This window comes from Scomber scombrus, chromosome 18, assembly GCF_963691925.1.
Source record: "Scomber scombrus chromosome 18, fScoSco1.1, whole genome shotgun sequence".
NCBI lineage: Eukaryota > Metazoa > Chordata > Actinopteri > Scombriformes > Scombridae > Scomber > Scomber scombrus.
Genome location: NC_084987.1, coordinates 21405813 through 21466760, shown reverse-complemented (window position 1 = coordinate 21466760; position 60948 = coordinate 21405813). Strand labels below are relative to the sequence as shown.

At 43.2% G+C, this 60948-nt stretch overlaps 3 protein-coding genes across 5 annotated transcripts; 2 read left to right on the top strand and 1 right to left on the bottom strand.

Moving 5' to 3' along the window:
* The first annotated feature begins 3317 nt into the window (after positions 1-3317).
* LOC133999898 (retinal cone rhodopsin-sensitive cGMP 3',5'-cyclic phosphodiesterase subunit gamma-like) lies at positions 3318-3679 on the top strand. Its single transcript, XM_062439242.1, has 2 exons — positions 3318-3460; positions 3562-3679. The coding sequence occupies exons 1-2, from the start codon at positions 3318-3320 to the stop codon at positions 3677-3679; spliced, it is 261 nt and encodes an 86-aa protein (XP_062295226.1).
* Positions 3680-8824: 5145 nt separating this feature from the next.
* LOC134000041 (retinoic acid-induced protein 3) lies at positions 8825-11219 on the top strand. Its single transcript, XM_062439348.1, has 3 exons — positions 8825-9953; positions 10885-10940; positions 11130-11219. The coding sequence occupies exons 1-3, from the start codon at positions 8825-8827 to the stop codon at positions 11217-11219; spliced, it is 1275 nt and encodes a 424-aa protein (XP_062295332.1).
* A 3577-nt stretch (positions 11220-14796) lies between these two features.
* On the bottom strand, positions 14797-57037 carry LOC133998917 (RNA binding protein fox-1 homolog 2-like). Of its 3 annotated transcripts, XM_062437957.1 has the most exons (13): positions 55974-57037; positions 46431-46481; positions 32705-32908; positions 32379-32552; positions 31832-31885; positions 31496-31588; positions 23194-23281; positions 21899-21955; positions 21405-21555; positions 20233-20275; positions 18110-18210; positions 17676-17751; positions 14797-17399 (listed from the first exon to the last, which is right to left on the bottom strand). In XM_062437957.1, the coding sequence occupies exons 1-13, from the start codon at positions 56226-56228 to the stop codon at positions 17355-17357; spliced, it is 1392 nt and encodes a 463-aa protein (XP_062293941.1). In that variant the 5' UTR covers positions 56229-57037; the 3' UTR covers positions 14797-17354. The 3 variants fall into 3 exon arrangements, with proteins under 3 accessions (XP_062293941.1, XP_062293940.1, XP_062293942.1); XM_062437956.1 differs by lacking the exon at positions 14797-17399 and having other exon boundaries at positions 17600-17751; XM_062437958.1 differs by lacking the exons at positions 14797-17399; positions 17676-17751 and adding an exon at positions 19720-19762 and having other exon boundaries at positions 18189-18210.
* Positions 57038-60948: the final 3911 nt, after the last annotated feature.

The window sequence follows — 60948 nt, the reverse complement described above, 5'->3', positions numbered from 1 at the left end:
TGCATCAGATCTTGATATTTCCAGCACTCGCAGATTTGTGATATGATGATGAAACATGCCGGTTCTCCTCAGTGGTTCCCAACCTATCTAGACCTAGAGAATCCAGCGATTACGTTACACACAGTACAGTATTGCAGTCTGTGTTGTTAAAGAGGCCAGCGCCTTCCTATGTCCAGCTTACATACCGTTAAAGTGGCTTAGTCATTTCCCTGGCCTCCTTTCAGGGCAATGAGTCTGACCTCTTAAAAACTGCCCTACAAACCTCAATGCACAGGAAATGATTAATCCCAATTCCAACGTGTGAAATAATAATTATGTCAGTCGCTTTTATAAAAGATTTTATTTTTATTCTAACTTTGAAAACTGTCTCATTATTGTACACACTTAATGACCCTTGCTTCCATTTTTACTTGAATTGATCAGTTGTAGAGAACATATAAAGACAATATATAAGATAGACTGTATATATCTTTAATATCTGTAATTAATAATTACAGCTGTTGAGATTATTGCTAAATAAATTGTTTATTTGGTTACTTATTCTTGTTAATTTATTCATCATCATTTTCATCTTTGATCATATTTGTCTGTAGTTTGAAGTAGGTGTAATTTTGGTTTTGACTCTCTGGACAAGATGTAAAACATCTGAAAAAGAATATACACTGTATGTTTAAGATAGAATACTCTATGTAGACTGTATAGATTGACACACTTCTAAACAGGATAAGCTAGGATCTTTTATTTAGATCAAAACTTTCCACAAATAGAGGACCAATCATAAAGACACCAGTATAGATGAAGAATTCTGAAGTTATTTCATTGTTGTCCTCACGTTGGAGATCATGTAGCTAATGAAAATGAGTTTTAACAATGTAATATTGTCCAAGAGCTTAAAACCATGTAATTTTACCTCTTTTGTTCCTGGCTATAAAAATAAATATGCTGGAAAATGATGATTTTTAGTCACCATGTTAAACTCTCTACATACTGTATGTGAGTGGTGGTTTATCAGTTCTCTTACCACTGGCCCTCCCACACTGTCTGTATCTCTCTCTCACTGTGAGGGCGCGAAACCCACGCTGTGAGGTTCAATTTAATTAATTTGGAGGACATTCATAGAAAATGAGATGAACTTCAGAGTAAAACAAAGCAAAAAATGTGATGTTTGAAATTGCTTTGGTTTGAAGGCTACAAATGCAACGCAACCCAGTTCCAATTTAAAAATCAAAAGGCACCGCTCTTCATTGAACCCACATTCTTAATGCTGTTTGTCATGTCGTGTTGCTTCTTCTGTGTCTTTCTTTTAAGCACTTTAATTGTCAGAAAGAAGAAGTTAATTTTATTGAGTTTTTTCTTTTTTCTTTTATTAAAACTCACATGAAACCATTTTTTTTAAATTTCCATATTACAAATGTAGTGTTGTTTCTCAATGGAGGTTTACAGTATTAATAAAATATGCTAATTTCAGGGAACAAAAGAAGCAAACAACATCCCACATGCAATCCCAGCGCCTCACATGTACCTGAAACGAGACCATCACGCTGTCCCCTCAGGACAAAGCTAAATGCAGGCGTGCTAAGGTTTAGAGGGATAAGCCTGATCAAATCCTTTCAGATTGATCTTTGGCACTGTCTACCCAGCTACCTGGTGAGGGGTGGGGTAATGGGAACAAGGAGACAGAGGAGATTGAGAGGGGGGGGGGGGGGGGGGGGGGGGGGGGGGGTGTTGGCTCGGTGGAGATGTTTAGCTGACCTTTTTCCAGTGACCACATGATTGGAAAGAAGATGATGTGGGGATTAGAGATGAGCATATAAAAACCACAAGACGGACACCTAACATCACAAGCTTCAACGAGGAGAAAGAAGCAGCAAAAGAAGCCTCTTGGAATACCTGTGAACACAGGTGAGAACAAACTCTACTGCTACTACTACTATTTAGCTTAATAACTCTACTCTAACTACTTGTGGATTGGTTATAGATAAAAAAAAAGATGGTAGCACTGAACTAGTTGATAACTGATATCTGAGAAGATGCAAGAATTCAGATGGTGATGACTTTGAGTGTGATGATGAGGATAGCTTTCATTCAGCTCTGCAATTGTACCTTTCTAACTAACTGTAACTAACTGTAAACTGATAAGAAACAGCATGGATGACATGAGGAAGTTCAAGTTAAGAAGAAAAGTGGAGAAGTAACCGAAAACCATGATATATCTCTAGCAAAGTGGTTTGATGATGTGATTCAAATGGATTTGACAAAATTAACAAATGGAGTGTTAAAGTACAGATGTAGTTAAAGCTACACTATGCAAGATTTTTCTAAAAACAACAATGTATAGACTTGTAGTAAATAGTTAAAGGAACAACCAAAGAAAGAGTCTTACTAAAAGACGCAAATAGAAATTTAAGGAGGAGAACAGGTGTGAGTAGAGCGGTGTAAAGAGGATTGACTTTAAGGGGAACAATCACAGCAACAGATGGTCCAGCTAATAACGTGCTGAGCAGCGACTCCACAGAGCAGCTTCCCTTATCTTTCCTTCACCTCCTAGATCCTTACTCATGACAGCAGGAGTGGAGCCTGTGCGACCTCGTCACCCATGCAGGTGGCGCTTACCTTTGAGTTACAAAGCGTGCCCTACCGTAGAGTTTTCCACCTCTGTCAAGCTGCCTTAACAGGATTACCAGTGTCAGCAGTCAGAGGAAGGGGGGTGGGGGGCGAGACATTAGAGCTCAGGCTGAATACTGCTTAAACTCCAAGGTGTTGGAGACGAGGACAAATTAGGGACAGGCGTACTTTCTTTTAAGACACTGAAGAGAGTCTGTGATCTGAAAACAACTCCATGACACGATGTTGTGTTGTAACACTGAGCAGGATTAAATGAGCATATGTGTTCGCTGACAATGTTACTGGGCTAGTTAGTCATTTTAAAGTTTGATATCTAAACTATTGAATGTTAGCAGTTGTTTAGGAGTCGAAACTGAAGAGCTCATGAAAAAGTTGGAGATTAAGAACGGAGGATTGTCTCCTGGCACATGGTATCCCTGTTCCTCAAGAAGGGCAATTAGTCTACTGCGGATCAGAGCGGGATTAGAGCTAATCTGTCTATTTAACCTAATCTGCATAATCTCCACTGATTAGCATTGGGATAGATGGAGAAAACAGGATTAGCGGAGGGATGCAGAGAGAAAGAGAGAGGGGCAGAGGACGAAAGATGAGAAGGCAGGGGGAGAGCCAGCTACGACCTTCTGAGGACATGCACGTGTATAGGACACAGTTTGATGAAATGTCTTCTTCCTTTTTAGAAACCCTCAGCAGAAATGAACGCCAACCCCCCTGCAGGAAGCGCCCTGGCCCCTGGTGGCACAGTGGGCCCCACCACACCCAAGAAGGGACCACCCAAGTTCAAGCAGAGGCAGGCCCGTACATTCAAGAGCAAGGCCCCTAAACCAGGCCAGAAGGGGTAAAAAAAAAAAAACTAATTTATATCACATTCAATCAAATCAGCTCATAAAATAGAAACATGACCACTGACCTCTTGGTTCTTTTCTTTCTCTACTCCAGCTTTGGTGACGATATCCCCGGCATGGAGGGTCTTGGCACAGACATCACAGTGGTGTGCCCATGGGAAGCCTTTGGCGACATGGAGCTCAGCGACTTGGCGAAATACGGCATCATTTAAAGCTGCTGCCTCCTGCCTTCCTTACACCTCTCCTCTCTTTAATCCTGCCTTCTATCCATCTTCAGCTTGGCACACCATGATAAGGCTGCCAGCAAACCCCCTAATGCCCTCTCGTCTATCTACCTCATGCTTTTTTCCACTGAGTGGACGGAAAGCATAACGATGCTCTTATTTTTATATTAATATATTATAAAATACTGTTTTCAGTATATATACTTGAAATGATATGACGAGAAACATACCTCCACATACCTTATTCCCTATATTTCCATCCACTAACACTAGCCTTTTCCTTCCTTATTTTGACTGCCCCCTCTTCCCCCTGCATCTCCTGACCTATACGGCAATGGACGCAAGCAAAACACTAGTTAATACTAGCTTGTATTTGCTTCTAGCTGTCTGTTAAAATGTAAATATTTTGTTTCCAGCGTTGAACCTTTTTACCTTGTCTTCCATCTTACCTTTTTTACTTCCTCTCTTTTTTGCGTTGTATTTCCTACTCTTTGTGCACAAGTTTATTGTAAACACCAAGGAAAGTGCACAAATATGGTGTGTTGGTGAAAACTGCAATGCACTTTTATGCGATCATGGAGGAGGAACTCCCTTTTATTGTGACCCACAGAAAATGTACTATTGCATGGTATGTCCTGATAGTTGCAATAAATGTGTTTATTTTTAGTACTCATGTTTTCACTGCCCCTATTTTTCTTGAAAACCTTACAAGAGCTGCCAAAACATGCCGAACTTCATATAAATCACACATGAAAACATTATCCTGATATTACTAATAACTTCAGATGAGATGTGAACACTTTTTCACAATAATTAGATCTACACTGTCCAGAAGAAATTTCCTCCTGATGCTTTCCGAATACATCCAATAATATTTACCACTCATTCTAAGGCTTCCTGAAATCATCACACTCCCACAAGGTGTAACACTTTAGTGCAAACCTGGAAGCTGGAATACATCGAGGCAGCAAACATCATTCAGGGATTGAACACAAAAACCAAAGTCCAAATATCCAGGAAGAGTCAAAAACAAGTAAAAGAACACTGGAAAGCATGAAGGGGACAATGATAATCAGCCAAGGAAGTAGAGGTAACTCAAGGGTATAAATAGGTCAGGACTGATGACAAAACAAGGTACAGGTGTTTGAAAAAGCAGGTAACAGGAAGTTACATAGGAATAAACACAAGGATATCCAGGTTACAAAATAAAACAGGAAGTAGTTATAATACATGAAACAAACACAAGATGACAGAAACCATTACACACGGCTCACTATTAGAAAAAAGGAAAACAAATCAGGGTAACTGCTGATGCAAATGTCATCTACAAGAAACTTTGTTCCTCTTCATCAACCCTTCCAACCCTAACCCCCTTTATATTATATTTCAAGGTTAAGTCAGCTTCTTTAGCACATAACACAGTGGGAAAGATTCCTCATTGTTTATTTCTATAGTGCCAAATCACAACAAAAGTTATCTCAAGGTTTCCTGAATGCAAAGGTGGTGACATCCACCTTGAAGGCTGTAGCCCTTTCCAAAGATGTCACCTCACGGCAGGAGAGGTGGTGATGTGTCATTAAATTGTTGAACCAATTTTGACCTCAAAAAGTAGACTATAATTCAGTCTGTCAAGGTGCTGTCTTAAACTACATATTAGAGATATTGAGCCTTGTAATTTCCTGCACACCCTACCTGCTAAACCTTTCTCTTTCCAGTACGGGAGGGTTGTTTCTTTCTTGCCAATTCCCATGATAGTTCACAGCATTTCTTTGGAGTAAAGCCATGGAACTCAGCCAGGTTCATGATTTGGTCTGAAAGCTCCTTCTCCACCTACTGTTTTTACTTCCTTTACCTCCTTCGTCTTGATGTACATGACATCAATGACTGCTCTCGCCATCTCTTCAAGGGGTGTTGAGGCCCAGTGGGGTTTTTCTCTTGTACATTCTGGGCATAATAGATTATCTACAATGTTTAAGTTTAAAGGGAAGGTTCACAATTTTTCAAATCTGTCTCAAAATAGCCAGGTGCCCATATGAACACTGAAGTAGTTTTTTCTTGCCATAATTATTCCTCCAGCTCATACTAGCTCAGTGTAAAGTGAGTTAAAGGCTTGCTCACTTTGCTCCATAGCCACCACTTTAGGAAAAACATTGCCTAGCTTAGCAATTGAGGCTCATGTTTAGCAAGAGATTCACATGGTTTTTATAAGTTAGCAAATCACCATCATGTATAATGAATGTTTTTGGACCTGGTTACATTTACTTTAACATAAAATTCATTACACCTGACATGCAGAAAATGTAATTGGACATACAAAAAACAACAACTTACCATTTCCTTCCTGAATTTACAGCCACATGACGAAACATGTACAGTTGCCTAGATGCAGGGGTTGGGACACCTTACCTAATGGCTCATCTTTTCCCCACACTCCCTACATTTATATCTGATGCTGTCATTAGGTGAAACAGTACTACAATTCCTCCTGAGCGGGGACATGAACGTCTCTGCCAAAAATCATAACAACCCGTGCGAAAGTTGAGAAATTTCATTCAAAATCATATCAGCCTCATGGTGGTGCTACAGGGAAAGTGAGGGGGTTATTCATAGTTTACATGCAAAATTTTGGCAATCCAACTTGTAAGTTTGTTATATATATCACCTGATAAATGAAAACTTTACTAGCTTGGCAAAAAAGGCACCAGAAAAAAGGAAATAGGTTGGGAAAAATGAAGATCTTAAAGTGCAACATTCAAGAGAAAAGCACTGCCACATGGCTTCTGTCAACATCCTTCAACACCTTTGTCCGTCGACAGCTTTTCCCAGACGCTCGGGTTGCTATGGTTTCTCTTTCAGATTTGCTATCAGCACGCAGTAGCTGAGAAAAGTTTCCATTCTTTCTATTTCAGCCTAACTAAATGACAGCAACGGGAAAACCAACACAGGATTGCTTTAGGACACCTCAAATAAATGATGACAGACTTGAATTCCTTTGGTATTAAATGACACAACAGGAGGGTTTTAGTATTTCTCAAATTTTCAGTAAGCTCCTACAGTGCAATAGCTACACCCACATCTGCACACATTATGATCCTGCAACAAACAGACTGGATAGATGAAAAGATAAAGCTCAGTCTATTTAAGTTTTACACCATTACAGTGAATTTAGAGCTGAAGAGTGACTTCAGATTAAACCGAACACACCCTATAAACTCTACGTGCACAGGCATGAGTGGAGGTGTTACGTATGGGCTTGTACAAGACAACAGTTGAAAGCACTCTGTATTCTTGACGAAACTCCCCCCACGGCTAACTCCATCACTTCCAAATGTTGTGGCTGTGATTTACCGGTTACTAAGGTGACGGCCAGTCCTAGCTCTGTATCCTGGTGACACTGGGATGAGTCAGTTGGATTCACCTCAACTAACTCCCCTCTCAAAACTGTCAGCATCTCAAAACTTGACATAAACACTCTGGTTACTCCAGTTAGCATGCGCACATGCACGTGCATCTGTAAATGAGATTCAAATTCTGATGGGAATTAGATTCAAAACTGGGGAGGAGTGAACCCTCCCTTACATGGGCGTGTGTGTGTGTGTGTGTGTGTGTGTTTTTTTTTTTTTAATGTGTATCGTCACCTCCAGGTGTGTGAGCCCCACCTGTAGTCTGAGGGAGGGACGCAGGGATAGAGAGAGAGAAAGAGAGAGAGAGAGAGGGAGAGACATAGGAGGGGACTGGAAGGAAAGTATGAGTAGGGGTGCAGGTTTCTTTGCTGTTGCACAACCTGTTGATGTGGTGTTAAAAAAATCCACTCCCAGTAGCTTCAGACCTCAGAGGCTCCATCGCTTCCCTCTTTTCCTCACCTTGCGCTCTTCCTGTTACCTTGGGCCAGCAGAGATATGAACACATCCTCTAGTTAGGAGGTGAATGGCTGAACACTGACGAAGGACTAATAGAGTTTTGTTACAACACTTCCAACCAAACTTGAAATCGACATTTTTGGAGAGTCTAAATTAGGACATCCCAAAGGATAAAAGGTAAGTGTCTGTTTTTAATAAGGTGTGGTTCGGCTTTAATAATTCAACTCAGAAGATAAAGACGTCACGAATATGAATCTGTTTTCTTTATAATACTGAATAAGATTTATGGAAATTACAGTATATGTAATCAGGTGTCGACTAATAACCGCTATTACAATTGGCTAGTAATGGTTCCACTTTTAGACAAATAAGATTGTAATCGTTTTCAACGCCTTTTATTCAAACCAGCTGATCAAAACTTTCCAACCACTGTTTTCCCAAGTCTTCCCCCCCCGACTGTATGATTTTATGACTAACTATAGGCCACAAATAAATGCCAATGTCAGGGAAAAGTTGAGTCCTGGGTCATATTTATCCGGTGATAAACCCAGAGAAAGGTCAGCTTTGAATCTCTGACACTCAAACAAAGGCTTTGTTATCAGCTTGGAGGAAGTGACAATCTGCTATCAGGAGTGAATATCTGTCACGGCGTGTCTCCTGTACTGTACAATACCCCCCCCCCCCCCTCCATTCTCTCCATTCTCTCCACCCTCTGCCCCCCCCCCCCTCACACCCCTCCCCTCCCAACCCATGTGTCTGTGACTCTCTCCTGTCTGTCTCCATGTTTCACCACAGCTTTACGAGCTGATCCAGCAGGGTAGTTACCTTTCATGTCTGCCCCTGTCCCAACTTCACCTTCATGTTGCAAGGTTTTTTTTCCTCCTCCTGTTATAGCCCTTACACACACACACACACACACACACACACACACACACACACACACACACACACACACACACACACACACACACACACACACACACACACACACACACACACACACACCTCCGCCTTGTTCTGGCTTGTTTCCGCCGCTCTGTTCTCTTCACCCCCGCTGTCAAACCTCTCTCCCGTCTTTTTTTTCTTCTCCACACCGTGACCTCGATGTTGCCTTGTCTTCCATTTCATCTTGCTTATTTCACACCGTCAGTCCACACAATGTTAACGTGCTTTGGAAAACTTTGTGCTGTTTGTTTCAGGAGAGAAAAATCCGCCGTATCAAAGGAGACTTTGATAAAAAAGGAAGGACTGAATCCTCTTGTGGATTACTAAAATGAATATGGCCTTTTCTTCCGAGAAGTACAAATCCCTTTTCCCCCTCCTCCTCCTCGTCTACGTCCCACTCACCTGTCTATGCCAGTCAAACAACACCACCACAGTCAGTCCCACAAACACTACAACTCCTTCCTCAAATGTTACATCACAGAAGCCTGTGTCAGGCTGCGGGGCAGGACTGGACCCTGTCTACAGGTATCTGTGTGATCGGCGAGCAGCATGGGGCATTGTCCTGGAGACCCTGGCCTCCTCAGGCTTCCTGTTCAGCATGATTCTCCTAGTAGGCCTGCTGCTCTGGTCCCTATGGATCTCATGTGTCTCAACACGACACCATCGCAGCAGCATCGGAGGCACGGTGGCCTGTATGTTCATGTTCCTGTTGGCCACAGGTGGGATCTTCGCCATCACCTTCTCCTTCATCATCCGTTCAACTCCTCAAACCTGCCCCACCAGGATCTTCCTCTTCAGCGTGTTCTTCTCCCTGGCCTTCTCCTGCCTGCTGGCTCGCAGTCTGGCTCTGCTGGGCTTCGCAGCAGCCCGGGGTTGGGGGGAACCGGCCGTGGCCCTGGGCCTCTTCACCGTGCAGGTTATCATCTCTACAGAGTGGCTGATCCTGGTTCTGGTCAGGGATAAGGAAACTTGCGAGTACAGCCAGGACGAGTTTGTCATGCTGCAGATCTACGTGATGTGCCTCTTGGCTATTAGCTTGATCCTCTCCCTGCACTTGCTGTGTCGCTCCTGCTTCACGTACAGCTACAACTACACAGGGCGTGCCCGGCAGCATGGCCGCACTCAGGCCACGCTGCTCTGCCTCACGCTGCTGCTCTCCAGCTGCATCTGGGTAGTGTGGATCGCAATGCTCACCAAGGGAAACCCTGACTTAGAACATCGGCCAAAATGGGACGACCCGGTGATCAGCATCGCCTTGGTGGTCAATGGCTGGGTCTTGCTGATGGGGCACGGGTTAAGTCAGGTGGCGTATCTCTGCAGGGGGGAGGCCAGGTCCAAGGATGTCCCCCTGAGCTTCGCAGGCTGGACCAGCCCCAGCGCTGATATCCCAGGACTGGGCAGCCAGAAGGAGGGAAAAGAAAACGGAAGCTTTGAGAATGATGGCGATAATAGGAGAGGTGAGAAGCCGTCCTACTTACCCAAAATCTACATGGGGCTTCATTGAAAGGGAATGAATTATGCTTAAGGGTGAAGGTAGAGGTGTGTGAACATAGAGTATTAATCTGCTGATTATTGCCTTGGTTAATCATTTGAATCTATAAAATGTCAGGAAATAGGGGGAAAACCTCCCTGCACAATTTCCCAGAATGCAAAGTGACATTTTATTCAGACCAATAGCCCAAAAACAAAGATAGTCAATTTACCATCATAGAAAACAAACCAGTCTGAACCAGTGAACATTTTGGGCACTTTTACTGAAAAAAAATGTCTTCACAATCAAAATTCTTGCAGATGAATTTTCTGTTGACCACCTAGTTGTTGCTGCTCCAAAAATAATAATAAAACCTCAAGAGAAAAACTTCTTAAAGTCATTTAATTACGGATGCTACAGTGATGGCTCTCAGCTGCATTTGTTAAATCTGAGGATTAGCGCTTTAAAAACTTGTGTTTAAACAACATCATCAAATCATCTCTACATAAACTAGAAGACTGCAAATTGTGACATGAACATAAGCTAAACAAGACAAACTGTAAGAGTCCAAATTGAGAGTAATCAGCAGGGATATATGATGGACATGTAATTTAATAGGAGTAAAGCTTTTTTACACTTCAAAGTCCTTTTTCTATGAGGCGTTTATGTTATTTTGTCCACCTCCTGTACAAATATTTGTATAAATCTTGCTAATCATGTTTAAGTCTGGCCAATAAGCCCAGATTCACAGAATGACATTTTTTATATTGAAATAACTGCAAATGAATACAGAGCGCATGATCAACATTACAAAACGATTCCACTATCAGTCAGCTCGGCTCTCACTGTGGGCCTTTATGATGAACAGTATATAATGAGCTGATAATTAGATAATTGTGTCATGTGTCTCCCTCCAGGCAGGGGGACTGAGACGACTCTGCGATCACCCTATGAGTCTGGATTCTCCATGACAGTGAGTAATAAAGCATTAGGATTAACAATCTGACTTCACATGGTCCGTAATTAAACGCTGTGACCTTTTGCTAGTGAAGGCAATTATGGCTAAGTCATATTGTAAGGTTAATGAAAGCACAGTTTATCACAAGCTTTACTTGCACTGACATGATGAATGTGTGATTATGTGCATCTGTGTGTGTTTCAGGAAATCGACCCTGACAAAGATTACAGCATTCCTCGTCCTCAGACCACCAACTACAGGGAACCCTATGATGAATATTATGGACAGAATTAATACTCACACTGATGTCACTGTCTGGTGTTTTACTCTCTCACACATTCTCTCTCATACACACACTCACACACTGACTATACCAAAGCCAAAGCTGAGGGTGACCCAACTCTATGCACTAATCTGTACTTAAGGTACTCGGCACAAACATTTTTTTTGTTTATGTTTTAATTTTTCTTGTGTGAATGTAAATATGTTTTTGTTTAGTTTTATAAGAAAAGTCTCAAATCTGCCAGAAGGATGTGAAATGCTCTCAAAAAGAAGAAAGAAAAGAAGGGGGAAAAAAAGACTCAGCAGTGTGATTCATCTGCTCGAGTATCATCACAGAGGACCGGATGGGTTCAGATAGTCCGGCTTTCTTCTGGTGAAAAATTCACATTATCAATGCTTAATGGAAGTGTGTCTGTAAGATGGTGTGTGATGTGCACATCGTGTGTCGCTCTGAGATGGTTTATAGTAGCCCTGAGGTGATAGAAGAGGCGTGAAACTGTCTCTCTGAAGGTGCCAAACAACTGAGCAGAGGACAGGCATCAGTGAACGGCGGAGAGGAGGGATGAAAGGAGAGCAAGAGAAGAGGAAGAGGAGATGAGATGAGACAAGACGGGGGGAGGATAGGACAGGAGACCTGTCAGCTCTGTGGGAGGCTTGTGCCATCACTGATTAACATCTTCATATTCAAAGTGACATTACAGTCGCTGGGCTCTGTTGTGGCGAAAACACAGGGATGTGTTCTGTGTGCAGAGAAAGATACGAGGTACACAAACAAAAGCGTGCCCCTTTCAAATGATACATATCCTAATGATCTTTTTTTTTATTACACAAGCTGTAAAGTGTTACCAATAAAAGGTTTATCTGTACATAAAAGTGCAGATGTGTGTGTCATATTCTTAAAGCTCAACCTCTGCTTCTCTTCTCTCAACATCTGCACAGATGGCACACCAAAGGCCAATTACTCTCTCAACCAGAATTAATGCCATGGCTGTGGGCACACACTGCATATTGGAGGATTAACCATACACAGAGCAGGATGGTAGTACCACAGTTACACCACCAGGGGGCACTGTCTAGGTGTACCAAGTAGATGTGCATACTCTGGGTGGATGAGAAAAAAACCACTGAAGTGAAACTTTTCCAAGAAATTCATGGACAAAAGAAAGAAAAATAGTGTTTTGACAGTTGTAGCTGCTAGTATGATTCACATAAAATCTATAAACTGTGGTTTTATTGTCTAAAATTAGTAACGTGATTAATATTCAGTCTGATGATTCTATTTGTGACGACCTGTTGTGAACTTATTGTTCTCCCACAGAGGCCTGCAGTCACTCTGCCATCCACAAAAGGTCAATTCCTCACTTCAACGGGCGCAATCTTCACACATCCCCTCTTATCAGTCGGCCTTCAATCTAGTCTTCCAATTAGCCAGACTTCAATTACTCAGAGAGAGCATCCCATCAAATTGGCAATTGGCCTCTTGTGCATTAGCGCAATTAGCAGGGATATGAGGTTTCCCGCCACATCCAACCCATTTACGGCCATTAACTCCAGATGCAATTAAAGATTGTTCCAGATTGTTCCCCCTTGGCAGCAATGAAAAATAAAGTTGGAAGGTTGGCGCAGCAAATGTGGGAAGAGTTTATTGCGCGCTATCTACAGGAACAAAAGTCATGAGTTGACGCCAGAGCGACAGAAAGAAGCAGTAATAATGCAGCATCTATCTGTTATCTGACTCACACAATGTAATGCATCATCGAGAAGGGAAAAGTTGCAGCATTCTTCTTAGCTTTTATACCACCTTTAATCAAAAACAGCTGTCATTTTAGTGTTGGGGTTTTGTGCTATTTAAAGCAGTCTTTCTCCTGATTGGATAAGCCAAACACAGCCAAGAAAATGATAAGATAGAGACAATCATGGAAAGGAAATAACATAATGGCTACCAGCTCCAAAATCAAGAAACTTATCAGGGAATGTGCTCTATCACCTTCTGGTCATCATTATGTATGTATGAAGGTATGGTGACCTCATACAATGTTAAACCTCACTCAGATAATAAGCATTCAAAGACCAGTATAAAAACCAAACAGTTTATTTATTATATACATTCAATAATAATGAATGAATAATGAATAAACATAAGGCAGACACAAGGATGGCAAAATAAAACATTGTGAGAAAAAAAAATCAATGTCACTTATTGAAAAAAAAACAATCACTTGGATAAAATGAGCTTTTTAAGAGCATGTGACATATATATATAAAAAAAATTCCACATGCAATTCAAACCCATTTATTCAATCCCTGTACAAAAACTCCCACTGGTTTGACTTGAGCACAGTGCAGGGAGTCGGGGTCAGAGTTCAGACAGGGTCGACAGCTGAGGATAAAACTTTGGCTTCTGTGTTATTCCAGCACACCTCTGTGGTTTAGTATTTTGTTTTTTTTCTGTTCCTTTTTTTGTAATGTTTTCAGCCTTCCAAATACTCCAATTAGAGACAAAACAAGCCAAAGCAGCCCACTGGACCAAACAGCTGCTGCTCGGTAACCAATAACGCCGTCTCCACGTGAGCTTTTTGCCAACTTGGATGAGTGAGGTGGAGATTGTTGCTAAAAGAGCATCTCTGTGGGCAGTTTGGTTTTTACTCTGTACCAGACTGGAAACAGATGACCGCTGCCAGATTTGGTGTCTGTGTTTGCTTAAACACCAGCCTCGTCTCTGTGGAGAAACTCTTCACCCCCCCCCCCCCCCCGAGACCAGCTTAAGGCCAAATTGTCCTTACGTTGGGTCGTCATTGTTATCACGTTGCTTTCATTATAAAAGAAAACCACAAGGAGAGGGGAGAGGTCAGACATGCCAAATCAAATTTTTACACATCTGATATGACTGGTGATTACCATGACGACCGCAGAGGCACAGAGCAGAGATAACCCAGATTACTGAAGCGGACCGAATCACCCCAGCCCCCCACCCCATCCTAAACCCACCCGGACACTTTCTTCAGGACCTTCAAACTGAGATCTCTCACCACTCGTGTCACTTCGCATCACATAACACCCTCCGCCAAAAGCTCTCTCTTTTTCCTCCTGCTACGTGAAAAAAAACCCTCCCATCATCTACCTCATCTGAAAAAAAACCCTCCCATCATCTACCTCATCTTCCCTCTCTCTCCAGCACTATGATTTGAATTCATGCACAAATGAAAATATTTCTGACACCCTTCCTCTCTCTCTCTCTTTCGCTCTCTCTCTCTCTCTCTCTCACACATAAGCATGCATAGCAACACTTCTGATAATACTTGTAAGGAATAATAAGACAAAAACCAAAAAAAAAAGAGGTAATGCTCGTCAAAAATACTCATTGGACCTACTGCACACAGTTTTCACAATCATACAAAAACATTATTACCCCCTCCTCAATCTGTTCACTCCACCCTGAGCGCACTGTACCCCCTGAAGAAGAAGGACAAAAAAAAAAAAAAAAAAGACAGCGGGGGACGTTGTTATCCTGTCAGCTAATGATGAATGGCTCAGCTTCTCACCTTCACCGCCACAATGTCCCTCGACTAACCACCCACCCACCCACCCACACACAGTTTAATTGTTCAAAAAAAAAAAGAAAGGTGGCTACTGCTGAGCCAACAGGGGGCCCTTTCGACATTGTGTGGACGTTTACTTCGCCTGTGATTTGGCCCCTACCGGCTATCCCAAACATCCTCTCAGCATAATCCCTCATGACTCCCATCTGCTCTGCTTTCCCTTGTCTGCAGTAAACACCTCTGCATGTACAGCGTGTTCATGTGTCGACCAAAAAATGAAAAGAAAGGCAAATAAATTAGCGTGTGGACCGAATTCAATTTAAGGTTGTCTTGTTTGCAGGTCACAATTCCCAAATATGATGCAACCTTCGAGACGTCTGTCATTGTGTCGACACCGCTGCAATGACATTTTCCAGGATGCTTGTTGCGGCACTGTGCTGTTTCAACGTAGAAAAAAACAAAAACAGCTTCAACCCCACAGATAAAGAAATATAACATGAAGTATAAGGCAAAGAAAAACAACAAAAACAATCAACCACAAGAAAAAACAAGAAATAAATCAGGACCAAAAATGTGCTTTCTTCAGAAAAAAAATCTTTGGAACCAACAAAAGGCAAATAATAGCAACAATAACACAGTGAGAGTATAATGGAGATGTAATACATAGGACAAGAGGCTGAAACTGTTTCGCCCAATCTTTTTTAACGACACTTCAAACGCACCGGTGAGGAGAAGTTTTAAAGTATTCAGACCGAACGATCCCAGAGAGCATGATGGACTTACAAAAAGGACAGCAAGAGTTCCCAGCTAAGTGACAGCGTCTGTGCTTCCCCCCCTCCCCACTAACATAATAGAAAACCCCCGTCAGCTGCGGGATACTTCAAGACACCGTTACGTGACTGCGATCTCTCGGTTTTAATGTATTCTAATCTGGGCTGTTCTGCTGGGATCTGCTGTTGAGATCAGACACCGTTTCCATGCAGCCTGGAAGCCTGTAGGCATAAATATCTTGATTGGCCAGGAGGGATTCCCATTCGATGATTCCCATGTAGATGCCCCCCGCCCCCCGCCCAGTTTCAAATCTGCTCGGCTAAATCTAGTTTGTCTCTAATTTATGGTTCTTTGTCCATTTGACCCGTTCATTCACTGCAGCGCCGCCGCAGCTGGAATGTCTGACAGTCGAGGAGATAAAAAAGAAGTGAGTCCTTCTTTGGAAGTAGTAGTATGAACAGATAAGGAACTAACGTGAAGGATGAGCTTTAGAGGGGAGGTGAAGGGAGGGGGAGGCGTGCTGTATTCTCAAAATAGACATACAGGGATAGTTCATAGCTGTAGTGAGTAGGAACAGATTCATCTTAGTGTTGCAGTTAAGAGTAAGAAATGGAATATGCGTGGACCAGCAATAAGGACAATGTGAAATCAATGGACAGTTTATCATATATAAATGACATTTCTATGCAACTTCTTATCAATGGCGGCAAAAAAACAAAAAGAAGAAAAAAAAACTGAGGTAATGCAGAAAAAAACAAGTCGCTTGTTTCCTTTTCATTGTCATTTTCATAATTTTTTTTTTTTTAATGATTTTTAAAAAAACAAAAAACATTTTAGTTTTCTTGTGTTTCCTTTAAAACTTAAGGGGAAGTTGTGACATGTTCAGAAAATGACAAAAAAAAAGAAAAATAATAACCAAACCGGAGGCTTTTTTTTTCTTCCCATGCCATGTTGTTCAGAGTTTGATATTACCCAGGACAACAGTGGTTTCTGTCTGTCAGACGCTCCCAAGTTCCCTTCCTCTGGCTGAATGTTCCGAACGCCAGCTTCACAAAATAACTATTATAATTCCTACATCTTTGTATATCGAGCAGACTGAGTTTGATTGTTTTTTTTTTTCTTCATTATTACAGCACAATGCTAAACCGTAGGGACGTCTCTGCTGTGGAGGGCTTTACGTCATTGTAGTGTTTAAAAACATGAGTACCTATTTTTTTTTATTCTATTAGTAATGCTGTGCTGCGGCAGTTCTATGATCATGTGCAGGCCAACACGAAAGGAAAATGTAGAGGAAAGTGTATACTGAGTGCTCAATGTAAGTGTGTGTGTATATAGGTCTGATTAGGTCTTACAGGGCAGTGGATATACTGTAACATCAAAAAAAGAAAAAAAAGAAGGTTTGTAGTGCGTGGGATCACACAGGAACAGCAGTCTCTCTCCTCCCAGGTCCCGTAGTGTTTTCTAAAAAGGTAACCATCCTGAAATTGTGCCCTGTAGTTCAAAAACAGCAGGCTCCGGCTCTTTTTTTTTTTCTTTATGTGGGAGACACTCCTGGCAGTTTTTTTTCATTGTATCCGTGTCACAGACAGACGAGTACAGAAACAGAGTTTTGAGTTGATGATGTGGCAACGACGTCTCTCGCCACCCCAAAAACAACAACGAAAAAAAAAAAAGAAAAAAGAAAAGACAAAAAACAAAAAACACATGAGTTGTCACTGTAGTTCGCCTGCAGAAAAAATGGAGGGGAGCTCCTGCCAAACAAAGAGCTTGAAAAAGGGAGGTTTTTTTTTTTTTTTTTTGGGGAGCGACGTGAAATTCCTTGGGTTCCTTTGCAGCTTTAGTAAGGAGCGAACCGACTGTATCCTGCCCGGTATAAACTGGCCTAAAACAGACAAAAAAAGGGACAACACAGTCATATTCTGGAAACAATGACATTACAGCAATATACAATATAGTGCTATTGGAAAAATCTATTCAAGTTCTACATGCAGTTATACTACAAACCCACAAATTATTAATTTATTCTGTTTTTAATGATAAGAAGCTGAGGTCAACATGGGCACACACTGTTCAAACCTCCTCTACTTTATCTCCCATGTAACGTTCACTGCCCTCTTTTAAAAATTTGACAATGTAATATTCCACATTCCATATTCACCATGGCTCCGACTCCGTAAGCGGCAGCAGCTGGACTTAAAGCGTGGTATGGATCTGTAGTGTACACCCGGCCATAACTGGCAACAAGAAACACAAAAACAACACACAAGAAATCAGTCATTCCAGTTTTCAAAAAGTTTTATATGCAGCTGTCACATTTAAAGAAGAAAGTGTTTTGAATGATGTATCATATATTATATTTATTAAGAATTATGTAGAACATTTAATGACACCACGCACATCTAACCTCCCAAAACAGTATTTCTACAATACCTTCTGGCTTTTACTACTTTTCTAATCTTATCCACTCGCATCCATAAATATCCTCGCACATTAAAAATCCTTAGCCTCTGATGTTTTGTGACAGTGACGTGTGCGTGCATGCGTGAGTGCGTGTGCCTCTGTTTGTTCGTGCATGTCCTCGGTTAACCTCACCTGTCACTGTAGGCGGCAGCCGCGGCGGTTGCTCCGGTTACGGCCGCAGGCTGGGCGTAGCGATAGGCAGCGGCAGCGGCAGCAGCAGCAGGGTAGCCTCCCTGGAGACACACACACAAACAACATAGTTAACTCACATGCCTCTGAGGGAGAAGGTGGTGTAAGGTGTGTAAATGAGGAGGTGGAAGTATACAGATACAATATACTGACAATTTCAATTTAAGAATCTTGATATATATACTGTATCTTTCCATGTATGTATTATACGTGTACCTTGACTTACAACTGAAATATGAAATATGTTTGTCAGTATATTGTATCTTTGTATGAGGAGAGAAGGAGGTGGGGTGCTGTTGGATGTGGTGCTCTAACAGTGAGACAGAGAGAAGGAATTGGACTGCTGAGATTGAGTTAGATTGTATTATTACTGCTATGGGAGAGGGTAAAAACAGTGGAAGACAAAATGTTCACACAGTGGAGGTCGTATAGAAACCTCATTGTCTCATCGGAGCAGAGGATTCATGTAACAGATATACAGATATGTCAAAAGGACAATAGTAGAGATGTATTTAGAACCAAAATAGCATTATCATTATTATTATTATTATCATTATTCTTTCATGTGGCTTCAGGAGACAGACCAAAGAAAACAAAGGTAGACAGGAAATGTTAAGTCACACACACAAACACACCAACGCAAGCCTATACTGACACTCCCAAAAAATAAAATAAAATAAAATGAAAATCTCCTCTCACTGTGACTGCATGCATGACCCCAAATTACATTTCATTTCAAAATCACAACACCGCTGCATTTGGACCTGATCAGAACAGAGCAAAGAAAGCACACGACAGAACAGAACAGAACACCCCCAGCATTCTACCAGACGCCTGCAATACACAGAGGTGGAGGCGGAGGAGGGGTGGAGAAAAAAATGGGGTTATTACTAGGGAGAGAGCAAGGCTTTCTGGGTGAGTGGAGGAAGTGTGAGAGGAGGGCAGTAATACAGTATGTCTGCATGCAGCAGCTGATCAGCACATGCTTCAGTAATCATCCTGAGTGGGTGTCGGGGGGGGGGGGTTAATTCAGGAAGAGACCATGTTCTCTGTTTTAACTTGAGAGCATCTCACAACAAGGGCTAACCATTGACTGTGAAATAGTTTCCTCCAATTTTTAAAGGAATAATGCTAAAAAAAAAAAGCGCAAATTTTTGTTGTTTTTTATAAAGTTTTGGCTGAGTAAAACAAATTAAAGAACAAATTAATGTCTTTTTTCACACAAAAGAGACCAGGCTCTCTTTTGAACAAACTAGTTGGGGGGAAAAAACCACACTGAATACAATTTAGTAGTTTAGTAAACAAACAAACAAACAAACAAACAAACAAACCCTTCCCCACAATCGCGGAAAAGTGCACATTTCAGTGAGTTAGTAGAAAAATAAAGCAAAATTCAAAGCAAGTGGTAAATTTTAAATTTTTGTTTTTGTATTTATTTTTTTTAACAACTAAAAGGTGTTCCAGATCAGATCAGAAGATGATTCATAAGATCAGAGCAGGTAGTAGAGTAAAAACAATGCACACTGTGGGTTTAGGTGTTGAGTTGACCCTACCTGAGGCAATCTGCGACTAAGGACTGAGTCCTGAAACACTAGTCTATAGAAAGAACAGAAACAACCGTTGTCAACCTGGATACACACACACACACACATACACACACATGCACGCAAACTCTCACACACTGACACACACCGCCGCATACGCCCACAGAGCAGCCTTTGTAGTGGTGTGTTAGAGAGCCTCTGTCCTATCATTAAGATTTCACAGTTCTATTTATTCTATTTTTAAATCAATTTCGAATTATTATGAACAGAGCTGTTGTATAATGAGGTATGTTTTCGCCACAACAGGCCAAAATAACAACCCTCGGTTCACGAAGGTTCTCGTGTTAATTTGGAAGGAGCAGTGCTCCTTCGTCGTGGGCTCATTCACCTGCTACGCGGGCAGCTCTGTGCAGCGCACGACTGGACGCACATGCAGAATCACCCCCAAAGGAGAAGAGCAAGAGAAAGCCGTGAGAAGGAGCGGGTCAGAGGGTGTGTTGGTTGGGAGGTGAGTTTACTTACATATAAGTCTGCTGCTCCGTAAAACCCATCCTGATACACCACACTGAGAGAGGAAGAAAAACGAATAGGAGAGGAGGAGTGGGAGGGCATGGGTCAGATGATGGAAGGAGGGGAGAGGGTGGTGGAGTGGAGAGGGGGTGCAAATGGAGTGGTGCACAGTCCCAAAACCAGAGTGGATGAAGGTCAACACACAACAAAAAGAGAAAAAAAAGAGGAGAGAGAGAGAAAAAAAAGAGATAAAGTAGTTATTTCACACCCATGCAGCATGCAGTGAAAATACAACTCCATCTAAGCTCCACAACTGCAACCGAAAACCTCCAGCACCTCTATGCATGACAACTCAGGCCTTGTGGGGCTAACAGATAAAAATTCATTGACTAGAACTGAAATGAAACTATAAAGTGCTATTGTTCCCCAGCTACGAAGAGAATCAAGGCAGTAAAGTCCACTTTAATAGATCATTTGATGAGGAAATGGTGTCTGAGAGGTGCAGCTTTTATTGGCTTTTTAAAGCCGTCGGTGGAGCAGAGATGGAGAGGGGATTTTCTGCAGCCCCCCAATTTAATCTTATTTAGCTTAATTTGAATGTCATCACAGTAAGCAGCCATGAGGCCATTAAGCAATCAATTCTGCTTTGATCTGAATATTCCAGCAGTCGCAACCCCATTAGCCAATCATCACAGCACAGCAACAACATGCACAGTACACATACCGAGGGGACAAAAAAACACATTGCAGTAAACATGAAGAATGTGCAGCAGATCTGTGAGCAGGGTGACTGCTTATTCATAATGACTGAATCTAGTGTGTGTGTGTGTGTTTATGCAAATCTACTGATGCCAGTATCTGTGTGTTTATTCAAATGAACCCTCAATGGGTGCAATCCTATCAGCGTGTTATACTCCACTGAATAGCTTGTGAACCGACTGACAATGTGCCAGTTGGACTGCTGAAGAGAGTGAAGTGTGAATAATGTTTGAGCATGAGAGCTGTATGAGCACAGCTGTATTAAACAGAGACCTGGTCAAACAGACTCTGGAAAATGCCTCTGAAAATAGCTCTGATGAGGTGATGCTCAATAGATTTACCGATTTTACCTTAAAGCACATAAATCTGGGCAGCTACCAAGCTCGTGTGAATTTCAACAACTGGTTTTCGTTTATCTTGCTTACCCAGGGTAGGTAGGAATGGCAGGCTGAGGCACGGCTGCCCGCACTGCGCTGTAGACGGGCCGGCCTCGGCCCCTGAGATGGGCGCCCCGAAACGCCGCTGCTGCTGCTGTGGTGGCTGCTGCTGCTGCTGAAGGGTAGGGGAACCCTGGGACTGGAGGAGGGGGAGGAAGGGTGGAGGTATAAAGAATAAAAAAAGGTAAGGAAGGAGGTGGAGAAAAGGAAAGAAAGATGGGGTGACAGCAGAAAAATGTAGGACAATGTGAATGGAAAAAATAAGGGGGGGCCCGGGGAGAAGGTGAGGAGAAAAGATAGAGCAAAGAGAGAAGGGAATAATACAACTGTAGCCTTCAGGGTTGATATCAATAAAAGTGTCAGGAGAAATGCTTGGCGAGCAGTGCTTTCATATAAATTAAAGATTGGAATGTGACTCAAATTTAAAGTAGGCTGTGGAGACTGTCTTTAGTGTGAGTGAAGGAGATGGGGAACGGCCTTACCTGCGTAGATTTCTGGTCCATACATGGCCCCCACCATGGGACTCAACTTCCACCCCGCTGACAGTCACAAAGAGATGGAGAGGTGCAGTTAACAAAGAGCATCATGTCTGCTGTGTTATTATACACACACACACTTCACCACACTATTACTACAGTCATTTGGTTCATACATGGGAAGAACTCAAAAAAGAAGGAATGAACAGAAAACAGCATAACATAAATGATATGCAAGCATTCTAGTGTCATCATATCCTCAGAATATCTGCATTTTTATTGCACATTTTTAGTATATGAGAAATGAAGAATCAATCCACTGCTAATTATAGACAATATTTGAGCACCACAGAGCAATGTTTATTTTAAAACTGATTGCATCGCCTGCTTCTGTTGACCGACTGCGTCACGCTAACTCAAAACTACACCAGGAACTGTGATGGAAACAAACAGCAGTGGCTGCTGAGCGCTTGGCATGTTAATCGACTGAACATGCTACACTTAGCACTGCGGGGTGAAGCACCCACAAACGCAGGATTCAGCTCTGACTGTTTTTTTTTGTCGGAGGCCTGGGCGCTGCCTAACAAATAGATGGTGCAAATGAGCGAGGCCACGACAGGTGAATTGTGGGTAGGCTGTATGACCTGAGCGGATACCGCAAGTCAACAAATGGTGTAATTGCTGACTGCACAATGGAGCACAGAGCGAGATCTTTACTGACACAAAATATATGTGGGAACATCGCAGCAGCATTTATGTGCTCCAGACTAAATTAACATAACAATTCATGAATTTTGACACACACTTTTTTTTTTTTAACTCACACTTATTTCAAGTCATTTAAGAGTATATAAAACCTGCACAATACAAAAGTACATTTTATAAGTTAACACTCAAGTTGATAATAAACTGCATTACATCACAAATGTAGAAATTCTATTAGGTTAAACTCATAACATGTACTCACTGATAAACTGCTTCAGCTGCACAAACAAATAAATGAATAAATACATTCTCCTGACTTTCAGATTCTCTTATTTATATTTTGCAATAAATTAACCTCTCTCTCATCAACTCTGTGGGATTAATCTGAAGAGAAAAAAAAAAGTCAAACTAAACTAAGCTGAAATGAGTTCGCTGACGTCTTTGAAACAATAAAGTGTGGCTGCACTGTGTATTTAACCCTGCCTGCCTACTTCTGCCTGTCTCTGTGTATGTATGCTGTTTGGCTTTTTAAGCTCATTGTTAGTGTGTGTGTGTGTGTGTGTGTGTGTGTGTGTGTGTGTCAGTGTGGCTGTTACCATAAGGCAGTGTGCTGAGAGCCTCTCCATTAGGGTAGGGGCTGACCATTTTCTTGTTAGTCATCACCCTGGCAGTGGCGTTATTCACCTGAGGATGGAAGGACACACAGTCAGAAGACAGACACGACAATTCAACAGTGGAAAATTAAAGCAGCACACAGACCTAAGACCAAGGCTGATGTGTGTTTGTGTGTGTGATTACGTTTAAACTGTCTGCTGTTGTGTGCAGGTATTATGCTTGCCTCCATTTTTTGTACAAATTGGAGCATATCTGAGGTTGATAATAGTATTCTCTGTGTAGATGTACTGTTACTGCTTCATTAAAAAGGAGAATAGTGGTGTCATCTAGAGTTATGGCCCACTTACTTGTGTCAACATGTAGTTTACACTTCCTCCAACCATTCTGAAATTCATGCCCTATGTCATTAGTGTGTAACATAATCTTGCTTTTATTGTTTCAAGGCACACAAATGGCCATCTTTGTGTGCAGCAGTGGGTGGGGGATTTTGAGTCATCATGCAATTAAAAGCGAGTTGCCCAGTAGAGATTTGGTGATTCATTGTGTGGAGAGAGAGAGAGATATAAGGGCTGCCATGGGTGAAATTGGTTATATTACTGCTGTGACTACACAGAGAGGCGGGGGTCAGGGGACAGCACAAGAACTTCTTTTTTGTCATTTCTGGCATGCACAGGTGAATGTAGTGTGGATTTTTTTTTTTTTAGGTGTATGTGTGCTTGCTGACATTTCAGTCTAATGCTTAGGCCCTTTCAATCCAAGATGGCTGATAATCTCCTCTCTGAGCTTCAAAGGCTCACGCTCCAGTCCCTTGATCTATCCTCATCTTCCTTTGATGAGCTTTAAGAGAAGAAGATGGTAGCTCTCTGTAATAACACATACTGTCCGAGTGTGCATTTGAAGCTCTACTTCTGACTGTGTGGCAAGCTAAAGATTAATGACCTTTTGGCTAGATGAGGGTGAGGGTGTGGGTGCGTGTGTGACAAAGAGAGACTGAGGAATGAGGGTGCTTGTGTGCGCACACACGCTTCACTCCCATTTAGAAGACCATTAATGCCTACACTGCCATTCGCACTGCCTCTCATGTTCTTTATCTGCTGAGCTTCATTCAAATGGAAATGAGGTTTACCTCATTTTTCTCTCATTGCAAATGACAAGGTCAGTAACAAATGATTCAATTAGCCTAGCCTGGCTAGCTATCTGATGCAACTGTCCGCTGGTGTCTGAGTGGAGACGTTTTGAAATATGAATCAAGTTAATGAATCATATTAATGCCAATTTTTTTGTATCACAGTGAAGTTATGTTCAGACTTGTGAAACAGCTGAATATAATGAAGAGTTTAGCCTCTGCTTAAGGTGGGCAGTCGCCTGTGTGTGTGTGTATGTGTGTGTGTATAGAGTATATACACCTGTGTTTGTGTCATGCGTAATCAATTCATGAAATTGGGTTGACAGGAAGACATGCAAATCAACAGAGACCAATATGGAAGGCAAATCTCAAGGTGTTAATGATAAAAAACCTTCAGCCTTTCTCATCCCACTTTTGCCCTCCCAATCCAGCCTGAACAACAGACCCGGACAAAATCAAGTCACATTTCCATATGAAACCAAACTTGTGGGGTTTACATACCTAAAAAGAAATATTCAAAAGAAAACAAAAAACTAAAAGTAGAGGGAGAGAAAGAGGGGGTGCAAAAACATTTGTTTGACAAAATTAATAATCATATAACACAGAAATTACACGCAGCCAAATATGGGCGCATCACATGACCAAGAGTGAGTAACAAACCGAAAAAAAGTAAAAAATTCAGCCAATCAGCAAGCGTCGGATGCAGCATAGAGACCAATCAAAACAATCGCAGCACTCCCACATCAAACACATAAGAGACAAAGATGGGACGAGATAAGTTAAGAGGAAGGGATGCAGGTGAGAAGTAAAGAGACAGAGCCAGTCCATGTACAATAAACGGTAGAACATAAAGATGGAATGAAGAGAAAAAGAGAAAAAAAGGGAGAAAGTTTTACATGAGCAACACAAAAAATAAAATTAACAATTACTGTTCAAAACAAAACAAAAAACATATATACCAAGGTGCATCATTCAAATAAAGCAATTAGATTTGGTGACCATTCTCCTGAAAATCTCATTATATGTGGTGGGTTGAGGAACAGAGCACCAAAGGATGGAGGGAACAGAGAGAGAGAGAAAGAAACAGAGAGAGAGAGAGCAAGAGAGAGGGAGAGGGAGAGAGTGTGTGTGTGAGAGAGAGAGAGAGCAATCCTCATTCCCAAAAAAGGAGAGAAATAAAATGAACATGAGACACTATGCCAGGCATTAGAACTGTGTGTCACAAACTAAGACCAGTACACTATGACTACGACTACTACTACGACTACTGATACACAGACAATCCACTACAAGAAAAAACCAAACCAAAAAAAGAAGAGGAAAAACAAAATGGCAGCATAATAGAGACCCAAAAATAAACAGCAAGGTAAACCCCATATCGGTTTAGAGATGCATATGGTTACACAGCACTGGTTCCTAAATATTATGTTATATTTTCACAGAAATATGCACAAGAGCTCTAATAAATAGTTTACATTTTAACAGCAAGTGAAGACAAAAACTTCTACTGTTAGTCTTAGTATGTACATCTGATCAGTTTTTGTCACTAAATGTGTGGCCGCATTAAACATGTCCAATTTGACAAACTATGCTAAAAGCAGACAAGGGGTCAATAAAAAAATAAAGAAAAATTCAAAAGCAGAGCGGCTAGTTATTTGCCCTGCAGCTTGGGAGGGGTGGAGGGGGGGCTGGGGCGAGGGGTTTCTGCATTCACTCACAAAGCAAATCGTAGGCAGCGTAAAAGGGAGCCAAGCTTCATATCATTTCTGTTGATCTTTTTTTTTTTTTAATTATTAATCAAGAAAATGAGTACTACATACATTAAGTCCAATGGAGAATTAAACAGATGGATTTGTGGATAGCCGTGTCATTGCATAGAGGAGGGTGATTACATTCGGTCATTCCCAGTGAGGTGTTAATGACATGGTGGGGGGGTGGGAGAGGGGGAGGGAAGGGGAGTGGGGTGGGGGATAGGCGCGGGCATGAGGAGGGGAGGAGGGGACAAAATATTACTGTTACAAGATCCAATCTGTTCCGAGGATGCTGTGTCCGCCTGTCTGTGTGTGATGCGCCTGTCTCATTTGGTCAATAATGAATACAAAGGCTAATATATATATATATTACAGCTTCACAATATACTGTACATAATACAGTATATGGTACTTAATGCCCATTTCAGGGGGGTTGGGGAGGGGAGGGGGGGATCAGTTCAGTGATAGATGTTTGTACACAACTTACCGTTGCCGTAGAAACAGCGAGTGGTTACCGTGGAGACTGACAACAACACAAAGAAGTCGTCAGGGAAACAGAAAAAAAATATAATAAATAAAGGAACAAATAATCCTAGTAAACAAAAGAAACCTAAATGTTCCCCCCCTTCTTTTTCTTCTTCTTCTTCTTTTTCTTCTTCCCCCAAAATTAAATAAACCTGACAGCAGCAGAGTTACAGCTCAGGACAGAATATGAGAGAGTGAAAAGAAGGAAAGGAAGGAAAGGAAGAGAAAGAGAGAGAGAGAGGATGCGAGCTCTCGGGTGTTTTAAACAGAGCTCGGAGCATCATTACAACAATCAAGACCGGTGACAGGAAAGTATTCGGTGCTCTAGAAGGACAAAAAAAAAGAGGAAAAAAGATGTGGTACAAGGAGAATGGAGATATGGGGGCAACCTTGCCTTAACCCCAAAAACGCTAGCCTAATGAATGCAGTAGTGAAGGACTGGAACACCTCCAAAAGGAAAAAGTCAGAAGAGCAGATAACAAAATGCACACCAGCCCTCCGTCATAAGAGCAGAATAGAAAAAAGGTTGGTTTAACACTGTCTGGCTGTATTACAGTCAAAGGGACAAGTGGAGGTATTTTTGGTTAGATGTTGCAAGAGAGAGAGAGAGAGAGAGAGAGAGAGAGAAGAGAAGAGAGAGGACTCATTCTGGTGTGGGTTAAGTTAGGCCACAAGGGAAGAGTGTGTTTTTGGAAGAAATCGGGCAGAGTGGCTATAATTTCCAAGTTTTCTAACCAGTCACCACAAAAAGAACATATACCGAAAGGGTTGTGCAATAGTCAAACAATGAAAGTAAGACGAAACAAACTCGATGATTATAAAAAATGAAAACATAACAAGGCAAGTCGAGAAGTAATAGAGGAAAAAAAAAAAAAAAAGTAGTGAGATTTAGAAAAACAGCTGCTGTTTCATTTCAAAATCAACACAAAATGACAGAAGAGACAAACTTGACTGGCAACGAGAGAATGAAGAAGTGGGGGGAGTTGGTAAAAGGACGAGAAAGAATGGAGTCGACACAGAAAGAAAGATAGACAGACAGAGGGTTGGAAAGGGCAAAGTGCAAACTCTCTTTCCCCTTTTCTTTTCAACCATCTCTACATTTATTTTTTTTCACTTGTGTACAAAGCAAACACACACATGGATACTCGCACGTTTTCATTCGTTGATCTTTTCTTGGAGGGTGGGTGGGGGGGGAATCATGCAGTAACAGAAAGTTTCAGTAACAGAACAGGACCGGTCAAATCCAAAGCTGGGGCGTTTAGGGGATGGGGGTGGGGGTTAATGGGACATGAGGAGCTGGTAAGCCTTCACCTCAGGGCCGTCAACAATCAAGCTCTAACTTCTTCTAAATAGAAATAAAGCTACTGATTCAATCCTCGGTAATGATCATGTTAATAGGAATGGCTGCTATAATGCTCGGGCCCAAGTGAGCTGAAGGCCGACTGTGTCCCGTCGAGGAGTGTGTGTGTCGCCGTGGCAACACTATCTTGGCGAGCGTGCGCGGTCGAGTTTGCACGACTGCAGGCGCAATTCCTTCTTCTTCTCATCCTCTTTTTCGCCGCACACACACATCCATGCAATGATGATCTGTTTTCTCACTAGCTGCCCCGACTTTGATGAGTTTAAAAGCATGCAGAGCTTCACCGCTTGTGACAACACACACACACACACACACACACACCTCGGCTATTCTGCGCTGTTGTGTTTCGAACGTCTGACTAAAACTCTGCGCTGCAGAGGAGACGTCACTTTCCAGAACGCTCCGGGCCACAAAGGCGGCCGCAAACACACAACACCTTAGAGCGGAGGTTGGTGAACGGGAGTGGAAAGGGTTCAGCAATGGTCTCTGCTACCTGTCTGTGCGTCCTCTACTGTGGCTGCATACACACACAGCACAGCAAAAAGCTTTATTTAAAATTAATGTAGGTACTTGCAGATTCTTTGGTAAAAATATAAACTTAACCATAACAGTCTGGCTACCAGTCAGCATACATGTTCATGTTTTGCATATTTACTGCAGTGGAGAGTCAAAACATAGTGAGAAACAAGTGAGAAAATATTCAAATTGTGTTCCCTGGAAGAAAAAAAAAAGGATACTGTATTCCCGTCCAATCACTCTTAACTTCAGGATTTCTGTGATCAAGTGTTTGAGGCAAATGAGACCATGCAGAGACCCTAATCCACTCTCTTTAACAGCCAGTATCTGCAGCATAGTGGGAGAATTAAATATGCGACATGACATCACATATGTGACTAAATGGTCTGAAGGGATTTTCTGCTGTTAGCTTCATCCCACAGTCACATGACATTATGAGTGAAGACTGCTTCAACTTTTTATGTTAGGGTGCACGAACAGTCACAGACACAGCCGTTGGATGGGGGGTGGGGGGGTGGGGTGGAGATGCGCTGAGGTGTGTATATTTGTGAGTGCATACTTAAAAGATACAGATACACGAAAGTCAAGGCTATATATAGGCTCTGTAGTTTATATATAGAATGAATGGTGATGAGATGAGTTCACAGAGAAGCAGGTAGAGACAAAGTGAATTGGAGTTGGGCCACTTACATGGACACATTGGAAGTGCACAGGAAACTGACTTCTTCAAAGCGCAGAGTTTTATTCCAGACAAAGAGAGGTACAGTGGAACTTTAAACACAACAATTCTCTTTCTGTTTCATATAAAGCTACATACATGCACACTATGGGCAGCTAAGCTATGAGTTGAACTACTGACTAACTCCCATTGGCATGCACCAACAATAAGAAAAGACAGCACTAGATTTAGGTACAGCATACCTTTAGAAATCAGTCAAAAAAACCATTCGGAAAACTAAGAATTCAGCTATTCAAGCCCTATTTTGCAATGAGCGCAAACAAGACTATGGAGGCGCTGATTTCATGCTAAACCGAACAGTAAAGAAAGTTAACAGTCCCATCACCAGAACTAATTTAACAAAAACAGCTGCACAGAATAAAACATGCAAGAAAAAAAACACATCCAGCTATCCTGCAGCACGGCCTCAGTTAAGGCTTCCATATTAAACGACTAAACCATGCACACTTAAGCTACTAAAGTCAACTAAACTCATGCCAGTGGAGAGCGGTGAATTGCAGAGTCACACACGATAAATATTTAACAATACATAACCATTAGAAAGAAAGTAGGCCGTATATTTCAGAGTTTCTGAATTATAAAACCCATGGTTAGTTAGTTTTTTTTGGCGTCGGGAGTTCGACAAACTCTGAAATGGTATGACCAATTAAAGTGAGAGTTACTGCGGCGACATCTGCGAGACAGGAGAACTGCCAGAGAGCATTGCCTCAAATAGAAATGTCCGGCCCTTTCTCCTGAGTCAAAAGAATGTGTAAACACCGATCCGTGATTCGTCCTGCGCCAGCCATTTGTCTCTTCAGGCTCATGCACCATAAACAGACAGAAAAGAGAAACACTCCGCAGACTCCTGCTGCCGGCCCACCATGCGGCTGACACATGACTCGCCACAGCCCCCACCCTTCACACCGCTACTCGAGTACATGCAGAGAGAGTGACGACTGAAATAACAAACAAAAAACAGACAAAACGGCTCGCTGATTAATAAAAAAAGTGACGACGTCATGCAGGAAACTTTGAGGGGGTTGGGTTAAAAAAAAAAAGCAATGCTGGGGGACGACACGGGGGTCGTTGACTGATGCAGGTTAAATTGGCTCCATCAGTATCCATTCAGCTTGCTGACTGACTGAAGGTGGAGGTGGTTGTGGTGGCGGTGATGGTGGTAGAGAGTTATGTTGCACCGGTGGATGCAGGTGGCTTTCTTTCATTCCTGACCACACTGCAGGTGAACTGAGAGTACAGAACTTAAAAAAATAAAAAATAAATAAAACCAGCCAGCCTCATCCATCATGCAGGAACTGACTCTCACACACATCTGCCACCCACACACACACATACGCACACACAACAAGGAAATCACCACAGTAAGCCCATGCAGAAATCCTGGCTTACAGTGGCCAAGAGATCCAAAAAATGGACAACCGGCTGATTAAAAACCCAGATTAAAAATAATAATAAAAACAAATCAGCACATGCTTCAGTTAAAAACAAACACAATACCCAATCAAATCAAACCAAACAAATAAACCTGGACGCACATTGACTTTACATTACAATCTCAAGCAGTACAGCTCTTTGGTAAAGAATCCAGACTTCCGTAAAAGTGAACATGCGTCAAGTGTTGCTGTGATTCCCAGCATGCTTACTGTTTTGCACCAGGAGCCATAAGCTTGTCACAACCACTTAGCCGCGGCGCCCGGGAGAGAGGAACACAAGAAGGATTTTCTACGCTAGGGAAGGAAAAATAAAGAGCATCTGACAGCAATCTGCCATGCATCATCCTTTTTCGCTGCGTTCCTCTCGTGCCCTCCGGTTGCCGACTACACAGACATCATTCCGTTTGTTGCAGGAAAATAAATAAATAAATAAAAATTGTAATATCAGTGTGGCTGCTAGTTGCACATCAGTGGAAGATAAGAAAAAAAAGGTGAAGAGGCAACAGTTTAATGTGAAAACAATGCTGCAGAGGAAATAAGTACATGCCTTATGTAGTGTTCTTGCAACCCCCAAAGTCATTCCCACCACAGAAAATGCCCCCCCCCCCAAAAAAAAGAAGGAGCAAACAAGTCGTTTAAAAAAAACAAAAAACACATATTGCAGAGGACCAGGGAGTGAGGGAGGATACCAGTGGGCTGCATCAGAGCATATCACTAAAAAAGGGAGGATGGGAGCTAGCTAGCAAGTCAGTGATCAAGCAGAAATTACGATGTGAGGCACAGGAAGAAGACAGAGAGACAGAGAAAGAGAAAGAGAGAGAGAGGAAAATTACCTCAATCTTACGACCTTCCACCAGTGTGCCGTGGAGCTTTTCCCTGGCTTTCTCTGCGTCTGCGCTGGTCTCAAATGTCACAAAGCCAAAACCCTGTGGTACACAGCAGAGGTTAAAGAGGTTGATGGTGATTGAGGGGCACATCATGAGGGGATTGCGGGAGAGAGAGGATGAGAGGGGGGGGGGGGATTCTGACATTGCTTAATAGACGGTGCGGTTGTGGAACAATGATTTTTTTTCTTTCTCCCCCCTGATTATCACGTCAAATTTACATAAGGAAAATACTTGAATTACTGTCAATTCATTTTGGGATGGCAAAAAAAACAAAACACTTACCTTTGAACCCCTCTCATTGAAAATAATCTCTACATCCAGAATCTTCCCGAATTGCTGAAAATAAACACGAGGAGAGAAATTAGATAACGTGGAAAAGCAAAGAAAGCGATGGGTTACGTAACATCTTTGAGTTATTCTTGGCTCGGCTTCACTGTAAAAAAAATCAAAAGCTCCTGATGTTGAAGTACAGCTGCTTTGCACTAGGGGTCGCTATTATACAAAAGACAACTTTCATAGTATGTTTCTTTCTGTCCCTTTGCCTTGAACTCTGCTCTTTTCCCCACTTTTTTTTCCTCCTGTCACTTCGTCACCGATGCTAACACACTGACACACATAACTGCCCCCGCCCCCCTTCAAGCACTAAGAGAACACCCATGAGTGTTTTTCCCTTTGTGGACTCTTTATGTCTGCCTCCAACACCCCACACCCTGGTGAGCTGCCACCCCCCCACTCTCTCTGCGGAGCACCCGGGGGTGTCTAGACTGATTTATTGATCCTGTTTAAAAATGAGGGCCCCCTCCGGCAACATTCCCCAAAAACCTCTTACCCCAAACATCTGCCTGAGATCTGGGTCCCGGAAGCGGAAGGGGATGTTGGAGACGTGGAGGCGTTTGGGGGTCCCTTTGGCTTCTGCGGACTCTCCCGGGGAGCCCACTGGTCCAACCACTACTGTACCACACTGTACACCCGCCTCGCCCTGGGACGTCTCCTCTGTCTTTCCCTGCGGAGATCAGAGAGGAAAGAAGAAGACTTATTCCACATATATTATCACAACTTTAGTAATATTGTGACAAAATACAAGGTGTAAAATGACTCAACATCCCATAATTAAACTACCATTAAAAGCCTTTATCACCACACACAAGTGCTTACATTGTTGTTGTTGTTGCTGGTAGCAGTGGTGGCTCCGTTAGCGCCGGCCCCTACCTCTGCTGTAGCTTGGCCCCCAGCACCGAACATGGCCCCGGGGACAAAATCCGTCCCCGGTAGTCCGTTTTGAGGAGGGGGCGGAGGGGGGAACGCTGCAAAGGGTGGGGCCACCAAGCCCTCCTGTCCTCCTGTTGAATCCTGAGAGCCCTGCGGGAGCGGGGAGGGGAGGGGCAAGAAGAGGAAACAGCTTAGCATACATACTCAGTGAGCCTCGCAGTGGCGTCATGATGGAAGGCAGAATGAAAGGGTTAAATCCTCTCTCTCTCTCTCTCTCTCTCTCTCTCTCTCTCTCTCTCTCAGCACTCAGTCACTATCCTCTCTGCCACACCCCCCCTCCCTCCTCCTCCTCCCTCTACCACCATATCTCTGACAGGCATGTGTTTTCAGTCAGCCAACCATGAAATATTTACAGCAAACACATCCATTATTAAGAGTCAGAAAATTCGATACACGGTTTTAGATATGAAGATGCTTATGGGATGGATGGACGGACGGACGGAAAGATAAACACCAACTATGACATGATAACAGTGATGCATTGTGCGAATGCTTGTTCCTGGATTTTGTTTTTTTGGATTTCGTTTAGAAATCTATAAATCAGATTCACTGTGGATCAGCTGGGAAAGTTGTTGCCTCAGGTCCTTTTTTTCCCCCCTCTGCACTGTTACAACTGTATCAGCACAAGTATCATCTACAGATTCTTTATAGCTGAGCTGCTGCTCCAGCCCATACTCCTTATCTTGTATATATGTGTGTGTGTGTGTGTGTGTGTGTGTGTGTGTGTGTGTGTGTGTGTGTGTGTGTGTGTGTGTGTGTGTGTGTAGTGACTCTGCAATATTACCGCTTCAATCATTTCACACACTGAAGGACATCTTGGACTAAGTTTCACAAAATCCATTTACAGTAAAGCAATAGAGAGCGAGAGAGAGAGAGAGAGAAATATCCACTACGAGATGGAGGATGAGTGGATAAGCTGAAAGAGAAAGGAGGCCAGTGGGTGTGTGTGTGTGTGTGTGTGAGTGGGGGGGGGGGGGGGGGTCAAGGCTGCTGCTTCTTCCACACCAGGCCAGGCAGGATGACACACAGCATCCACCACCATTAACCACTGGTCAGCTCTCTGCCGTGGGCTGGATCTGGGCTGGGTGACGCCTAGAGACACCCAGTCTCCAGACAGCCTTTTTAATTATGCAGAGTAACTAAGATGCGTTGCCGCAAACCAAATGAGCTCTGCCTCCCTCTTTTTCTCTCTCTTTCTCTAATCCTATAGCCTAACTGCTCACTATTCTCCTGCAGCGATGGCCGTTGCTGGCTGCTAACAGCCAGCTGAGGCTAGAAGGCCCATCTGTAAGACAGACGGCTTCTAGGGCCTGAGCCCAAAAGACAGAGGAGGCATCAGAGATGGCTGTGTAATCCAAAAACAGACTCGTCCTCTCTCATGCCATTCTCACTGTGGTTCAGGCTGAATGTATGTTAGGAAAGAATGTGTGAATTGTTTTACCATCTGCTATGGTTTCCGTGACCTAGTGATAAAAATGGAAGCAGCAAAAAAAAACCTTGAGACGAGGAGCCATTAAAATTCATTGGTTAGGCTTTAGTCTACACTGAGTAGGTTATATCAAAGCCCGAGTATGCTTGTTAGGGCATGTGAGCCAAAAAACATGCAGTAGCTTGTACTCAGCCACTAAAGGGTGTGTCCTATAGGCATATCCCTGCCCAGGGATGATTCACACACCCCAAAAATGCTCAGCAGAGGTGTTAAAAAAAAGAGTGACAAAAGAAGGTTAAAAATGATGTTTAAACAGAGATCTTATTATGCTTTCACAGGAATAAAGGTTTGAGCTTTTTAGGGTTTTTAGCTTTTAATGTCTGACAGAGTGAGAGCTGGTCAGTAATTGAGTCTCTTAGAACTGAGATATCTCTTTTGCAGGCTTGTCATATGATAAAACTCAGATTATCTAATGTTTTCCAGAGACTTTTTCTTCTTCAGGGCAAAGAAGCAGCTCATTGTTTATCAAAGCACAGTCAGAACTGATGTCGACTGAATAAAGCAACACCGAGCTTAGTCTGGATATCATTACACAAAGCTCCACATCAAAACACTAAATGTGAAGAGATATTTGAAGGTGTTATAATAATCACATTTATTTTGAGGGTTTGTGATGATTTAGCCGACGAAGTACAAAAAGAAAATAAATTATGGATGAGCTAATAATCAGACAGGCGGATGACAGCAGGCAGTGGATTAAGATCAGAATTGAAAACAGTACACACACACACACGCTGGGATTCCTGACCCGCTGACTGAGGAGCAGCACTGCCCTATATGGCAGCATCATATAGTCAAATATGAGAGGGCAAGGAAAAAAGAAATAATGGAAAAAGAAAAGGGGGGGGGGGGCTCAACAGGAAAGGGGGAAAGGGGATTATGGGAAATAATGACACACACTATTAGCGTTGTGTCTGGTCTCGACAGAAATCTTTCCACACTGAGTTTTGACATTGTGAGATAAGATGCAGAATTGGCTGAATCCGTGAAACACACATACACACACACACACACACACAAAAAGTGTATGCTTATTATTAAAAATCACATGAAAGGCAATCTGAGCAAAGCTGACAACAGAGCAGATCAGGTATCAACAGACGTGTTTTCTAATATTACAAATAGCAAAAAAGGACCATCTGGAGTTGGACCTATTCATCCATGCTGTTTCACTCTCCCCTCATGCATGCTCACACACTAACACAAACATACATGCACGCGCACAGCAGAAGCCCGGTCGTGTTACCTGAGACACCATATGTTTTTCCACACACGGAGAAGATGAAGGGGGAGAAGAAGCCTTTTTTTTGTCTCGGCAAAAAAAAAAAAAAAACCTTTCAAGCGTGCGTCTGTGTCTGCTGACTTTTAGCATAACCCAGCCCCAAAAGTGAAGCGCATACACACACCAGCCGCAGAAACACAGACTCAGTGACCAAGTGGTGATGCTACTGAATCCCCCCCCCCCCCCCCAAACCTCCCCCGTTTAAGTTTTACTCATCAATCATACAAACTCATGAGCCCTTTTGTCTATAGGAACTATCTGCTGTCATGCAAAGTTCCCTAGGCTGAAAAAATACTCTTTACAGCTTCTTCTCCCTCTGCAATCCGTCTCTTTTCTTTTCCAGTGGTTGGAGAAGTATGCCTCCGTTCACTCAACCCCCCCCCCCCCCCCCCCCCCTCCTTTTTCCCCTTCCCTATTCGTTCTTGCCTGCCACGCTTGATGAAAGCCAGAGGGAGAATTCCCCCCCCCCCCTCTTTTAAAACCACCGACACCCGCCCCTCAAGCCGCTCAAAACCTCTGCTGCGCTGTGATGTCCATCAAAAGCGTAGGCCGCTGCCCATCTCCTTATACGGCATTCTCTGTCTCCTTCCTGCCAATCAGATTACGCTAAGCTCGTCCCTTAGAGGTGCATCAGTAGTTCACTGGCTCGGAGGACACGTGGATGTTTATGTGGCAGGAATAATTACTTTGCAGAGAACGCAGAAGAAGCTTTTTCTAGTACACAATCCCATACTAGTGACAGCCATAGTTTAACAAAATAAAAGCTTTTCCTTTAAGTAACAAATAAATGTGTCATCATGTAACATCAAGAGATCGCATAATAGGCTTGAATTCATTTAAACTACAGGGGTCCCACGATGCTGTCTGTCAGTGTCAGCAGCTCTGTGACTGCTGAGATCCGTGACACGCGGCTCGTCTGTTTTTGACCGTTCGGATCAGCGTCAGCAGCGGCGTCATTAGCATAATCACACTGACAGCTCTTACTTTAACACTCACCTTGGGCAGGACGAGACGGCCTCAATATATTTGTTTCCCCCTCCCCCTGTTTAACTCATGCCGGTTTCAGTTTTGTTTCTTTTGATTCACCACAAGCAAAGCAAAGCCTGTTCTGGATGAAATTAAATCATTCAAATTAAAACAAATAATGGGTGGAGTATTCACAAGTGATTTGGTTTGTACCATAATAACAAAAGAACCAAGCAAGCGGGCGAGGCTGATAAAGAGCGACAGGGCGGAGAGAGAGAAGGGGAAGAAGTAGAAGCTTAGTCCTGAGTGGGGACTAGAAAAGAAAGCTGCAATTATGCATAAAGACAGAGGCTGTTATAGTTGACGATAATGGAAGCAGGCTAAAACTTAAAAATGGTTGATTATAAATAGAAACTAAACACTTTCAATCTACAGTAATTAAAAAAGAACCTACTACAACACTACTACTACTACAAAATATATACTAATAAATACAGTTTTTATGTGTGGTAGTTTCTTTTTAATGTGTTTTTTACTTTTTAGTTGCACTATTGTTGTTTCATTGTCGTATACTTCACTGTGGGTCAGAGAGAAACACAATTTCAATCCGCTATATGTCCTGTAGATGTAGTTAGAATTGACAATAAAGTGACTTTGATGTATGATTTTATTATTTCAATTATCTGCAGAATAGTTTGTCAATGAATCGATTATTTTTTAGATTCTCTTTTGTCTATAAATATCAATAAATTGTCATTTCCCACACAGCCCAAAGGAGACATCTTGAAGTGTCTTCTTTTGTCCAACAACTAACAAACATAACTTAAATATACAATTTACTTTCACAGATGACATGAGTTTTTTTCCCCCTTCACTAAAACAATTATTTGATAATCAAAACAGTTGCTGATTAATTGTCTGTTGATGGGTAAATCCTCAAGCCTCCACTATGATATTTCTACAAAAGGAACTCAGTCCAAACACACTGAACCTCCGTCTTGTCTTCCTGATAAATGATGCGTGATGTTTCATGAGTCACTGGTATGACCGCATCTGTAGCATTGATGTACTCACTAGCTCCCAAATCATGATTATTATTTCTTGACTCTTTGTCTGTAGCTCTTATATCATCGCTGACAGACATTTACACTCATGAGATTTCCTTTAACTTCAATCAGACGTGATTTACTACAAAATCTAGAAGAATACAATGAGCTTTTTTATCCTGAAACCGCCAAGAATCCATCACACCGATCTATCGACCACAAGGATGAAAATCTGCAAAACAAGCCAGTGCAGCATCTGTATGTATTGATATGTTTTCTGCGCCGCCACTTCAAACTGTTTTTATTCCATCGGCAAGAAAAATCTCACATTGCTTATTCTGAGTGGATGCAGCGAGATGGAGAATTTGTACAGTGGCGGCAGAGAAAGTTGAAATGAAACTAGAAATACTGTCTCGTGGTTGAATGCATCCGCAAACCAGTCAAGCTCAAATTTATATCCGCGTCTGTCTAGACTTGTGTAATATTTGTAGTGAAGACTTTGAAGGAATTTAATAGAATCGCCACAGTGTTAGTGTCACCTAACAGTATCTGACCAAAATGTAAAATATGGTCACAATCTCTCCTTCCGCGTGTTATGGTGTACAATATTGGCCAGAAAAGTGTTTTCGTAAGAATATTATGATGTCACAGTGAATCTGACCTTTGACCTTTTGGATATGAAGTGTTATCACTTCATCATTTTATCCTATTTGACATTTGTGTGAAACTTTGTCATAATAGGAGGATGAATATGTGGCAAAAACATGTTATGTGAGGTTAAAGTGACCTTGACGTTTGACAACCAAAATCTAATGAGTTCATCATTGAGTCCAAATCGTTGTTTGTGCTGAATTCTAAGAAATTCCCTCAAGGTGTTCCAGCATTTGCAAAAATTTGACGAACAGACAAGCTGAAAAAACAATGACTCCTGCCATTGCTGTCGCCGGCATGGAAGTATAAAAACTCAGCAGCACTGACTTACTTGTGCAGTCTAAGCTGGGGTACACTGCTGTTTATCATGCAGGTGGCAGGTAACCTAGGAGATACTGCATACATTTAGAGCTCTGCTGCACTGCATCTGTGCATCGCATCACTTCCAATGTGCCTCTTTGTGTATATGTATGTATAAGAGCTTTGGTGTGGGGCGACGTGGAGACTGTTTTCACACCTCGACCAGCTGCATACAGCCTGGGGCAGAGGCAGTTAGGAGCTGCATTAGTGTTGGACAATATCATCATGGCTATATGGGCAGTGGGAGAACAGTTAACCCTGAGGTGGAGCAGTGTCAAACTGTGCGTTAGGACACCAATATCGCACGCTCGGCACTTTGGTTTACTGCTAAATCTGCTTAGAGTGGGTTATATTGTTGTGAGATGGGTGGTGGACGTAACCTCCTTGACATTATCTGTCGCTCTCTAAAGTGAGATGTGCAACACAAGGGAATGCCCGTAACCCAGCAGGATACTTATGCTGAACAAGGCTAAATGTGCAGTTAACTTGAAATGCATGCATACCCTGACACAGCAAAACGCACATAAACCTGTCAGTGTGTTTTGATAGTGCGGTTGCACAATTCTGTCAGTTTCTCTTATGTGTTCAGCTTCTCTCCCGCAACCAGATGTGACACACAGAGAGCGTCTTCTGGTCCAACCGCCGGCTCACGTGATTGGCCACGTTCAGCAAAGGTTGATTCTGGATCAACTTCTTGCCAGACAGCCATTGTGTTTTTTCACTCCCACAGCCTAAGTGCACTACCCACTTTCACATGAATGGGAAGACTACTCAATGCTCTGTTGCTGGACAAGAATAATAAAAGACACTTGCCAAATTGTCATTGTTATACATATTTAAAATTACAGGCTGTTCCACCACACAGCTATGGACTGTCTGTACCTGATGTTAAAGTAGAGTACGGATATCCAGTATAATAACCAGTTTGAACACAGACAGAGCAGCGGAGTCTGTTCACTAATTCATCTGCTGCTGCATGTGTTTGTTGACATCAGCCTGATATTTAGAGACAGCTGGTCGGGCCAGTGTTAGCAACTGACTGAACAAAGTAGAATCCGCACGCTGATCGGTCCAAGCTCACGGTTTCACCTCTCCAGACAGACAATGCCACGTCAACAAACCCAAACAAAGAGCGCAGATTAGTGTGAGGAATTGTTTTTTTGTTTTTTTCCCCCAGTCTGTCCTTTTGGGGATTGGAGGAGCCAGCTAGCCACCTGGAGTTCCCGAGACTTCCTGACTCATGACAGTTCTGTAAACTGTGGCAGGTGTGCAGTGTTTATAGGACTGCTGTGAGTTAAGAATGTTAATGTAGCCAGAAATCAACTGTGTCGGTCATTGACTTAAAAAATTAAATAAAAATCAGCTTTTGTGCTTTTATGGATGTGTCAACTACATTTATATTATGTTGTCATGCATACTTACTGACTGTAAAATGTACACCATTAAAATAACTTTCATGGTGACATCAAGTAAGCCTTGCATCACTGCCAACTCTTATCCAAAGTCAATGCTATAGAGACCTGTCACCCAAAATAGAGAGCAGTACCATACATTTTACAGAGGACAGGGTGACTGTTGCTGTGTCACCTTTAAAGTGCATTCCCACATGGAACCAACCCCTCCCCCCTCCCCCCCCCCTCCACCCCTGCCCTGACACCCTTCTAGTTATTACCGCCATCCTGCATTCGGCGTCATTCTCTTTGAAGAGGAATAATGTGTTTAGCCTACAGCTGTTCTAGCCTGCGGGGGGAGCAAAACAGAGGAGGGGGAAGAGAGGAGCGAAGAAGGAAAAACACACAAGGAACGGAAAAATATTGAGAAAAAGAAAGCTGGTGTGTAAAAGAGAGTGTAACTGAGATTTAAGAGACTTTTGGGGGAGGTTCCACCACAACAGACGCTTATGTGCGTCACTATATTATCTTACATACACAGTATACTGCAGTATAGATCTGCATCTATGGTCAACTTATGATCAATGCACATGATCCCGACCACTGCTTACTGCTTAGCCTTGCTGTAAACAGGTGACTGTAGGCTATATAACAATAAATACTGGTTTTGACTTGTAGCCCCTCACCCATACTGTCTCTTCTTCAGCGATGTCAGCTGTTGGCACTTTGCAGATGTTAACCAAATAAAGAAAAATATTCGACAAACCTACTCCAGTTGATCCTGCTGAATCTTCAATATAAACACTGCAGTAGTGTTTCTCCAATATTCACTCTGCAGCAGCAGCGGTGCGCCACTGCAGAATTATGAGCCCCGCTGCTAACATTTCGCACGATCATCAATATCAAAGGGCCACTAATGATTTTCACTTGCGCGCTGCGTAAGCGTGATAACACCCCGCGTTATCGTGGGATTGTTTTGAGTCATTGACTTGTGCGTCAAATCCCAGATATCTCCTGCTGCTCATTCTTCAAAGGACTGTTATGAGGGTAGCTAAGGCAGTGTGTAATGTGTGTGTATGTGACAGTAAGAGAGAAAGTAAATGTACAGTACAGGCTACAGTGTGTCAATTAATATATGCTGTAGCTTCTCAACACCCCACCCCGCCACCCCCTAACCTCCCAACTGGCCACCCTCAACCGCTCAACCTATGGGAAACACTGCCGCAGTAACTACTGTTATTAAAAGTGTTCCCATGTCTTTAAGTAGTACACATGTTAGGCTATGAATGGGTCAAATGAAGGGAGTGGCAACAGCAGTGTATTGATTTATAGTACTAGTATAGTATGTGTGTGAATGAGTTTGTTGTGCCATAAGAGAATGGGAGGGGGGTAGAAAAGCACACCTAGCAACAACTGGTGCATGTGTGTGTGTGTGTGTGTGTGTGTGTGTGTGTGTGTGTGTGTGTGTGTGTGTGTGTGTGTGTGTGTGTGTGTGTGTGTGTGTGTGTGTGTGTGTGTGTGTGTGTGTGTGTGTGCGTGCGTGCGTGCGTGCGTGCGTGCGTGCGTGCGTGCGTGCGTGCGTGCGTGCGTGCGTGCGTGCGTGCGTGCGTGCGTGCGTGTGTGTGTGTCTCCATGTCTACGCAAACGCAACAACTGTGCCCAGGCACCTGTCTCACTCAATCAGGGGACGGATGAAGTTTAAACCGCTCGGACAGCTTGGATGACAACGTTGACTCGCTTGACAAAATTTCAGGCTGCCCCCTCTGTGCACATGACATTAGATGACACACACATACACACACACGCAGATTATAAAATATAACATCCCACTGTGCTTAGGCAGCATGGCGACAGCATGCAATACCCACCGCAGATGCATGTCAACACAGGCAGTTAAAGCAGAGGTTGGCATGTTCCAAATGCAAATGCGCCTCCCTAGCCCCCTCCTCCCACCCCTCTAAAAGGCCCAAAGGAACCCAAGACCACAGAACAGGACATGCTAGAACAGAGCCGGAGAGCAGCTCTCATCCTCAGGCTGTCTTGTCAGCTAAAGTAGCACAGACACGCCCACCATATGTTAAAGGCAGTGGAGCAACACAACGTCAACTATATAAACATAATCTGCTACAGTGTTAAGCTACTATTTTAACATAGTCACAACAGTGTAATTCTGCAGCTCTTGCGCAAGCGTGAACGAAGTCTCCCTGTGTAATGTGACGGGTAAAAAGATGAATTAAGTTGCTTATTTACAGTGTGGTAATGAGCCACTAGCATGATTTCTTCCTAAAGAACTACTTAGTTGCAAAGAGTTAAAGAGTGAAAGGAGCAGAGCTGCAGGGACAAGCCCTGCTGTTAGCCTGATGCCCTGCCAACTATCTGACAAAGGCCTCACCTGAGCCAAGACACAGCAAAGCAAAACAGGCCATACCATAAACAGCACACTAATGACTTTTCTTTTTTTCATCAAGCCAAACTAAACTAATGAAACATAAAACATAATGATCTCTGTTGTTTTTCCTTGTTCTGGTCTTGCTTTTCTCAACATGTGCACTCGTTTGTTTCTAGAAAACTTGTCCTGCTGAAGAAGTGAACTTACCGGGAGCATTGCAGGGTAGTACAGCCCCATCATTGTCTGATCTTGAGGGATAATTGCTGACCAGCTCTCCACCTTTTCGTACCTTCTCCTCTCCTCTTCCCTGTGTGTCTCTAGCTCTCCTCCTGTTCCTCCTCTCCCCTGTCTGTGCTCTAGGACCATGAGCTGACGGTGGCTTCGGTCCGCGTCTGCCTGCCTCGCACATTCAAATTCTCCCTCGTTCTCTGACTCTTCCTCCTCCTTCCCCCTTTTTGCAGTCGGTCCCTTCTTCCTCTTGTCCGGCGTGTGCGGGGCTCGTCCGCCCTGTCACTCTCTGCCTCTGTTTTTCTTGCGTCTCCCTGGCCCCTGCTGCTCTGATCCCCCCTCGGGGCCTTTCTGTCTCTTTCTCTCTCCCCCTGACAGCCTGAGTTTCTTCTCTCTCCTGCTCTCTCTCTCTTTTCTCTTTAGCTCTGCGTCTGTCATTCACGCACTCGCGTTACAACTGTTTCTGCTGCCTTCCCCCCTTGCTTCCCGCCCCCTCTTTTAAACTTTCCCTCCCTCTCAGCCTCAGTCCCTCCTATCTATCAAAGCATCCATCCTTCTACCTAGCCATCTAACCTCTGGATCTGGATGGAGTCAGAAAGCTGGTGCTGCTGTCTCCTCAAACCCCCGGAGAGAAAAACAGAGAGAAAGAGAGAGAAAAGGAACAGGAAGGAAGAAGATGCCGTCTTCTATCCACGCACTAGCACGCCTGAGAATACTGAATGCGAATGCGACCCCCACTGCATTGCAGCTTTTTTTTGATGATTTATTTATTGCGTGGATGCTTGTCAGCTCCAAAAAAGCCGTGGTAGGTAGGCCGGTCGGTAGACAGCTAAAGGTAGACAGCTGCGTGGGTAGGCTCCTAGATCACCATCTCTGCTGCAGCTGCCTTCATCACAAAAACTGAGGGAGCGCCTCTAAAAACCTCAACCTGAACATGAGTCTATATCACGTTGCATTGCGCCTTTTTCCCCCCACTTCTGGCTCGGGCTCCCCTCTCGCTTCCCACTACTAAGTTGTTGGGGGGGGGGGCTTCATTTGCAGAGATGAGAGTGCAGTTCTTTGCACCGCATTTTCATATGGGAGGGACCGAACTCTGCGGAAGAAAAAAAGCCCTGATGCCAAGCTTTCAGACATCTGCTGAGTCTGGCTAGAACTGCGTCCAGAGGGACGGGGGAGGGAGGGCGAGATAAGTGAATGGAGGTGGTGGTGGTAGGGGGTAAAAAAAAAAAGGGGGGGGCAAATGGACAGAGGGGGGGAGGGCGTGGGGATGCGAGCGGGAGATAACGGGATAGAGAGATAAATGGATAAAAGGGCTTGCCGTAAAAAAAAAGAGAGCGAGGGATGACAGGATTAGGGGCTGTAAGTGAGGAGGATGAGAGGATGAATAGGGGATGATCTGAGGGGATTAAGCCCGTAGACTGGACGCGGTGATAAACACGTGCGTTTTCCCGCACAAACACACGCACATAATGTACACACAGATGCGCTGCGATCATTTTCGCGCTCCTGAACTTTGGCTGGCGCACACACACACACACACACACACACACGCGGACTCAAACAAAGGCCTATATCTACTCCACACTCATCAGCTGACTCACACAAAGGCCTCCTTCTTCAAAGAAAGTATCTCCAGAAAATAGATAGCTGAGGCGTAACTATTCTATAGAGCGGTTATTGAAGAATAGCAAGTGTTCATGTAAAGGTGAAGACCTGCTAAATGGTATAACACTGCTTTGGAATGTAGCCTCTAATATGTGCTTGTTTGTGTGTGCTTGTGTGTGTGTGTGTGTGTGTGTGTGTGTGTGTGTGTGTGTGTGTGTGTGTGTGTGTGTGTGTGTCTGTTGTTAGCCCTGATCATCTTTGTGACCTAAACAGCAGGAGACTGACATGTATGGCCCCCCGAGGGTCAGAATGGCCATGCACACACCCACTCCCCACAACCAACACACACACACACACACCTCACAATGTACAGAAGCAGGAACCCGCAGGAGCCTGTGACCGTTTAACACACTAGTATTGACACAGACAGACCTACAGGCACTTCAAACATGCATGCATAACATAAGACAGGAGCATTACTAAGACAAATGTACTGCAGCGGCGAACAAGCCAATCAGGCTAAGCTAGGCTCCGCTCGGCCCCATTTGCATGATAACCAGCAGCTAGTGCGCTGGAGACTGTGTGTGTGTGTGTGTGTGTGTGTGTGCTCAAGGGCAGAATACATTTGCAGGGACGACTTTTAAATCATTTATTAAACAAATGCTGTGGTGTGTGTGCGTCGGGCGCAACAGACACAACGAGGTGGGGGGCGTTCAGATGTACCACTGATCACCGTAAAGGGTTTCTCTTGTTCGGGTGTTTGTCTTCCGAGCAGAGCAGAGGAATCTGGGCGAGACTGGAATCTACTGTACGCACTGCTCTAACTGAGCAACTGACTGTTGTATGATCTTGTGCCCTGCAGGCAAGCCATCTTAAATAACTTGCTTCCCTTTCACCTCTATTCCGCTCCTCTGCCTCATGCTCTCTCGTTCCCCGCCTCGCCTTTAATCTCCTTTAGCAATCTTTATTTTTGCCGACACGTCAGCGACAGAAATAACTGAATATCGGACGAAAAAGGGGAGCGGAGGGGAAGGGGATATTTGATATTACATAAAAACTGACTTTAAAACCTGAAAGACAAATTCGTACAGCGTCATCCTCTTTTAAGTCGCTCTCTCGCGCTGTTGGAGAGCTGTATTCCCAAGAAAGGAGATACTAAGGGTAGAACAGGAGTAGAGGGAGAGAGGGGAAAAAAAGAAGAAGAAGAATACATGGAAAGAGATGAGGCCTTTGAGAATCTCCCTTGTTGGGATGTGGGGAGGGAGGCTGGGGGCGAACAGGCTCACAGACCAACACTCCCCTCCTGTGGCACTGCCAGAGAGCTGCACATCCCCGACACACTGACACACACACACACACACACACACACACACACAAATCCTTTCACACAAACTCATCCACACACACGCACACTCGAGCACTGAGCTGGTCTGAGCCGTTCAATGTGCTCTGCTGCTCGGAGGTAGATAAGAAAATAGTCAGCTACTCTGCCACTGCGCTGCACACATAAGGCACTCATTACTGAGAGCAATATGCATGGAGAGACACTTAGAATAAGAAAAAGAGTGGAAGAGCGAAACCGAGAGAGAAGAGAGAGAGGCATTAGGAGAAACGACAGTGTGTGTGTATGTGTAGGGGAGGTAGGATTGTGGAAACAGCGTGGCGTTCGGAATGGTGCGGAGCTTAAGTTGAAAGACGGTGATAGCGTCATTTCTCTCGACTTTTTCTTTTTTTATTTGATGGTCGGGCCTTTGAAAGAAGAGCTCGATTGCTCCCTCTTTCATTCCCCTTCCTGCAAATCCTTCAATTTATAAGCTACCGCGAGCTGTAGAGGAGGAAAAATAAAAAGAGAACCCTGCAGAACTTCATAACCGTCTCCATAATGACGCCATCGTTGCACAACAGTCTCATCCTGCAACAGGACCTAGATGGATGCTTCTGCTGGTCGAGTAGAATAAAGCTTTCTAAAATTATTTTAATTTTAATGTATATGCAAAAAAAAAAAAAAAAACACCACATATTTGTTCCAATATTTAGAGGAACAGAACGTGCAACACTCTCTTATCTTCTTTTAAATGAATTCAATTTGTCTGAACTTAGTTGAAAACCAGCACATCTCAATTGATTTTGGAGTACTGTACTTCCATTTTTTTTGGGGGTAAATTTATTGTTATGGAGGTTCGCGAGCCATCACTAATCTCTTACCTGACTGTGAGGTGGGTATCCATGGAAACCAGGGTTTAGAGGCTCATTGTTCTGCAAGAGACAACAGGAGGGAGTAGAGAGAGGGAGAAAGAGACAGAGAGCGCTGTAAGTGGCTGAGCTTTTGAGAACGAGTGCATGTGGCATGACAAACTTTTACATGTACAGGTGAAACACACTCTTAGACATTGATGCTAAAAAAAAACAACACAGTTCATATGAGGACAGAAGACACCTGATGAAAGGAAAAGACTTGAGGAGTGAGTTAACAGTCTCTGTGTGTGTGTGTGTGTGTGTGTGTGTGTGTGTGTGCGCGCGCGCGCCGTGACTGGTGAACCATTACTCCGGCTTACCAACATTTTTCATATCCAGCTAACCAATCGCCATCCGCTCTTGAAGGGGGAGCCCCCCGTCCCTCATTGACACTGCCCCAGAAACCAGTGTTGTGGTTAATTGCTCTGTAATTACTTTTAATTAGATTATTTCTGACTCCCTCCCTCTCTTGTCTCTCTCACTATTATTTGCTCTTCTGTGTCATTTTTGCCCCGGCGAGAGGAACCATTGTTTTGCGGCGGGAGCGAGGTGAAGAGGAGGAGGAGGAAGAAGAAAGACAAAGAGGTGGAAGGGGAGAAAGTGGAGGAGGAGGAGGAGAGGGATTAGAACAATGGAGAAAGTTAACCAAACCATGATATTTTGACAGCGGTGAGAGAGATGACACTAGTGCAGTCTAGCCTGCTGGCATGCCTCGCAGAGAAAACATGACCTCCTGTTGAGACTCATGCCTCTGCTCTCCTGAGGGAGAAAGGGGGAAAAAGGGAAAAGGGGGGAGGGGAGAGGAAGACGAGAGAAGGTCTGAGGGGATAAAAAAGAAAGATGTGTGTATATGGAGGAAGGGGTGCTTAGTCTTTAGGAGCTGCTGATGTTTTCATTAATCTGGAGGACATGAGGAGCGGACAAATGGTTCAAATCCAGCCTGAACACACTCAGGCCATTGAGTGAAACGGCTTGAGTGTGGGCCCGTGTGCGAATCCGCGGACGCTAAAGGAGGCAGATTTGGCTTCTGAAGAGTGTCAACAGACTTAACCTCTCGGCCCTGACCTTTAGCCGTCTGCATGCGGGAACCACTTCCGGATTTTGCATTCGTTCTGACCAATCGAGGGGCGAGTGTCTGACGGCGGAGGGACGCGAAACAGGCTAAGAAAGCTATGAGAGCTAAGCAAAGGCATTGCGACTCTTTCATAAAAAGGCTCAAAAGGGCTTGAAGATGTGTAGGCTGAGAGCAAAAAACAGATGTGGTGATGATGATGTATAGATGAACGAATGAAGAAGGGAAAAATGTCTAGACGGAGCGGGCCGGGGGGGAAGCCGAAGGGGGGAAATTAAGTTATTAGCGATGAGAGTATGAGGGGAGAATAAATGCCAGATGTAAAGAATAGGTACATAGGAGAAAGAAACATTTGATGCATGAGCAGTAAACCCCTGTGTGTGTGTGTGTGCACGCGTGTGTATTTGTGTCCAGACTCGAGACCCGTCCTCCCTCCCCCCCCCCACCACCACCCCCTCTTGTCTAAAACAGCCCTTTCTTTGTCTCCGTTCTCCACTTCCTGTTTCATCTGGAACCAATTTCCCCCTCGTGCCTCGTCCCCGGGGGGAACTCTCTCCTTGGTGCGCCGCGTTCACAAGCAAATGGACGGGGCTCATATTCAGCAACACGCTCACTGTGTTAACAAAAAAAAAAGAAGCTGCTGGTGCTCGGCGTGGCGCGGATTGGCAATGTGGTATGAGATGAGATGTTCGGAGCTGAATCTCAAGTCGTGCAAAGCCTCAGGGGGGCCACGTTGGCGGGAATGAGAAAACTCCTTCCTGCTTTAAATTTTTAAAAAAGGTGGTGCGAGTTGCGACTGATGAGTTTCAAATAGAATTAAGCTGACATCTGGTTTTGGTGCGCCAAAAAACTGCCTTACATTATATTTGCTCAGTTTTGGAGCTACAGTCGTTCACGATGGGTGGGAAACTAAACACTAGCAGCTGAAGAAATGCGATAATTTAATCCGATTACTACAAATAGGTACAATTACAAGTGATTGTTGAGAATGAATTTGTTTGATTTTTAAAAAATCTAATTTACAGTCAAAGTAAGAGCGTGGGCGCCATGCTAGCTTCAAAAACTGGGAGGAAAAAAACTGGAATGGTGGTGAAATCTAAACCAAAATTATATCCCAACCATCAAATTATAGACTGGCTGGTTGGTTCTGCAATGGACGGAGTGGAGTGGAGTGGAGAGAAGAAAGAGAAAGGAAGAGAGGAGGAGGTGGGAGGAGGAGTTTATGTAGAAAGGACAAGAGGAGGGAGAGAGGGTAGAGTTGAGCAACATCTGGAATCAATCTGTCTGCAAGAGAAGGAAGGGAAGAAGGAGGAGGGAGGGAGCTGGGATAGATGGATTGGAGGGGGTGGGGGGGGGGGGGGGGGGCGAAGAAAAAAGAAGAAAAGAAAGGACGAGAGTTTGATGAAAAATAAGGGCAGAGACAGACGTGCACACATGGGAGGAAGAATGTGGGGGAATGAGACGGCAGAAGCCAAGAAAAAAAGGGGAGAGAAATATAAAAGCGGTAAAACGTTTGCGAAACGGAGACAATGAGTCATGAGTGAAGAATGCCATGTGATTTATATTTTGAAAAAAAAAAAGAGTGGTGGTGGTGGAGGGGGTCGGAGGGGGTCTGAACTTGATACCTAGTTTTCAAACACTCATTTACCCACACTCAAGTACACACACTCCCTCTCTCTGTCTCTTTGCCATATGGCTTTGCTTTTAAGTATATTACATGCCTGCGTGTCTTAAAATGTATACAAAAGAAAACCGCCTATATGCCTGCCATCATTTTTCTTCATTTTCCCTTTAAAAAAAAAAAATTTAACTAACTCAGTGTGCTCTGCTAAGCCCGTCCAGGTTGAGAGTCAGGGCCGTCCTGCTGCACTTTTTTTTTCAAGTTTCCATTAAGTTAATTCCATACAGTTTGCGAGTGAGGAGGAGCCTTTGAAGGCGCCGGCTGGCTAACTTGCTATTTTAGGAGAAGGAAAAGAAGTTGGGGAGTTGCTGGAGCAAAACGCGTAGAAGCGAAAAGGGGGGAAAGAAAAAGGAGCAGCGGTGGTGAAGGAAGGCAAAATGACATGAGGTCAACAGATGGTGAGAGGGGAGGGGAGAGAGAGACAGGAGGGGGGGGCAGGGTAATTAAGAGAGGGAGGAGGTGGGGCCCTGCAGCAGGCATCCAGTGGTCCCTAACGGAGCAGTCGATGTTTGGTTTTATGGTCTCGATCGTGTCATCGAATGGAAGAAAAATCCCACCTGCTGAAGAAAAAGCTTCACCCATGAGACCTAAACATTTTCACTGTAGAGCACTACAGCTGTGACAAAGCCCAGCATTTCTTCTATTCTACATAGAGGGTGTGATTCAGATTTAGGTGCCAGAGTTAACATCAAATGACTTTCAAAGGCCTCCAAACATTTGAAAAACTAAAAAGCACCACCTCTAAGTCTGAGCTCAAGATCATCAACTCCACTGTGCAACCAGATCTGAGACCCACAAAAACCCACAAAGAATATGTTGAGTCAGGTGACGATTCTGTGAAGCTCCGTGAATTTCACAAAAGACTCCCAGATGATCAAACGGTACCACGGTAAAATGCAGAAACTGAGGGAAAAAGGAATTAACGGAAGAGTCCGGAGGGCGGCTGGAACGATAGCGGGTGGCGGAGGTGTGTGTGATTTGTCAACGCGCCGTGTTCCGAAAAAGATACATCAAAGCCGAATGATGGAGCTGAAAATGACAAATGCTTGTAAAAAGGTAGTGGATAATGTGGGACCTAAAGTCAGACAAAGACAACCAGGAGAAGATGGGTAGAAAGACGAGATGAATCACAGCGTTTCCTGCAGGACTGAGGCTTATTACCTACGACGGCACCTTTTTTAGACACTGCGGCGCCCAAAAACATGCCCGCAGGAGGAGACAGCTATGTGTTATTGTTTCTTTTTTTAGTTTATTGTATTGTCTAAAGGAGAAGAGGTTTTAACACCTCTGTTGAACCAGGTACAGGTTATTGTCTCCAATTCCACAGTAAGAAAACATGTGGCTCTAAGGCTTTTACCTCTCCTCTGACTGTGTGGATGACAAGAAGTGTCTTCTTAATGTTTCGGGTGCCTGTAGTGATCTACTTCTAGACTTTGTTCCTACTTTAACAAACCTTGGTTGGCTGTTTCTTAGTAAGAGAGAAGTAGTTTCTTGGTGGTGCTGAATGTAATAAATACACAACACTGCCCGATTGTGCACAACATGTCCATCTCATGTTGCAACAACTGTCACAGGGTCAAAACCATATGCTGAATCAATCTCTTCACCATGTGGCATCATGGCACATTATGACTGAAAAGTACAACTTCACCTTACAATCTATGCATCCAATTTAATTTAAATAATGGCATCCAAGGCCGCAACTAATGATTATTTTCCAGATTCATCGATTCATCTTTTGGTCTATAAAACTTCAGAAAACAGAGTGCCTTGGTAGCTGAGGGGTTTCCGGGCATGCCACATAATGGCAGCGTCACTGGTTCGATTCGGCAAGGGACCTATGCTGCAGGTCATTCCCCTCTCTCTCTGTTGGCCTATATGCCACCTACTATCAAAATGAAGGCTAAAACTAATCTCAAACAAAATTATAATCACAATATCCTAGAGTGCAAGTGACATCATCCAATGTCTTGTTTTGTTTGTCAACCAGCCCAGTACAGTAAGAAAAAAAGGCAAGTCCTCAACTTTAAGAACCTGAAACCATCAAATGTCTGGTGTTTTTGCCTAAAAAAATGACTTGATTATCAAAATTAATGAACAATATTATATATAATTATTAACCAAATAAATAATCAATGATTTTTTTCTTATGTTATTCCTCTGCTTCTGCTCTTATTCCAATCTCAGCAGACAGAAAACTAAATATTAATGTGGACAAGTGAGTATCAAGGTTGGGTTAAACAATATTAGAAATAAAACATTACCAATGATGAGCACCAACACAACTCATTACTTATTTATTTCATTTAAAAGGAGAAATGCTGAACACACTTTTTTTTTTGCCCTGTAACTTCCACCAATATACTGCACGGTATGCTGCTCCATTGTTTCCTGTCACATCTAATTATTTCAATTTGTCGAGGCAAAGCCTGCAGTCCACTGCCGGCGTGCGTTATGTTACGATGCCTAATAAACTGAACACTCACTTATACAAGTCGACGGCTGATCTTAAAAAGGATGGGGCGACATTACGGATCCCAGGTATATTTCTGAACTGAGTCTGAATTATTTATGACACTGTGGCAGCTGTGACAATGCTGTGGCGGGGCGTCACAAATGACCCCCGTGTAAGGGAAACACTGAATTGACATTTCGTTGTGTGTGTGGGTGGAGATGGGAGCGCATATGACAGTTTGGGGGCAGCCTTGGGGAGGAGGCATGTAAAAGAGGAGGGGGGGTGAGGGGAGGGGGGTGGTAGTGGTGACATGATGACCATAAAGGGAGCGTTAACATGTAAGTGTCATGTTAAGGGAGCTGAAAGCAGTGTGCTTAACAAGAGTAAGGAGAAAGAGAGCAACATAGAGAGGAAGAGCACTCTCTAATCTGTCTCTTTTTTTTCTTTAATGAATACTTCCGTTTCTCTTTTCTGCTTTTATTCTACGTGATTATTCCTTTATCCTTTGGTAATACTGCTATTGTACTTGCACCAATCGGGAGCGCTGAATCGAACAAAACACACATGGGAGAGAAAGAATACGAGTTGAGCAACTTTGTCTGAGGGAATTTTTAGCTTATCGTAGCCAGTTCAAAAGTCAAGGGTGACTCTGCTGTGCTGCGGCTTAAAGTTTAACAGCGATCATTAAACAGCAGTAGGCCGCCGTGAGCATGAGACCAGGTAGGATTGTGTATGCGACCCTTTGTTACACGTAATCGCGCACGTTGGTTGTGGGCCGAACGCACAACCTGACCCACCTGTCTCCTCTGCCTCTTCGTAACGCTGTTCCACTACTGAGGAGATTTCTTCTTTCCTGTGAATAATTCAGACACTGCTTGACTTCTAAAGGACAGGCACACTTTTAGGCTACAGTTACACACAGACGTACATGCAGGACTGGCGCCTACTGTAGCGTTGCAATCACTAGAGCTATAGGTAATTCTTAGCAAAGGCAGCTTTATCTTGCTATTTTACAGTCAAAGATTAGGGGCGCCAACCAACACCTCCTTTCATTGTATAGGCCTCTTAATCTGTTACTTATTTTGTGACTTTGCAACCTCCTAGTCTATGAAGTGTTAAAAATATTGCCACCAAAAAGACTAAACTGATGTTTTAAAATTGAAGTTTGTCTGACAAGTCAACTAAAACTTAATTGATTTCCAAGTAAAAACGGTGATATCAACAACAGATATTACAGTGTGTTCACTTCACAAGGAAAACTATTTTCAGAATTTGTGTGTGTGGGAGCAATTTAGTTCCAGCACCGAGTAACCTCAGCAAGACCTCCGGGGTTTCCTTTAATGCCTGTTTTCTGAGGTGAATGGTCGCCAGCTGACTGTCGGCTGCGATACATTTTCATTAGCAGCCGATACGACAGGCTCGATCTTTCACTGGGCTGCTGAGCAGAAGAAAAAATGAGCCTATGTGTGAGGTCATGTGCCTATGTGTGTGTTTATAGAAAATAAAAGAAGAACTCTTATACAGAAATCAAAGCTGTTGGTTAATTTCACATCTAAGTGATCTGTCCATGCGTATCAAAATCCTGCCCCCCCCCTCTCCTCCCTTGCCCCTGCACACCCCCCACCCCCTCCCTTTGCTCTGGCCCGTTAAAGCGATCAGTCTGGTTAATGCCCTCTCCTAAATGAGCTTTGATCTCGTTAGCGCGACACAAAGCCTCTTTACTGCCAACGATAGGACAAATCGGCTCTCGGAAAGCGAGCGAGATAGACAGACAGATGTAGAGAGAGAGGGAGAGAGGGAGAGAGAGAGAGAGAGAGAGAGAGAGAGTTAGAACTGTACTCCCACTCCATCTGAGTGGACCACATCACTGCCTCAAGGGGAAGCATCAATACTACCAGTGGAGAGTTGGAAAAAACTAAACAAAACCAAAAAAAAATAAAGAGATAGGAGAGAAGGGGTGACAGTTGTAGGAGATCACAGGAAAAAACAAAATTGAGAGGAGAAAAAAAACAAGAGACAAACAGACGCAGGGCTGGATGTTACTGTATAAATGTGAGAGAGAGATAATGAAAGATGGCAGAGGGAGATGGGACGGCAGAGAGAGAAAGAGTGAACGGGGGGAGGGTGGGCGGCTTGCCTCACTGGCACACTGAAAGCCTGTGAACCAGGAGTCAATTAGCAATCTGGAAATATGCCTGGGGGAGACGGGGAGGGAGGGAGTGGAGGGACAGAGGAAGAGGAGAAGGGTAGGGGGAAATCAGAGGACAGCTAGAGGGGAGCAGGGGGAATATGATGGGTGGGGGGGTGGAAAGCAAGAGCAACAAAAGGGGGGGGGGGGCAATCCGCTGCACTCTCATTTATTATTACGCTCGTGATTGTGATTTACAGTCAACCCGGGAAGGTCGGCGTTCCATCGCCTCTCTCACTCAATGGGAGTCGTATGGTAATTTTTTTGGGGGTGCGTTTAGTTGTCAGAGCATCCACTGAACTCATCTACCTCACCCCTGAGCATGCACTAAACCACAGTGAGCCACTGCCATCCAACCACCATGACTGACTTGCCGGCATATGTCAATGTCACTTTCTTTTTTGCTTTTATTTTGATATATATATATTTACCCTTTGCATAAAAGTAGGCAGTTATTCAACTGCTCATCTTCATTCAGAGCGTATCCTGCTGTTTATCTCTCATCCCACCAACTGATTGTGCCATTCCCGCCATCCATCACTTTCCTCTCATCCTTTATTATGATCCTTGATGGAGGCGAACTAATGGGTCCGATTTCCCTTCTGTCCTCTCTCTCCTTGCCTCCACATCCTTTATTTCCCCTCTATGCATCTATCCATCTACACTGCATCTGTGTCTCTTTTCTGTCCAAATATTATGTCCATGTCCGCTCTTTCTTTGTCCTCCACCTTCTTGCCTTCTCCCCTCACCCCGTACAGCTATCCCACTCACCCTTCTTTCTCTTTCTACTCTCCATCCTATTTCCAGGCTGACCCCCCCCCCGGTGCACAGCGATCAATACAACTGATGGGCAAGCGAGAATTCCTCCCCATGCCACGCCACTCATTGTCACATCATCTCTGCCGGCGGGCTATAACCTTTCCTCATTGTCAGCATCCATCCTGTGTGTGGAGCTTGCTGAGCGCCGTAGCTTTAAGCGGGACCCATTTGTCATTGCAGCAGGTCAGCCGCGCACCCAATTAAAGTATTTTACCAGTTCCCCAGGATTCAATTACCTGCCGATGACCTCGAACCATGTCTGCCTGCCCTTCGACTACTGTTAGTGCCATTTTGCTGGACTAAAACACCAGACGTCAGCTAAAATTTTTTCCCCTTGTGCTGTTGGATTATGGACATAAAGCATATGTCTCTGTGTGTGTGTGTGTGAACAATGTGTAGTAAGAGATCCCCGGAGTGCAAGCGAGAGAGGTGGACTCTGCGCCTCGGCAGTCTCCTGGTTTACTGTAATATACACAGATTAGTCCAGCGGAGGCGAGAATGGCTGCTGATGCTTTGCTGCCTCAGCAGTCGAGTCATGAAAACAGGGAAGACCCGTGTAAGGAGGGCCCCCCAAGCCCCCTCTCTCTCCTTCAGCCTACACCAAAAGGCTCTGTTCTTTGTCTTTCACTGTGGTGACCCCTCCCCCAATCTCTGTCTGCCTCTCTCTTTTAACACCTAGCCACAATCTGGGGAGGGGGGGGGGGCATGCAGCGATTAATGGCACACGCGTTGTGTATCAGGATTTGATGTGGTGACTCACTGCAAATTATCATCACAGGTTTGAGTAATTTCATCTACGTGTATAAGAAAATTTACAGTGCACCATGTGACAAAGCACTGCTTCACTTCCCATAAGCCAGGGCATGATGAATGGGTCTGATCTTTGCTGTGTTGCTGTCTGTCATAGCAATGGAGCCTGTATCATATTACCTTTGTCTGGTTGGTATGGTCATGCTCCTTCACTGAGCTGCTCCAGGAGCACAGCTACAGTCAGCCAGGCACATTTCAACAGCAGCACATTTCTGTGTAATTCATTAAGCTCACATTTCTTTTTAATTCAACAATTTTTTTCTGTTTGCTGCATTGATGCATGATTATGTTGTTGATGAGAGAAAGGGGGCCTGTCAAAACATTACCATCACTCTCTGCTGACGCTGAGGAACAAAAGCTTTTACAGAAGAAGAAAGGGGAGGGAAGATGATACTTTGATACAATGCTGCACACATGACGCCGAGATAGAAACAAAACGACACAGATGTGACAAATGGATACTACATGTGTTTACATTGTGTTCTTACCTGGCCAATGTCACCAACAACACCCCCGGTCCCGTCTATTCTTGGTCTTTTGCACTCCGCCCCGGCTAAGTCAGTCAGGGCAGGGGCTGTCTGAGCGTCGGGCTCCGGGTCTCCTCGCTTCATCCCCCGGACAGCCGCTGGACCCCCGACCGCGCTCGCATGGGGTCCCGCTGCTGTATCAATGTCTCTTTCCCGGTCCATTATTCCCCGACTAACGGGAAGCATTATAGATGCAATGTCGGTCGACATTAACATTGGACGGCAGACAGTCACCAGTCAAAAGTCTGTTTTTCCTCCGTTGCCTTCTCCTTTTTTAAATTGTCCACAGCTCGGAATTCACAATGGATTTGGCTTTTCCACAAGACGCGCAGACAGATAATATTGAACTGATTTTTAGCAATTCATTAATACAGGCAGCTTGTACTGTTTTATTATGTCTAACTTGGCGTTAGCTATTCGAGGCAGAGCTTTATGAGCCTGCCAGGATTCCACACAAAGCACATTAAGCACGGCTTTCTCCAAAAAAAAAGTAAAACGACGCCAAACAGTGACCTATTTTAATAAAGACCACACGTCCGACTCTTGGATGCCTGACGAGCTAATTAGCCAGCTAACATTCGCTAGCGTGCTAGCATTACATACCGCTAGCTCTCTTTATAACTGTGGCTCGGTGATCACACTCTCGCTGCCAATAATAGAAAATGTTGGAAATTAGCTACGCGTACTACTCCTCCTTCTGCGGGGCCAGCCAGTCCTCTCTCTCTCCCGTTTCAGCTAAATGTGTTTTTTCATTAAAGCCTCTCTGTTGTTTCCTACCAGCCTTTTTCTCCTTTGGTTTCAGTCCCGTCTTATCTCACCGTCCGCTCCCTCGCCGTGCTCTGCAATGGATGTGACTTGGCGTGCGGACCTGGCTGCCGACGAACACGATTTCCTCTGGTCTGAATCCCAGTTGGTGTGACTCGTAGTGTGGAAGGAGCCCGAGTGAGCTGATCTGCGGTCAGATTTGTGTACGAACACCGGGCACAGAGGTAGAAGACAGTGAGGTGAGGAAGGCTGGCCTGAGGTCTGCGTTTCCTCCGTCTCCTTCTCCTTCTTTTTCTCCAAACCCTCCTCCCCCCTCCTTCTCCTCTACCACTACCTCAGAGCCCCCCCTCCCTCCTCTGTCATGTATTTCAATGTTTGGCCAAATTAAAAGGAAGATTTTTCTACTTTGCTTTTTAAAACACTGCCAGTAGATACAATAAGCATTTAAAAAAAAAAAAGAAAACTTCACAATGAATTAATAAATACATGATCTTCACTATCAAAACAGACACATGGCAAATATTATCCTCACATACTGTTCATATTCTGACCTTCACCCTCATGATTAGCCTCTGCCAAATTTCTGAGCCACAAATCCTTCATAATACCTTATTAGTCACAGATCAATGTGCGATTAATCCTTAATGAAGCTTTCAGAGAGCAGATCGAGTTTATTTCGGTTTTTTGCTTTTTGTTAATGTTGGAAATTATTTACAATCACGCTATATAATGGTCTACTAGCCTATTAGTATTTTCTGTTTACACAATATGCACAAAAAAGTGTTTTTTTAAGTTTAAATAATTCAATGTTTGTATATTTTGTGTCACATTAGGAGAAGTCATCACTTTTTAGGCTAAAAAAGTTGTAGGGTGTTTATACTGCTCTCAAACGTATTGTTTTTAAATACTTTACATGACTATATAATAGGCATATATGTTACTATCATTAGTTAATCAGAAGAAAAAGAGTTAAAAATGTGTTTATGTGACACATTCCAAGGTATGCAATACATCATCTATGTTTTTTTACATTCACTATAAACAATGCATTCCCACTCTGGGAGATTATATAATGCAAAACATGGATTTGCATGAGATTGCGTGTGACATTTTGGATAATTTGGATATACTTTTTAAACATTTTCAGTTAACAAATGCAGTTTTGTTTGTAGTGGGCTATTTGTGTATGCAGGTAAACTCAAATAAAAGCTCCTAATTATCTAAAGTATCAAAGACAGGCAAAAAATACAAATTAGATTAAAAGAGAAACAAGCACCTGGTGTCTGAATATTTTGAAGGAATGAGTAATGTTTTTAATGTTTTTGCGCCCCCTGGTGGATTTTAAATGACATGACTTCTCATTTCTCATTTCCATCTTGAGTGAAATAAAATTTAAAAAAATCAGTGCTCTGTTGTGAAATTGTTTTCATATAATTCATTCTCAAGCAACACTGAACAAATGTGGCTGCTGTTGAATAAAAAAGGCTTATAGTAGCAAATCTGCAGTAACCAATGTACCACAGAGGGAGAAATGCTCTTTTCTCTCTCATACACACACAGGCTTGTGTGATAAGATCTGCAATGATTCCTCACTTCACCTGCCTGCCTGCAGAACAGATGATTGCTGTCACTTTAGGCCGGCTGCCGGTGTGTAAATGTGTGTGATTGAGTGTGTGTGTGTGTGTGTGTGTGTGTGTGTGTGTGTGTGCTGTGTGTGTGTGCTGTCTCGGTCCCTCCGTGTGACTCACTCTATCAAGCTATGTCTCTCTCCTGCTGCCTGTCCCTTTGCCACCCACTGAACCTGCGATGATGGACGGCAGGGAGGTCACATCACTCCACACAACTGCCTGTTTCACCGGCAGAGGCTATGATAGTCTGCAGAGGTCATTACTTAAGACAGCCACAGACCTCACAGGTCATGAAAAGATATTGGTAGAGAAAAATACACCAGTTATGGTATCTGTAGGAACATCTGTACTTTAGTAGCAATGTGTATCTTTTATACAGTTTTAATTCTCCTGTAGTCTCCAGATTGCACAGATATTATGTCCTTTTGAGTTATAAAACCTCAGATTTTTTATATACTTTTCACTGTGAACATCAGTATGTAGGACTGTGCAGAAGAGAGGAACAGCTTTATTTGTCACACACATCCACTTTAGCAAACATACTTTAGAGATCTATCACATTCCCAAATATTCAGTTATGATCATCTGAAACAATTAGTCCATTAATCGATTAGTTAGCTGACAGAAAATTAAGAGGCAGCTATTCTGATAATTGTTCTACTCTTCTTCTCTTCTATAAAAACTAAACATTTCAGTTATTTTAAAAGCAAGCATGCCAAACATGATCTGATTTCAGCTTTTTAAATTTGACACCATGGGTCAGGGCAATCTCTGATTACAACAATGAGGACATCTGTTGTTAACCATCCACGGCTGCCACCCCATCACCTTCTTTGGCACCAAGACAAGATGCATGACCTGGAAGTGCAACAAGGTCCATTAGAACAATGGAGCAAAGCTCTCTAACATTTCAGGTGTAAATGTATAGCTCATAAATTGAGCAGAGAACATTCTTCTTTTTCTCTCACACCCATAGACATCACTCTAATTTGCTGATTTTAAAGACAAATATGTGTCTGAGGAATGTATTTTCACCTTCAATACTAAACATTTTTTAAAAATGTATTAATAAACTAGTGCAAAAGATCATGTGACCTGATTTTCATTGCACAAGCGGAAAAAACAATTGATTTCACAAAATATTCAAGAATAGATTTTTAACTATTTACACAAGATATGTGTAGCTTTAGTGATTAACATATCTGTTGTTTTTACAGTTGCACTTTACACACTTTATTTTTTAAATGGAACCCCTTTTCTATTGTTTTGTATTTTAGTTTTTCGCATTTTGTGCATTATTGTTGTGAGAGATGACAGAATGTATATTGTAAGGGCCAATAAGTTAATAATTGAATGGTAATCATTTCGTTAAAAACAGTTAAAAATTGGTAATGATAGTTTCATCATAATTCATACAAGATTTAAAATATCTTACTTTAAAATGTATAATTTAGTAATGTGTACATGATAAAAATGTTCTGTGTCTTTAAATTCTTTGCTATGATGTCACTGTGCAGTTGTACCTGTGACCGAATGTAACAGTTTTCAGTTTGGAGTCAGATAATGGTGGAAGCAACACAGTCTTTTGACCGTGCATCAGACATTGTAATTTACTTTCAAGTTTTCAAGTAAACATTATAAAGCCAAAGGAAAGTTGTCACGTCTCATCGTTCGCGTAACAAAACAGTGTTGGTGGACTGACTTCAACAAGTGGTACAACAAAGCTTAGTGAAAACGGAGTACCACTACATATATGTATAAGTCTTTGAAGCAAAATTAGTACTTCTCACAGATGTTATTTATGTGCAGTACATCCTGTTGTACACCAATTTCTGGTGTGTTTGCATGTACATGACTACATTTCCTCTCCTTTTCTTGTAATTGTTTGTTCTCATATACAGTGTATATAGATTTTAAGTTTCACTATCACAAAAATAAAAAATGTCCAGAATTTGTTTGATGTACACTCACAGTGCACTTTATTAGGAACACCATACTAATACTGGATAGGGCCTCTCTTTGCTCTCAAAACAGCCTCAGATATTCATGGCTTGGATTCCACAAGATGTTGGAAACATTCTTTTAAGATTCTCCATGTTGACATGATTGTATCACTTGATTTCTGTAGATTTGTGAGCTGCATATTCATGCTACAAATCTTCCGTTCTACCGCATCCCACAGTCATTTTATTTCTATTGGATTCAGATCTGGTGACTGGGGAGGCCATTGAAGTACACTGAACTCATTGTCATGTTCATGAAACCAGTTTGATACGACTTTTGCTTTGCGACATGGTGCATTATCATGCAGGAAGTAGTCTTTAGAAGTCAACAACAATTGTCAGATAGACTGTGGCATTCAAACAATGATTGACTGGTCGTAAGGGACCCCAAATATGCCAAGAAAACATTCCCCAAATTATTACAATACCACCTCTAGCCTGGACTGTTTGACACATGGCAAGTTGGGTCCATGGAATCATGCTGTTGACACCAAATTCTGACCCTACCATCTGGTTACCTCAACAAAAACAGTCAGACCA

Coding starts and splice junctions, on each gene's coding strand:
- LOC133999898 (XM_062439242.1), top strand. CDS start 3,318: ATGAACGCCAACCCCCCTGCAGGAAGCGCCCTGGCCCCTGGTGGCACA. Junction 3,461..3,561: donor CCTAAACCAGGCCAGAAGGG/GTAAAAAAAAAA, acceptor TCTCTACTCCAG/CTTTGGTGACGATATCCCCG.
- LOC133998917 (XM_062437956.1), bottom strand. CDS start 56,228: ATGTTAATGTCGACCGACATTGCATCTATAATGCTTCCCGTTAGTCGG. Junction 32,553..32,704: donor CCAGCAACAACAACAACAAT/GTAAGCACTTGT, acceptor TGATCTCCGCAG/GGAAAGACAGAGGAGACGTC. Junction 20,276..21,404: donor GCCATTCCTACCTACCCTGG/GTAAGCAAGATA, acceptor TTCCTCTCTCAG/TGTGGTGTATCAGGATGGGT.
- LOC134000041 (XM_062439348.1), top strand. CDS start 8,825: ATGAATATGGCCTTTTCTTCCGAGAAGTACAAATCCCTTTTCCCCCTC. Junction 9,954..10,884: donor TGATGGCGATAATAGGAGAG/GTGAGAAGCCGT, acceptor GTCTCCCTCCAG/GCAGGGGGACTGAGACGACT. Junction 10,941..11,129: donor AGTCTGGATTCTCCATGACA/GTGAGTAATAAA, acceptor TGTGTGTTTCAG/GAAATCGACCCTGACAAAGA.